The sequence below is a fragment of the Silene latifolia genome, chromosome 4 (assembly GCF_048544455.1).
Source record: "Silene latifolia isolate original U9 population chromosome 4, ASM4854445v1, whole genome shotgun sequence".
Taxonomy (NCBI): domain Eukaryota; kingdom Viridiplantae; phylum Streptophyta; class Magnoliopsida; order Caryophyllales; family Caryophyllaceae; genus Silene; species Silene latifolia.
This window is the reverse complement of record NC_133529.1, coordinates 18,977,935-19,049,322: the sequence shown is the minus strand read 5'-3', so window position 1 is coordinate 19,049,322 and position 71,388 is coordinate 18,977,935. Positions and strand designations below refer to the sequence as shown.

The following is a 71,388-nucleotide window of genomic DNA, read 5'->3' as shown; positions in this document are numbered from 1 at the left end:
GTTCAATTTGTTGACTCTTTTTACTTCATCATAAGCCTCAGAGGTGACAGTGACAGTGACACTGTCTGTTGCTTTCAGTTCATTTTTAAGGTTAAAGTTTTCTTGAGCAATTTCTTGCATGACATTAAGCTTATCATTTTGTGAACGACGCTTAACATCAAAGAGTTTGTCAAGAAGCTTACATACCTTTTCTTTGGAGTAAGATCTAACCTTGGCTAGATATTTTACCTCATTGTCGGAGTCCGAGTTGGAATCATCGGGGTGAGCCATGAGACATCTAAGATGTTCAATTTTTGAGACTTTGTCCTTGAGATGACTTGTAAGAGACATTTTAGCCTCTAGTTGCCCCTCGATGAGTTCTTCACCTTCCTCGGAGTCGGACATTCCCCAAATAGTGCTCATGACTCTATGTTTGTAGTCCTTTTTAACTTTATCTCGTTTTTCCTTTGATTTGATTTCATCCCACGTGGGACATTCTTTAATTTGGTGAGTTTTATCACCACACTTAAAGCATCCCACGGTGGAACTAGGTCGTTTCTTAGGAAAGCATTTTTTCGAGTAATTATTATTGAACCTTTTATTTTCTTGACCATTGACTAACCCGGCTAGATTCCTTGAGAACATATTAAGCTCGTCTTCCTCCTCGTCTTCTCCATTCGCTTAGAGAGGACGTGAGAGCGAGACTCCTTCCCTTTGAAGACTCACTAGAATGCTTGTCGAGATTGAACTCGTGAGCCATTAGTGATCCCATTAGTTCATGAGGAGATAGGGTTGACAAATTTTTGGCTTCCTCTATAGCGGTAACTTTGGGTTGCCACTTAGAGGTGAGACTACGAGGGATTTTACGAATGATGTCCTCGGACTCGAAATTCCTTCCTAGAATTTTTAGCTCATTAATAATACAAGAAAAACGTGAAGAAAAGCTATTTATGGACTCGTCCTTTGACATTCTAAACATCTCATATTGTTGCATGCGAAGGTCAATACGGTGTTTTCTAACTTGGGAAGTCCCCTCATAAGCAAGTACAAGAGAGTCCCAAATAGATTTTTCCGTAGGACATCCAGAGATTCGACTAACTTCCCCTTCACCAACACAACTTGAAGAATCGACATTGCTTTGGAGTTCTTTTCGGCAAGTTTGAAATCATTTTCATTGTAATTTCTTTCCTCTTTGGTTTTGGTGAAACCGGTTAGCATGTCGGCTTCCTCAATAACAAGAGGTCCATTTTGGATGATGGTCCAACATTGATAGTCTATACTTTTGATGTAATGTTCCATTTTGAGTTTCCACCATCCAAAATTCGCACCGGTAAAGACCGGGATCTTGGAGTGATTTTCGGAATCCATTACCCAAGAATCAAACTCTAAGGCGATTAGCCTCAATCAAGAGCACGAGGCTCTGATACCAATTGAAGAGTTTATGGATTCAAGTACCTAAGAGGGGGCAGGGGGTGAATTAGGTACTATTTAAAAATTTTAACTAAACTTAATTGATTTAAGTTAGTCAAATGAAATGATATCTCAAGTATCTAACAAACACCCCTTTTAAATGAAAGTTAAAACGCGTATTGTTGACCTGACTAGAGAACAGTGAGACAGACTGTTACTAGTTGGCTTTGCAAATGTTGTAAGCAACAGACCAAACCGACAGTATCGCTGACTGTTGTGCTTAAGAACAATGAATGAATTTAACTGAAAATTTCAACTTAATCTTTATTGTTTTAAAGTAAGTTGATTGACAATATGAATGTTAAATGGATACATCAAATAAATTGAATGATTAAGAGTGTATCACGATTGCCAAAGTAAATTGTTGAAATCAGAAAGCGACAGTTGTTTTGACTGTTACTTGTTTGTCTTAGCAGGTGAAGTAAAAGCTACAGAGCAGAAGTAACAGTGTTCAGGACTATTGCTAGCTAAAACGTGAATGAAAAACAAATAAGATAAATTGCAGCGGAATTAAAAGCGAAGTGAGATCAACACAATGATTTTTGAATTGGTTCGGCAAGAACTCAAGTGCCTACGTCCAATTTACTTTTTATTAATTGATTTAGTGATCTACTCCGACTACTAAAATCCCGTACAATAAAAAGAACTCGCAACCTACTCCGGTTGCCACATAAGTTCAAGGACTACTTCGTCCTAGAACTCAACAACTCACAACCTACTTCGGTTGCCACAAGAGTTAGAGGACTACTCCGTCCTAGAACTCAACAACTCACAACCTACTCCGGTTGCCACAAGAGTTAAATGATTACTCCGTCCTAGAACTCAACACTCTAACTTAGAACGTTTACAAGGATCAAGTTTCCACGGACTGATTCTTTAACAAGAATTGATATGGACAACTTACAAGATCAAACGGTTTATAAGTGAGAGAGTTTAATATTTAAAGTAACCATTGTTATGATTGTAACACTTGAAGACTTTGAAAGCTTTGCAAAATATCAAAACGATTTGAAAACTTGAAAACAATTTTGCAAACTCTACACTCTAACTAGAATGTTCACAAACCAAGTTTCCTTAGAATGACTCTTAAAAAGAATTGAGAAGGACAACTTATTGGTTCAAACGATTTCTAGATGAGAGGATACAACACTGTGAAGTAACAGTGATTTCGACTGACTCAATTGAAACTTAGAAGATTTTTTGCAAAGAAAATTTCGAGTTCTTAAAAACTGATTTTACAAAAATACATTTGATTTCTCTGAAAAGTCTTACTTTCAAAGTGAGGAGAAGGTTTCCTTTTATAGAGAGGGTAAACAAGGTGGGTGATTTAGGGTTTTGAAAATCAAAGGTCTTCTTTTTTTTTGGTGAAATGTAAGTAATCTCATTAAGCACAAACCAAGGTTACATGATACATCATAATTTATACTAGCTTACATCAAGATTTGTTCAAGCCATTGCCTATCACTAATCTTCTTAACTCTACTCAACTGTCCTAGCAATTTGATTTTCATCAAAGCTTTACAATGCATAGACAAAACATCAGGACGCAATAATACACCTTCTATCCTAGCAGCATTCCTTTGCTGCCAAACTGCATAATATCCACTCATAAAGACAGCTACACAGACCAGCTTCTTAAGAGCAGGCCATCTCCTTCTTCCTAACCAGATAATGCCATTCCCAGCAGGCATAGGAATCTGCAACCAGCTGCACAGGGGTCTCAGAACATCAAGGACATACCTGCAGTGCTGAAAGAGATGTGGGATTGTCTCCTTCTCAGTACCGCAAATACAACACCACTCATCAGGACATATACCAATCTTATGCAGACGAACTTTAGTATTTAAAGCATTCTTCAGAATGAGCCAGTTCAGGAAGCAATGCTTAGGTATAGCCCAAGTACACCAGACTAGTTTAGCCCAGCCAACTTTTGGTTATTTGTGATGAAGCCACTGATAGCCAGACTGCACACTATATCCCTTAGCATCAGCAAGCCAAATACCATTCAGGTAACCAGTAGCAAGAGCATCCCTAGTCCTACATATTGCCTTCCAATTGCCACTCAAATGGGACTTAGGAACATATGCAGGCCAGGGACACCCTTTTAAGAATAACTGATGTACCCATTTCACCCAGAGACTGTCAGGCTTGCTATAAACCCACCACACCAGTTTACCAATGGATGCAACATTCCATTGGAAACTATCTCGAATACCCAAACCTCCCTCATGTTTAGGAGTATAGACCTGCTCCCATCCCACCAGAGGCACCCTACCATAAGTACTTGTCCCATCCCATAAGTAGTTGCGACAAATACTATTAATCTTTTGAAGGACCCCTTTAGGAAGAAGAAAAATGTTTGCCCAATAAGTATACAGAGAAGTAAGAACAGACTGGACTAATGTTAATCTCCCTGCATAAGAAATGTGCCTGGACCCAAACATTCTGATCCGCTCAACAATTTTTTCCACTAGGTCCTGACACTCCCTCTTCCCCAACTTGCCAGCAGTAATGGGTACACCAAGATACTTGAAGGGAAGCTTGCCCTCAACACACCCAGACTTGGCAAAAATTTGATCTTTTACTCTCTTAGAAACACCATTAAATTAAATATTAAACTTGTTCTTATTCATCTCCAAGCCAGATGCAGCAGAAAATGAAGCAAAGGAACGTAATAGCAGCATTATGGATTGAGAATCTCCTCTAGAGAACAGTAGCAGATCATCTGCAAACATCAGATGATGAAGCTTCAGTTTCCCACACAAAGAATGGTACCTGAAATCCAGGACTTCAGTGGTAAAGTTGAGCACCCTAGACAGATACTCCATGGCAATAGTGAAAAGTAGGGGGGATAAAGGGTCCCCCTGCCTGAGCCCCTTCTTCCCATGAAAGTGTCCAAAGGTCTCTCCATTTAGCACCAAAGAATATGATGCAGTGCTAACACATTCCATAATAAGATGCTTGAAATGCTCAGGAAAGCTCAGTGCATCCAACATCTGTTGCAAGAAATCCCAGTTAACTGAGTCATACGCTTTCTTTAGGTCAACCTTGATCAAACACCTAGGTGACACAGAAGCTCTGTTGTAAAGTCTTATAACCTCCTGGCAGACCAAAATATTTTCAATAATGTTGCGACCTTTAATAAAGCCTCCCTGAGTAGGACTGATAATATCAGGAAGCACCCTAGTCAATCTAGAACAAATCAATTTGAAAATAATCTTGTAAACAACATTACAACATGAAATAGGCCTAAATTGAGTCACATCCTGAGGTAATTCCACTTTTGGAACAAGGGTGACCAAAGTATGATTCAACTTGTTCCGGGTGTAATTCTGGAGCAGGATTATGACCACTTAAGCTTGTAGAATGACGTCGTTGCTTGTCTCTTCCTTTCGCTCTCTCCTGTAAAGATGAACAAACTGAGGGCTCGGCTTGGTACCGAGCGTACTCACTCCGACGCTCAAGTCAGTAAACTTAAAGAGATAAGTTGTGTGTTAACTTGGCAAAGTATATTGTAGAGAGATAAGGGAGTTTATATCAGATTAAGATGATTTTCGGATCCTTTTCTCAATGAGAGAAGTGGAGTATTTATAGACTTTCACCTTTTGTCACGTAGTGGCCAAGTGGCCAAGTGGCTAGCAGGTGGAAAGACTATCTTACCCTCGGCCGAGGGACCCATGCCGGGCCGGCAGACCTGGTTGACTCCATGCCGAGGGGACTGGATGTGAGTACACGGATATGCCTCTCGGCCGGCTAGTTGCCGAGACCGAGACCTAAGTGACAGGCCGAAAAGCTTTGTCGGTTAGGCTGTTAAATATGTTGACTTGCTGTCTTTTAGCTTTGAACTTGCTCAATGTGTTGACTCGGTCAGCGGGTGCAGAATATGCCCCATCAATTTGCCCCCAGCATAGTCTATGCCGTGGTATGGACCTTCGATGAGTGTTGAGCGTATTCTGTGCATGTTGAACTTCTTCCTCGGCTTGGTTCTGTTCAGGCCGTACCATATCCCCCATCCACATGGTTTTATAATGGACATCCAATGTGGAAAAGAAAATGGCGCTGGCCGAGACCAAGGTTGAGAGTGCCGTGTGCTTTTGATTGCCCCCGGCCGGTGCTGCCAAGCTTGGTTGATCAGCTGGCCGTTAGCAAGTAGATACCAAGGAGCATGTTGAAGAAGATTCATCATTGTATGTCGATTGACATTCCGTGGCTGCATGCTTGACACGTGGCTTGGTGCTGATTGGTGGACGCTTCATGGGCTTTGCTCTGATTGGTCCACTGAATGGGCTTTGCTCTATAAATAGAGCAGTATGCCCCTCATTTTGACCTACAAACTTCTTTTTCTCAAAAAATTTCCTCTCTCTAGTTTTTCGAAGAAACTTCTCTCTAGTTTTCGAAGCGTTACTCGGCGTAACACTTTCTTCCAAGGTAAACAAACAAATTTTTCCCCAACTTTTTACTTCTTAATTAATTGTTGTCACCATGTCTGTTGCTGATGCTCTTTCTTGTACCTCTACTCCGGGGGGCGAACCGCCGCATCCTGATGAACAGGAGCCACTGGTTGTCACCCCGATAGGGTTCGAGGGGCGCTTGTCGCCCTCTCCTGAAATTGATGAGAAATGTTTGGAGGGTTTTGATGATGATGAGGAAAAGACTCATTCCGATGTAGAGAGGCCGCATTTCCTGTGGCACGGTGAAGCCTGCTTGATTAAACCCGATCGTGCTTGGACGAACAAGTTCGCTAGTTGTTCCGGGCCTGAACTTTTTGAAGACCATTACTCCTTCGGCAGGGGGTATAGAATTGTTATCCCTGAGGGTGATCAGGAGGTCTGTTGCCCTCCCAAAGGCTGTATCGGCGTGTACATCAGACATCTGGAGTATGGGCTCCGATTTCCTCTTAATGAACACGTCGTGGCCATAATTAAAGCCATGAATGTCGCCGTGGCACAACTGCATCCGTTGGCCATTAGGACGATTATTGGCTTTGTATGGCTTTGTCTTTTTAAAGGGGAGGCCCCAACGGTGAACCTTTTCCGCCGGCTTCACCATCTTCGGCAGACTACCCTAGGCAGCTCGGGGTGGTACAGCGTGCAGACCGAGCCGGGTTATATCACCGTTTCCAAGCTGACATCTTGCAAAGACTGGAAGGGGCGGTGGGTATATGTTGAGGTTCCGGAGGACTGTCCACTGCCCCGGTCCTTCCAGCGCTGCGTCAATTTGCGGTGTGAGAGTCAAGGGGAGCATGATAGATATGTCTCTCGTAATAAGATTAAGATGGACGCCAAGAAGGTCTATTTTAAGGAGGACGAAGTGCGGGCAATGAGCCTGTTCGAGGCTGAGAAGGATGGCACTCCGAAGGGATGGATGCCTCCGACGCAGATCGTCCTTCAAGATGAGCCGCTTTGTCACGTCGGCCTCATATCGGCCCTCGGCCAGGGTGAGTGGGGTAGGTGTGAGGCCCACCTTTGCTTTTTATGCTTCTGTATTTGAGCCTTAGTTTACTTCTTTTGCCTAACTGTTGATGTTGTTTCTTGCAGATCGATTTGGCCGGGATCTCTCCGTCTCTATTCTAAACAAGTTGGGACTTGACCAGGACGGGAGAGTTGTTGAGCTGCATCCTAAGGCCGCGCCACGTGATCGCAGACCGGCCCCTCACGAACTCATGGAGCAGGCGATGAAGGCAATGGATGTGGCGGCGACTCAAGCGGAGATTGGCGGTAACGTGCCACGCCGGAGACCAAAAACAACGTCTACGGCGGCTACGACGTCAACTCCCACTCAATCTCCAATCCCCGCAGTCCAAAAGGATCAGGTGGTCGTCAATGTTGACGAGGATGTCACCGTTCTGGAGGGTCCTCCTACTTCAAATAAGAGAAAGGAAGCAACGCCTGCTGCTGCTGTTACCGAGGCAGGGAAAGAAAAGGGGTCAGTCGGCCCTCTGCCCAAGAAGGCTAAGATTGGTACGGATCTAACCCACGGCTCAGATTTAGTAGGTTCTTTAGGCGTTCCTGATGACAGGCTTTCTGATATGTCAATGAATGTTGACATGGATGCTTTGTCTGGGTTTTTTATAGATCAACCGTCGCCGGCTGTCGCTCTCACTAAACGGCAATTGGAGAAGCAGCCTGTGCAGACGGGCGCTAAAAATGTCACCGCCGACTCCTCATCGGAGAAGGTTTTCCCCGTTCAGCTCAGGGCGGAAGGCATAAGGTTGGCCAAGAGGCTGGTGAAGTGGGCTGAACTAGCCGGTACTCATCTCGTCGAGCAAGAAAAGCTCATGGCTCAAACTGCCCCTGTGCTTGAACGGCTTAGGCTCGAGCTTGCCGCTGCTAAGAAGGAGGCCGAGAGGACGAAGAGGGACTTCCTGGCCACCATGAAAGACTTCCTCGCTGAGCGAAAGCTTAAGGAGGAGGCCGAGAAGGCGGTCCTGGCCGAGAGAGCCAAGGTTGAGGCTGCGTTGGCTGATGCTTCTAAGCTGCGGGAGGAGAGAAAAAAATTTGAGGGCGGCTATCAGGCTATGGTTGAGCAGAGGGAAAGATGGAAGTCCCTGCATTCGGCCGAGGCGAAGGAGCACAAGGGCACAAAGGCTATCCTTGCTCAGAGGGAGAAGGATATTGAAACGCTGAAAACCGTCATCATCCCTGACATGTGTGCCCGGTACCGGGACCAAGCTGAAGATGCTACCAGGGAAGCGATTAAAGAGCTCCTTCCTGAAGGCACCTTCCCGTGGCAAGATTTTGACAGGCTTCTGGATGAGAAGGCTGCTGCTGCGGAGGCCAAGGCCGTGGCCGAGGCGAAGGCGGCGAAGGCCGCTCAGGAGGCTGCGGAGAAGGCGGCCCGGGATGCTAAGGTGAAGGAGGCCAAAAAGGGGCCTAGGGGGCCAAGGCAAGTGAAGCTGCCAAGCCATCTTCTGGGCCGCCCACCGTTGGTGATGTTGCTACTGCTGCCGGTGGCGAGCAGAAACAAGCATAGGGAGACGGGCGGTCGTCACCAGATTCACCCGGCCCTTCGGACAGTTTCAGCTGTTCGGGGGCCAACTATTGAGCCTTTCCTCCCTGTCATCCTTTTGGCGCTTCAAGTCTTAATGTTTGTAACCTTTTGTTGTACCTTCTTTTTTTGTTAAACTTTGATAGGTTGTGTTTAGGCTATCCCTATGGGGACGGCCGTCGACTTTGTTTTGCCTCACTTGTAAACATTTTTCAATAAAGTTTGTTTATTTGCCTTCGGCTTGGCCGAGGCTTTTGATCTCATCCTCCATTAAGTTGTCTTCTTACGTTTTTAAACATATTGAGCGCTTTTTCGTTTCACCTTCGGCTTGGCCGAGGCAGTTAGATTGCGTATCTCAACCGTACTTAAACGTTTTCAACATGTTGGCATGTCGGTCGCTTCCTCCTCCACTCCCGGTCTTAGCCGAGGCGGTCAGATTTGCGCTTCCCAACTGCTGTTGTGAACATGTTAGCGTATCGGTCGTTTCCTCGTCACTCCCGGCTTTGGCCGAGGCAATCGAGGTTACTCGCTCGACAGCGTCGTATCTATAGACATATTGATCGCTTCCTCCGCCACTCCCGGATTGGCCGAGGCAATCGGATTTGCGTTTCTCAACCGTACTTATACGTTCTTAAGCATGTTGGTCGCTTTCGCGAGTATCAATCGCATTTGTAGTGTATTTGCCGTGGCGTCTACTAAGCATGTTGGTCGCTTTCGCGAGTATCAACTGCATTTGTAGTGACTGCCCGGCTTTGGCCGTGGCGTCTACTTTGGTACGGCTATGGAGGGGACAAGCATTTCGATGGAAAAATTGGATCACTCTTCATAAGATATAATCACGCGTTGGGGTGCCCACAACGGTCTCGGACACCTCCGCCGCTATACGAAATACATCCTAAGGTTGTCTGTGTTCCAATGGCTCATTAGAGGCACACCCTCCATGTCTGTCAGCCGGTATGTCCCCGGCCTCATTTCCTCAACTACCCTGTAGGGTCCTTCCCAGTTGGCCGTCATTTTACCATGGATGTTTCCTTTGTTGGTCGCGGCCGACTTTCTCAGGACTAAATCTCCTACTCTTAAGTCCCTTTTGTGGACCCTACGGTTGTACGCTCTTCTCATTCGGTTTTGATAGACTGCCAAGTTGAGCCGTGCCGTGTCTCGACTTTCTTCGACCAGGTCTAGGGAGGCTCTCAGGCCTTCCTCATTTTCGACTGGGTCAAAAGTTTGCGTTCTGAATGTCGGCACCGCCGCTTCAATTAGCGGGGACGGCCTCGAGCCAATAGACTAGGTGGAATGGATGCACCGTTGCTTCTTTTTCCGTGGTTCGAAGTGACCACGGGACGCCGGGTAGTTCATCACCCCATCTTCCCTTTAGATCTTCAACCTTCTTTTTCAACCCGTTCGTATTGTTTTATTGGTCGCTTCCGCCCGCCGCCGTTGCTCTGAGGGTGGCAGACGGAGGAGTATGCAAATTTGATACCGAGCTCTTCCAACCAATTCATTACCATGTCGCTCCAAAACTCTCGGCCGTGGTCGAATACAATGACTTGGGGTAACCTAAAACGAGTTATGATGTTCTCCCAAATCACCTTTCTAACGGCCACCGTGGTCTTGGCAGGTACCGCGACAGCCTCGACCCATTTGGTGAAGTAGTCCACGGCGACAATCAGGTACTTCCTTCCTCCGGAGGCCGTCGGAAATGGTCCTAATAAATCCATCCCCCACTGTGCAAATGGTAGGGGACTAAGTACTGGTTGCAGGTCTCGGGAAGGCGCATGTATTACCGGAGCATGCATCTGACAATTTTTTGCACTTCTTGGTTTTGGCCCTGGAATCTTTCAACATGGTAGGCCAGAAGTAGCCGGCTCGAAGAGCTTTGTGGGCTAGCGTTCTCGCCCCCATATGATGTCCACAGATGCCTTCGTGAATCTCTGTCAGTATGAGCTCCGCGTCGGCTGGGCCGACACATTTCAAGAGTGGTCTTATTACGGACCTTCTGTACAATTCTCCTTCGAATACCAAGTACCTTGCAGCGATCCTTCTTATCTTCTGAGACAGACTGCGGTCCTCCGGCAACTCATTTGTCAGCTTGTATTTCATTATCGGAGTCATCCACGTCGTCTCGGCTTCGATGTCGCCCACCATGCCGACGGTCTCAGTGATGCTTTTAGCATTTCTGATATCCACCAGCACGGTTCAACTGACATTCTTGATGCTTGAATTGGCAAGTTTTGAGAGAGCGTCGGCTCGGTTGTTCTCAGACCTGGGGATGCACTATATTTGGAAGGATTTCAATTTTGATGTGTCAACTTTTACCCTCTCTAGGTACCTTACCATCCCATCGTCTCGAGTCTCATACTCTCCTCTGATTTGATTAGTCACCAGGAGCGAGTCTGTTTTCAACACAATATGCTCCGCCCCGGCAGCTCTAGCTAACTCGACTCCAGTTATCACCGCCTCATATTCGGATTCGTTATTTGAGGCCGAGAAGGTAAACTTCAAGGCGTACTCAAACTCGTCTCCGTTAGGGCTGGTGATAAGGATGCCGACTCTCGAGCCGTTCGCCGTGGAGGACCCGTCGGTATACACTTCCCACACACCGGGATGTGATTCTTCTTGATATGTGCACTCGCCCGGGGAAGTCCGCAAGCGCTTGCCCCTTTATCGAAGGCCTCGGCTTGTCAGATCGAATGCCAAAGCCGGAGAGCTCCACCGCCCATTTGATAAGTCTACCGGATTTTTCGAATTTTTCTAACTCTTTCTCCAATGGTGGTCGGTTAAGACCGTCACGGGATGCGCGTCGAAGTAGGGTTTCAACTTCCTTGCGGCAACGACGACGGCGAGGGCCGCCTTTTCGATTAGTGGGTAATTTCTTTCGGCGGCCAACGGTGTATGGTGATAAAGTAAATTGGGTGTTTCGCTTATTTTCTTCCCTCGACGATTTAAGATCGACCGTGGCCGAGGTAACTGCTAAGTATAGATATAGCATCTCCCCCAGCGTCGGCCTGGACAGGGTCGGTAGTGTCAGAAGGTGGGCTTTCAGTTGCTTGAAAGACGTGCTCTGCTCCTCCCCCCAGCTGAAGTCTTTATTCCCTTTCAGCACTTTAAAGAACGGAGTGCTCTTGTCGGCCGACCGAGAGATGAAACGGGCGAGAGCCGCCATCCTTCCGGTCAGCATCATAACCTCTTTTCGATTTCTCGGCTCCGGTAGGTCTAGTATTGCTTGAACCTTCTCTGGATTGGCATCAATTCCCCTGGCGCTGACAAGCACACCGAGGAACTTGCCGACCCGGACACCGAAGTTGCATTTCATTGGGTTAAGCTTCATCTTATATTTCCTTAGTGAACAAAATTTTTCACTCAAATCGGCCAAGTGCTCGCTGTCAGACTTGCTTTTTACAATAGCATCGTCGACGTAAGCCTCGATGTTTCGCCCTTTTTTATCTTAAAACACTTTGTCCACTAACCTAGTGTAAGTTGCGCCAGCGTTCTTCAAACCGAACGGCATCATTTTATACATGTATGTGCCGTTACCGGTGATGAATGCGCACTTAGGCATGTCTTCTTCGGCCATGAATACCTGATGGTACCCTGAGAAGGTGTCTAGCAGGCTTAGCATAGTGTAGCCTGCCGTGGCGTCAATTAAACTATCTATTCGAGGCAAGGGATAGCAATCTTTAGGGCACGCTTTATTAAGATTGGTAAAATCAACGCACATCCTCCACGCCCCTGACGACTTCCTCACCATTACAACATTTGCTAGCCACTCAGGGTAAGTACAAGGCATGATAAAGCCCGCCGCTAACAATTTGTCTACTTCAGCTTTGATGGCCTCATCCTTCTCGGCCGAGGAGTTCCTCATCTTCTGCTTGACAGGGCGAGCGGTGGAGAGTACGTTCAGCTTGTGAACGATCACCTCCGCTCACGCCGGCATCTCGGCGCCGAGTATGCGAAAACATCTTTGTTCTTCCTCGTAGGTCTAGGAGATCGGCTCGAATTTTGGCTCCGGCCGACACCGACAGCGATTACGGTGCGCCCGGGTCAATTTCCACTTCCTCGGTCTCGGCTCCTTCGACCATGCCGACGTTAGTGTTCATCGGATCACCCTCCTGCTGCAAGGATGGGCTCTTCCCTTTCTCTGATTTCTTCGCCACTTTGAGGGATTGCATGTTGCACCCCCTGGCAGATACTTGGACATTGACTATTTCGTCTCTTTCGTCCATTGAGATGAGCTTTTGTGCTTCCCCCCGGTCCGAGACGTACATCAATGTCAGGGCCCGGATGGACATCACAGCATCGGCCTCGCTCAAAGTGACTCGGCCTATGAGAACATTGTAGGCAGACGAACCATCAATAACCACGAACTCAAATAAAACATTTTTAGCCGCGTCCGCTTGGCCGAACATCACCGGTGAGTCGATTGACCCTGTGGGTACCAGCCGGCCCCGCAGAAGTCAGTATAGCGGGTTAGCGCAGGGCTCGGGTCTCCAATCTTCGGACCGAGATTAAGAAAGCACTCCCTGAACATGATGTTCGTGTAGGCGCCTGTGTCAATCAGGCACCTTTTGACCAAGTGGTTGGTTATATCCAGGTGGACTACAAGCGGGTCGCTGTGCGGGGCGACGACTCCCTCATAGTCCTTCTTTCCAATGGTTATATCGGGGATGGTGGAAGCGGGGATCGCTGTTTTGGGCACAAAGTTGATGGCTTGGTACAACTCATTTAGATGCCGTTTGTGCCCATTAGCTGACCCACCGTTCTCGTTGCCCCCGATGACAACCTGGATCACTCCCATCCGTTGGAAAACGGATTTTCTATTCGCCCCGTCGGCGCTTGTTCCTGGGCCTCCAGCTACATACTTGCTGAGGCTCCCCTTTCGGATCAGCTCTTCGATGGCGTTCCTCAGATGTCGGCAGTTGTCAGTTTTGTGGCCGTTGTGGCCGTGGTACTCGCAAAACTGGCTCGCGTCACTGTCCCCCCTCGCCTTGGGGGGCCTTGCCCACTTCTGTCCATCGCTCTTGCTTAGGGTGAAGACCTCGGCTGGAGAGGCGACCAGGGGGGTGAGACTACTATACCGCTTCTGGTAGTATGGTCCCGAACTCCCCCTAGCGCCCGCCGAGTTCTGTTTCCTATTAGGTCTCTCAGGCCGTGACCTATTCACGTCACGGCGACCTTCATCTGTGTTGTCCCGGCGGCTCTTCCTCTCTGGGTGCCCAGCTTCACTGTGTCCTACCCAGGTCTTGTGATAGTCCTCCACCTTTACGGCTCGGTCGGCCATCTTTCTGGCGGATTCCAGATTGAGGTCCTCGCACTTGATCAGCTCGTTTTTGAACTCGCCCTTCGGGAGGCCTTTCATCAGTGCGAAGGCCGCCAGTTCGGTGTTCAGCTCACGGATCTGCTGAACTTTTGCGTCGAATCTCTTCATGTAGCTTCGGAGAGACTCGTCCTCCCCCTGTCGGATAGTGAGGAGATCCGATGTTTCCACGGCCCTTCTCTTGTTGCAAGCGTACTGGGCTATGAAATTGTCTCTTAGGTCGGCATAACAGTATACCGAGCCATTAGGTAGCCCCTTGTACCAACTCTGAGCCATCCCATCCAGGGTCGTTGGGAAGACTCGGCACCACACCTCATCAGGCTGCTCCCATACCGACATGTACGGCTCGAAAGCCTCGGCATGGTCGGTTGGGTCGCTATCCCCTTTGTACGATAAGGGCGGCAACTTTAGCTTAGTCGGCACAGAGACTTCGAGGACATAGGCACTGAGGGGCTGTCTGACCACATGTCGAATGACACGCGGCGATCGGCTCCTCGCAACCTTAGTCCGGCTTCTCTCCCTCTGGCGAGAAGGGCTTCTTGTTGTCCGACTTTGGAGAGTCGGACTTCTTTCATTTCTTCGGGGGTGGCCTCGTTGTTGCCGCGGCGACGCTGTCCTCCCGCGAGTGGGGGAAGGACTTAGGTCTGCCACTGGCACCACGGGCTCTGCCGGCGTCCTAGCATGCCCAGCTCCTTGTATCGCTCCGGTCAAGTTGTTCGGAGTCACTTTATGGGCCCTGGTCACCTGTGGGTGCGCTGCCATCACCGCCGTCGTGACGGGGGTGATCGGCGTACTACCCATTAGGTCCAGGAATAGCTTTAGTTTGGCTGCATCGACCACATGTCCCATGACAGTGACTTGGCCGGTAGGCAGCGGCGTTTCTGGCTCTTTTGGCATCCCGTACGCCGGCTCAGTGACTTGGCCGGTGGGGGACTGCCCGATCTCGGAATTATGGAACGTGTCATCCCGGTAGAATGCCATTCCTTCACTCACAGTTTCTTGTTGCTTTGACATCTTCTTAGCTTGCTGAGTGGGTTTTGTTTTTGTTTTTTTTTTTTAAAGGGAGGTGACTAGCTTTTAGTATCTATCCCCACAGACGGCGCCAATTGTTCCGGGTGTAATTCCGGAGCAGGATTATGACTACTTAAGCTTGTAGAATGACGTCGTTGCTTGTCTCTTCCTTTCGCTCTCTCCTGTAAAGATGAACAAACTGAGGGCTCGGCTTGGTACCGAGCGTACTCACTCCGACGCTCAAGTCAGTAAACTTAAAGAGATAAGTTGTGTGTTAACTTGGCAAAGTATATTGTAGAGAGATAAGGGGGTTTATATCAGATTAAGATGATTTTCGGATCCTTTTCTCAATGAGAGAAGTGGGGTATTTATAGACTTTCACCTTTTGTCACGTAGTGGCTAAGTGGCCAAGTGGCTAGCATGTGGAAAGACTATCTTACCCTCGGCCGAGGGACCCATGCCGGGCCGGCAGGCCTGGTTGACTCCATGCCGAGGGGACTGGATGTGAGTACACGGATATGCCTCTCGGCCGGCTAGTTGCCGAGACCGAGACCCAAGTGACAGGCTGTTAAATATGTTGACTTGCTGTCTTTTATCTTTGACCTTGCTCAATGTGTTGACTCGGTCAGCGGGTGCAGAATATGCCCCATCACAACTGCTTAAGTAATCTGCCATGAATGAAGAAATCCTTAACCACCTCACAAAGTTCCTCCCCCACTACACTCCAAGCATCTTTAAAAAATGCACTAGAGTATCCATCAGGACCCGGCGCTTTATGATCAGGGATATGAAATAAAGCCTCCTTGATCTCATCATTTGTGACAGGCTTATTCACCCAGTCCCAATGTTCCTGACTACAGACAGGCCCTCTTTTAACAATAGCTGTATTGACAGCTTTCCTAGGCTGTGTCTCCCCCAAGAGCTGCTGATAGAATGACAAAAAAGCAGACTGAATTTGCCCTGGCTCAGTGAGCCATTGCCCCTGTACAGAAGCAATCCTCAGCACTTTATTTCTTGCCTGTCTACTTTTCATGTAACTGTGAAAAACTTTAGAATTAGTATCCCCATCATGAATCCAAGTGGCCTTGGATTTTTGGAGCAGGAAGCTGTCACAATCCTTCTGAAGTTCCTCATATTCTTTAGCAGCTTTAATTTCAAGGCCAATCAATTCTGGATTAGCAGGATCAGACCTGATTTGAGACTGAATAGATTCCAAATGCTTCCAAGCTCTCATAGTGTTGTTCTCCACATCAGCAAAGAGCTCCCTATTCAATTGCTTAAGAGGTTGTTTAAGGAGTTTAAGTTTTCTCACAAACTTAAACATGGGAGTACCAGTAATCCTATGCCTCCAAACCTGAGTAACACAAGGTAAGAAATGCTCAGTAGTACTCCACATATTAAAATACTTAAAACTTCCTTTCCTTTGTCCCATATCACTCAATCTCTGAATGATGCAAGGAGTATGATCAAAGCACCCTTCAGGATGAAAGTGAGCATATAACTCATTTTTCTGATCAATCCATTCATGGTTTACAAGTGCTCTATCAAGTCTGCTAAAAACCCTTGTAGCAGCCTCCTGTTTGTTATTCCAAGTAAATAAGGATCCAGTAGTAGGCATATCAACCATATGACATATATCAAGACAATTTTGAAAATCCTCCATTTCCTCCTCAGTAGTACTCCCTCCTAACTTTTCACTAGGAGCCAACACAGTATTGAAATCCCCACAGATGAGCCATGGGCTATGAATGTGACCACTCATGTCCTGAAGTCTACTCCATAAAGACTTCCTTTCAGATACACCATTAAATACATACACCATAGTAAGATAAAAGTGAGAACCAGTAGCCAGCTCATGCACTAGGACATGTATGAACTGAGCATTGTATTCAAGAATCTGTAAATCAAAAAGGTTAGGCTTCCATAAAATCCAAACCCTACCTCCTTTATGATAAGAAGAGTTAGTAGAAACACACCATCCAGTACAAATATTAGAACTAATTTTATTTAGAGAAGAAGGCTTAACCTTCGTCTCAAAGAGGCCAAACAATCCAACTTGATGATGATGCAAGAACCACTTAATATGTTTCTGTTTTGCTGGACTGTTCAACCCCCTAACATTCCAAAAGCCCATCATTGTGACCCCCCCTATTAGGGGGTATTAGACCAGTCCCAATGCCAACTTTTGGGGTAGCATTATTTAGAGCATCCATGAAAGTGTATTGCCCAAACTTAGCAGCCTGACTACCCTGATCCAATAACTCCTGCCTGCTGAGTCTTATGATTGCTCTAGCAGGGGTGGCCAAAGGAATACTCCCAGAATGAGTACCTGAGACCCTAGGAGTAGAGACAGCAGGAATCCTTAGACTAGCAGGAACCCTAGGCACTGTAACCTTAGGAGAAGAGGTTTAGTAACAGGCACCTGTGACTGTGGTTTAGTCACTGGAACCTTTGGTTGCCACCTCTGCACTACCTTCTGCTTAGGCTTAGTAGCCCGTTTGGGTCTCTTACAAGCATTATCAATGTGTCCTATCCCACCACAAGTCTTACACAATATTGGAAGCCATTCAAACTCAACATTTATGGTAACCAAATTCCCTGCTTCATCTAGAAACTTAACCGTTTTAGGAGGATGCTGATTGAAAGGGACATCAATCAGAACCCTAGCATACCCAAGCCTTGTTCTAGCCTCTGTTTGTTCATCACATCTAACATAGTCTCCAATTAAACCAGAAATTTTAGGTATCCCCTGTCCCCAAAATTTTAAGGGTAAGTTCAACAATCTAACCCATACAGGGACAACAGAAACATCAGATTTATTTAGAGGGTCCTGAGCATTCCAAGGACGAACAATCAAGGGCTTGTTCTCAAAGAGGAAGTGACCATGGTTTAAGACAGACTCCTGATCCTTAGACCGCTTGAACCGAACAAGGAAAACACCAGACGGCATAAATGAAATCCTGTCAATACCATATTCATCCCATAATCCCAAGATAAATTCTTCAACAACATCCCAAGGAGGATTTCCTCCAAGAATGAAACAGATGACATAATTTTTCCAAAAAGCAAGCTCCTTTTGCACCTCTGACTCAGTGAATTGTAACATACCTTCAGGTTCTTCATGGATAGTCGACAGCTGCGTTTTCCCTTTGTTCCGTCCCTGAGTGACCCATGCCCTCGCTTCTTCATCAAAGAATAAGGTCATCAAGGTCCAACGGCTCGATTTCAACCGGATTTGACGCAAGCTTGACAAGCGAGAGGAAGTTCCGAGATGGAGAAATCTCTGAATTAATGCGTTTTTTGTTGCAATTTTTGTGATTTTTAATGATTGAAGACGATGAAGGTTTAACCGCCGTCATTATTGAAGATCTAGGTTACTGAAATTGATGCAGAATGTCTATTTTTGGAAATATGCTCTCATTTCTCTCTCTAGCATTTCCCTCTCTAACTCTTCATGTATACTATTTCTTCACAACGTTGCCTTTCCCTACTTCAGACTCTTCACGCCCTCAATCAAAGGTCTTCACATGTGATGAAGACCAACACTTCCCCAAACTTGCACAAAAGAAGCTACTTTATTGAGAGGCAAAAGAAGAAAATAAGGTTTGTAATTATCCAAAATAAACCTTTGAATTTTCAGAAAACAAAGAGTGGAAAACAAGTCATAAGATGACAAGTTTTCACAAAAATGGCAAAAAGGAAACTTTGTTTTATAAAAGTCCAAGGAGACAAATTGGTACAAAGAGGAAACAATTTGAATTGATAATTAGCTAAACCTCTTTTCTAGAAACCCAACTCTTAAAAAGAAATCTGAAAGTTATCATTTAAATCCAAGCCATTTAAAAAGATAAAAATGATTTTCGAAAGATGAAATTGAGTTTCAAGTGTTACAGACCATGGTAACAGTCCAGACTATTGTTACTTGTAAGGGTAACAGTAGTCTTGACTGTTGTTATTGCTTTTAAATACTCTACTCCCCAACTTGTACATTAGATGACACAATTGACTCTAAATCTTGGGTAGCAAATTATCAACCATTCTTGATTTTGACATTGATTAATTCTTGCTTGAGGAGGGTGCATTATTCCTGAAATGGTACACTTAAAACACGGTTAAATTGGGCATGTCATCATCAACAAATAGGTCTTAACACCTTCATTTTTTATTAGTTCGTACATAAATACATCTTATTTGTCCAGTATTCTCGCTGTCCATTCATTTATTTACCTTTTATTATTTCTGTGAGAAATATTATAATCGAAACTAGACAACTCATTTATTTCTGACATACAATTATAATTTTCGTATTTTGGAAGATATTTATAGACAAAAAAGGTATATCTCAATGTAAACACTACTTGAGAGATTTCAATTTCCATGATCCACAATTATAAATGTAAATGTATAATCAATTAATAAATAATAAAACACAAATTCTCATTGAAGACGGACATATTCGTCACCTAGGTAGCATTAAAACGGACACGGACACGTGACACGATATCCCATGAAATTTAGGACACGAGACATGTTATTTAAATTTAATAAAAATATATATTTTTTATTTATAAACATTCGATTTTATTTTTGTAACAATATTTGATATTAAATTTAAATTAGTGAAAGTAAAACTTGGCCTTGATTTGAACTCGTTTTCTTCTCCCAGCCAAGCCCATATTTTAATCACTCTCTTTCGGCGGCTCATTTCTCGTCTAGAGAACATCATTCACCCCAAATGATGTTCAAATACCAAGGACACATGTCGGACACGTGTCCTTATAAAAGTAGAAAGTTAGGCAGCTTTATAGGTGTCTGACACGTTTAGGCGTGTGTCCGACACGGGACGACTGATTAAGAGAAGTGTCAGTGCTACCTAGTTCGTCACAAGTTGAAGACGAGTCAGATAATACTAAGTAGGTAGATAAGACAAAAGCAGAATGCCAGCTTTTATCTTTTCTACCCACTTAATTATGATTTAATATATTTTCAACTTATGATAAATATGTCCGTCTTTAATCATACTTGCCGTAAATAAAAATGGGCGAGACATCAATTATATATTGTAGGCCTCTAGGGTAAACTTGGTGGCTAAATTGTGGAGGATTATGGCATCCTCGTCACTGCCACGGCGTATATGACAATAAAAAACAATATTTATAGGACTTATATGGACCCTACACTTCCTAATTGGCTGCCCTCATGTCATACTAGTACAGTAGTACACTAGCTTTGTCAAACAGCTCACAACGTACCCACATCTGTGCATCTAATTGTCTTTAGTGCGTTCCTTTGTTATGTTATTCGAGTATATTTCTACCAACACAAATTCTCACTTTACCCATTTAAAGTTGTAGTAGATGGTTAGTTTTCTCTAACAAAATAAAAATAGATAGTAAAAGCGGGTGTAAAATAAATATCTTCATTTATCCTCTCACTTGTATTTTATAAAAAAATCACTATCCGTTTACTGTTTTAAACGGATAGTGTCCGTCTTATTGTCTATAATAAGACGGATTGTTCTATTAAACTCATAAACACTGTCAACCTTCTAAGTATAACGAATCATATACTAATCTACATAGCTGGATGAGCTTAAAATTTGTCATTTTGTAGACATTTCACTTTTCATCTCATCTATATATTTGATCCATTAAAAATCTCAAAAGATTGTATTTAAGGAATTAAAAAAAGGAAATAAATTCATTATTTTGTAACCTTTATCCAATAATGGTTTTTTTCAAATCCAATATTTTATAATCTTTATCCAATAATGTTTTTTTCTCAACTTGACACCTCGTTAACATTTTGGTTAACTAAAGTCTAAGTACTCCACCTTTTCAATACTTCAATGTAATCTTTAACTTAACACTGTATGTTAGATCTAGGCTGCGAGCTGCCTCAATTTTTGACTTCAGATGTCTACGACCAAATGTTGTTTAACACGTTTTATATTTAGCATGACTTATTAAAAGGTACGGGTCTATCGATCTACATTACACCTAGTGGTGGAGCCAGGAATGTAAGTCAACGGGGTGAAAATTTTCAGCGGGGACAAAATGGTAATATTATAAGGGGCCTAAAAAAATCGAAAATTTTAACTAAAAATTTCGAAATTTTCAAACGCCAACGGGGACGACTGCCCCTGCTAGCCCCTGCATGGCTCCACCACTGATTACACCCGATCAGGTGATCCTAAACAAAAATCATAAGTATATCTCATACTCCGTAATTATATATATATTTTGAATATCTACAACGGGGAAACTTTAGAACACGGATATAATACAAAGCTTTTGGAACTCGAAAATAGTTTTCTCACAAGGGGATTGTTGGTACGTAGTAGAAAAATGTGGATGAGCTTTGCCATTTGTAATTTGCCACAACCACAACAAATAATAATAGAGGGGGTGTGGAAATGAAAATTGCTTATCCAAAATTGTCCTGAAATCATAAAAGTTGTGATCATGCAACAAGTACTTTGAATCTTGATAGTGACAATCATAAATTCATTCAAGTATACAGCTGCTTTTAGATAAATCTTATCCACAACATTTGAGTTTCAAACAAACAATTATTTAACATCCAAATTAAATAACCAACATTTGAACTAATTTTATTACTGTATATTTTTGATAAATATGGTAAAAATATTGCAATATTTACATTTGACATAGTATTAAAAAAATTGGTTCACCAAGAAGAACACATTAGTTTATTACCTAACATAATTCTAAATTAGGGCAATTAATTATTTATGCTACTAGCATTGCATTATTTCCTGCCATTTCCATTGGATTAAGGATACCAATGCTCCCTAAATCAAATTCCTTCAATGCCTCTTCCTTAATCAAAGACGGTGACGTCGAATTTAATGATAATTCACCTATTGATGCCAATTTAAGCAGCTCTGATTCATCTAATCCCTTTGCTGGTCCAAGGCTACATCTTTCTGTACTATGCTTTGCTAATGCATCCTTAAATTTCTTTATCTGCAAATGAAATCATAAAACAACACATAATTAACTCGAACCCACTAATAAAACCGTGCTAAAAACAATTGACTGAGACGTAGGAAGTATTAATTAATTACGGGTAACTAATTAGGAGCAGAATCCATACCGTAGAAATAGTACAACTGAAGCTACAAACTTTGCCTTCTGCGCCTCTATAGAATCTAAAGAAGGGAAGAACATGAATATGCAGCGCATGGCACATTGGTTTTAGCTCTTCATAATTTACTTTCACAATTAATGTATCTGGGTTTAATTCAGCCAGTTGACAAATCTGCACAATCAATCATTATGTTTTAATAATAAAATCTTACAAGAAACAATTAATCTTGTTAGACTAAATATAGAGTTTAGATCATCTGTCCCATTTCTCGTGTGTCCTCCTTTCCTTTTGACACAAATTACATATATTATTGAATGTTTTTAATTAGGGAGGGAACATGAGAGTATGAGACGGTACACGAAATTGAACAGATGATCTCGTTTTTAAACTAGGGTAAAGTTGTTACCTTAGGGTGAAGGGATTTGCAACCACCACAACCAGGAGAATAAAAATCTACAATAACAAGTTTATCACCAGCATTTTTTAATGTATCAACAAATTCTTGAGCAGAATGAATTTCTACCATATTGGGTTTCAAGGTTTTGTCCCACCATCTCATTGCTTTGCTTACACATAGTGATGCTTGTGCCTAAACATTCCAAAAGTTAAAACTCATTAAAAATTCGCGAAAAATAAGACTGTGTACATCAGACTCTTCACGTACCATTATAACTCCCTACGTCTCAAAATGATTAATATATTTGAGACGGAGGGAGTAACTAGTAATTGACGACGATCATAAAATGCATACCTGAACAGAGAATTTGGAAGAGGATTGGTTGTTACACAATAGTAGAGACCTCTTGTCTGAGAAAATGAGAGATTGTCCCATGAAATCTTTATTTTTAGGGTCATAAAATTGGGAAGAATTAGACAATTGTTGAGAAGTTTTAGGCTTAATAAATGTGTCATTATTCATAGAATAAGATGCACTAAGTTTCAAAGTAGAAGAGTAATCCATTGTGCAAGATGAAAAATTATGAGGAAAAAAGATGTGTGTTTTTAATGGATAATATGGCACAAAAAGTTAGACCCACTTCAAACTTTGGATCAAAAAGCACAAAAAGTTCTCTCTTTTGTTGGATGATGAAAGTTCAAAGGAAACCCCACTAAAAAATTAATAGGAAAATGCCAATAAGAGATAATTGGAAGAGTATGAGGTGTTTGGGATTCTTTGAAGACAAAAATGGAGGCTTTAAATGATGAAATGAGTGAGAAATAAACAAAATTATAGTGGACATAAAAATGGTAGGTATGTAGCCTGTGTCCTAGATGGTGTTTGTTTCCTAATTACTCTCTAACTTTTACCATTAGTGATTATCCTTTACTCCCTCTTGATTTAGAGTTAGATGGTCATTAGTTCTTTTAATGTTTTTCTTTTTGTTAATATTGTCCGGTTTAGTCCGGATTCGAGCCAAGTAAGATTATTAGGGCACCTCTCTCATGAGTTTTAATTCTGCTGCATTTCCAGGTTTCAAACATGGGCGGACCCAAGGGGGCCCACGGGGGCAGGTGCACCCATGCATTTCCAGGTTTCAAACATGGGCGAACCCAAGGGGGCCCGCGGGGGCAGGTGCACTCATGAAATTTCAGAAATAAATATTTTTAAGTAACTAAATAAGACAGAAAATTGTCATGATATAGTTGGTAGTAATGTGGACTATTATCTAGGGGATAGGCGGTGCTATCGATTCCTGCTATCAACACACAAGCTGCTTGATGTAAGGATTCGAACCACAGACCTTTAGATTACTTACCAATTATTAAACCACTGAACCACTTACATTTGTTATTAAATTTAGTATTAAAGTCTATTATATTCTATAAAAAAAAAGATTATTTTTACATATATTTAGAATTTAACGTATTTTAGAGAGAACATTATTTTTTGAAAAGGCATATCTATAGGACGAATTATTTTTTTCATTCTTTTACTTATATAATACTTCATCCGTCAGTAAATGCCAATGATTGTTGTCCTTTAATTTTGACACAAAGATCATGGAAAGAGAAAATGGCTAATTATAAGATAACAAGTTGACCAAATTGAGGATAGAATATCAAATTGCTCATTAAGTTCATTCTCATAACAAAAAGGACAACCATTAACTGAGAATCCCAAAATGTAATAGGACAACAAATGACCGGGACGGAGGGAGTGCTAATTTAGGAAAAAAAAATTCAAAATATAAAAAATTTGTCGTAAACACGTGTAAATAATGCGTCAAAAAAATTTTAGTGCCTCCGACACTAAATTCTTGAGTCCGCCAGTGGCTTCAAACACAAGACTTCCAGTTAAAACTAGAACAACCACTTAACACTTGATTTACATGTGCTCATGGGTAGATAGGTCTTAATTATATGTAGAGCTGCAATTAATTGATTTAATTTTAAAACTTATTATAGCGAATTAGTCTTGTGTAAGGCAGTTTTATATTAATATAGTTGTAAAACGAATTCGACTATATAACTCTAATAGTGGGTAAAGGTGATTACTAAAATATCCTGTTCAACGATAAATTAGTGTAAAATCGCCTTAAATAAGTATTTGTGTATTGTAGACTTGTATCAATCTTCTTTATAAGATTTGCTCAAAATTAAATGGTGAAGGATGAACGTGCATCATGATTGTTGACATAGAAAATGAGTGAAAGAGGGAGGTTAAATGGATAAAGAGATTTGGGAGATACGTTATTTGTGGCTATATCCGCAGACATTGTCATCTTCTGCCATTTAACACCTCAACCATGTGTGGCTGATTTGGATTCTTGTCACTTACATTTGTTTTTTTTTTTTTTTTTGGATAATAATTGTGTGTGTGAATTATGATCTTCAACAATAGTCCACATTGTTGTGTTCGAAACTACAACTTAATCCCCGAAAGTTGTTAGTTCAACCAATGTATATCTTAAAAGTAGTTGTTTCTTCAATTGATGAATATCCGTTTATCCACAAGTCGATGGTTTAATGGTACTTAAGAGGTTGTCAGGCGCCGGATTGGCCCCTAACCCTACACTGGTCCGTGGAGAGGGTTTGGGCGAGCCAACAAAATGAGCTGGACCTTTTTTTAGGTTTGGGACGGACTTGGGTGGCTAGGCTTGGGAAAGACCAGTCCAAAATTGGCCATCGGTAGAAATGACAAACGAGTTAATCGGGTCGGGGTGAGGTGGGTTTCAGGCCGGGTCATTACGGGTTGCTGATTTAGGCTCGGGTCAGGTCAGGTCATTTCGGATCCGTCTCATTTACGGGTGGGTGGTTATCAAGTTATTTGAGGATAACGGTCAGTATGCGATAATAAACATTCAGGTTAGATCGGGTAGAGAGTCATGTCAATTCGGGTTTTAAGTCATATTCCGGTGCAGGTCGGGTTTGAGTAGGATCTTTCGGATCGGGCGGGTTTGCAATGTTTAGCCATGGGGAGGGAAGGTTGGTCCGGTTGGGCCAGGCAAGCTAACGGGTAAAGAAGGGCGGAGGCGGTCCAATATAATAGCCGGATCAAGTTGGACAAAACCTGCTCAAATGACCACCTCTACTCTCTAATAATGGTACTTAACCAAGATATACTATTGGACAAGATTCAACAAATTATTACTCTAACTTAACGACTTTAAGTGAGATCATAGAGTTGTGGATCCCCTTAGAACATCAAAGGACAAAGGACTTGTTTAAAATATTTAACAAACTTTCCCTTACACATTCAAATTAAATAACTACTCTACCTCAACAAATAGAAGTTCTCTTAAGCTTAGTTCTTTTCAAACTTGCATCCCATGAACATGGAAGCAAACTCCACTCAAAATACTAACAATCATGCAATAGTGTGTCCTTTTCATCGTCAAGGACACATAAACCCGTCTACCAAACTATCCTTAAACCTTGCATTAAAAGGCGTCACTATTACCTTCTTAAACTTCGAGCATGTACAACAAGAGATCACCAAAGCTTCAGGTTGTCAGTCCAATAATAACCCATTTAAGGCCGTAAACTTTGGCCAAACCCCCGTTGGAGATATACGATATCAAGTCGTATCGGACGGGTTACCCGTGGATTTCGATAGGACGGGTAGATTAATGGAGTACTTGGATTGGTATATGAGTGGGGGCATGTATGATCAACTAGAAAAGGCTATTGGTAAGATAGTTTTGGAGTCAACGCCAAAAGTCAATGTGTTGATTATTGACACTTTTTATCCATGGGCCTCTAAACTTGCTAGAAAATTTGGGCTTCGTTGCGCGTCATTTTGGACTCAGCCCGCTATCGTTTTCAATCTTTACTACCATGTTCATCTCCTCCGTCATTATCGACACTTTGATTGCCTTGGTAATGTCTTTTTCGCTATAGAATTTATCTTCGCAGTATATATTTTAGTCAATTCAATACATATTGATACTTAAGTTTCGATACTATCATTTTATATTTTATTTGTGTATGAATTTAAATCTAGTAAAATGACATAACCTATTTAAATGGACCTGACATGAACCGAACTACTTCCAGAATAGGGTCCATGGACCATGATTAGCTTGATATACTTGTGTTTTTGAGTTGTTCTTAAGTTAACGACTTTTGTTCGCTTAGATAAACGCATAGATCCAATCGACTACATACCGGGATTGAAGTCCATTGATCCAAAGGACCTAATGTCATTTCTTCAAGACAAAGATCCATCCACCAAAATGCATAAACACATTTTTCACGCATTTCACGATGTAAGATCTGTGGATTATGTCCTATGCAATAGTGTTCAAGAGCTTGAGCATGACACCATATCAACATTACAAACATTAATACCATTTTATCCAATTGGGCCAATTTTGCTATCTGGACCCACAAAAACCCGAGTTCCGACAAGTCTTTGGGCCGAGTCCAATTGTTCTGAGTGGCTCAAGCCCAAGTCCCATGGCTCAGTTTTATATGTTTCATTTGGTAGTCTTGCTAATTTTTCCAAGAACGATGTTATGGAAATAGCTTATGGTCTTATGGATAGTCATGTTGATTTCATTTGGGTGCTACGCCCTCGTACTGTGTTAGACGAGCCTAACGACATATTACCAATTGGATTTGAGGATGAAGTTCGTGGTCGTGGGATTATTGTACCATGGACCGATCAAGTCACGGTGTTATCTCATCAAGCAACTGGTGGATTTTTGACACATTGTGGTTGGAACTCGGTATTAGAAAGCATATGGCATGAAGTTTCAATGTTATGTTTTCCCGTGTTTGCGGATCAAATTACTAATCGGAAATTAGTCGTTGATGATTGGAAGATCGGAGTTAATTTGTGTGAGGGAAGAACCATTCAAAGGGCTGAAATTTCAGCAAAAATCAAGTATTTTATGAGTCAAAAACCTAGGGAGGTTTTGAAGGAGAATATTAGAGAGACAAGAAATTTGTTACAAAGTGCTCTTAAGGCTGATGGGTCTTCTGAGAAATATGTCAACAAATTTATAGAAGAATTGGCTAAGTAGAGTACTAGAGTATTTACGTGATAATGCACCCGCTACTTCATTTGTTTCATTTGATGGTATACGCTTTCTAAAATTCTCTTGCATATTATATAATCAAATGGGAGGAAGTACGTTATTCTAAATCTAGATTAATGGGTGTGCTTGTGTTCCACGCAGTCCTTGACACTACGGTATCGCTAGCTACGAGGAATTTTTATAATTTAATGTAGTTCAACACTTTAGCCATAATAGCTAGCTAATTTGATAAAGTCATAACTCATGAGATATTATTTATGATTTAACGGAAAAAAATTGTAAAGTTCGGATCCTTGTCTTACCCTTAACTCTAAATTAGTTGTATGTAATGATACATCATTATTGAGTTATTTGTAATAGTAATCAAATAACTTGTCTTTAACATTAAATTAAAAATACGATTTATTTATGCAAATAATTTAATTTAGAACATCTCCTTATAAAAGAGATCTAAAAAATAGTGTAGTTTAGCACCGGACTACACTAGTTTGGACATCAAGCAATAACAAAATGTATAGAATTTTAGATTTTAAATTATTTCCACAAAAGTACCAGAGGGTGGGTAATAATAAATACCTAAGCTTAAAAATCTTACAATGGGACAAAATAACATTGTCCTACCAAAAGATCCGATTTACAACCACCACACAAAAAAAATGCTTTCTCAAGATTATTTATCTCTTTCATTCAATTTATTCAAACTAAGTATATTTCATAATCATGGAAGAAAACTCCACTCAAAAGCATACTAATAATCATGCAATAATATGTCCCCTTCATCTTCAAGGACACATAAATCCATTTACAAAACTATCCCTAAACCTTGCATCCAAAGGCGTCACAGTTACATTTTTAATTTTCGAGCATGTACAACAGGAGATCACCAAAGCTTCAGGGTGTAACTCCAATAACCCATTTGAAGCACTAAGCCAAGGGTCAAACCTCGTCGGTGACATCCGTTATCGGGTCATATCCGATGGGTTGCCCTTGGATTATGATAGGAGTGGTAGATTAATGGAATACTTGCATTGGTTTATGGTTGGAGGTTTGTATGATCAAGTTGAAAATGCTATTGGTAACATAGTTTTGGAGTCAAGGCCTAAAGTTAATGTGTTGATTTTTGATACGTTTTATCCATGGGCCTCTAAGCTTGCTAAGAGGTTTGGGCTTCGTTGCGCTTCGTTTTGGACTGAGCCCGCTACCGTTTTCAGTCTATACTACCATGTTCATCTTCTCCGTCAGCATGGACATTTTGATTGCCCTGGTAAGTGAAATAGTGTGTTATGAGTTTTCAGTTTTTAGTTCACCATTTAGGCTTTAGCTAGTGATATCGAGTAGTATTATTTTGTATTCTATTCGTACGACGATTTTGGGAAAGGATACTCAAACTTGGTACCATCTGATCGCATCATATTGTTGGACCGTACCTATAATATATTTGGTCAGACGAGAGTGGACCATATTTATTTGTTTCGATCTACAATCCATCAATTTAAGTTATTTCGGTCTTTGTTACAAATCTAGACCAAACTGAATGGATTGTGGACTCGTGCTATCTTTAACAATATTATTTTAAAATAATAAACTCCAGTCTGATCCACTCATATCTTCGATATGTCCAGGACCAGACTAATGTAATTTTGTTCCGTCCTGATCCACCTTTTTTCCTTAGTTTGGTTTTCGGTCCACCTAGTTTGGTCCGGTCGGTCTGATGCCGCACTAATGAACAGTTGAACAACCCTAATTTTGTGAACATTGTATTAATTGAAAACTTCTCTTTATGTAGATAATCGGAAGGATCCAATTGATTACATACCAGGAGTAAATTCCATAGAGCCAAAGGACCTAATTTCATATCTTCAAGACAAAGATACTTCCACAAACATGCATAAACTCCTTTTTCAGGCATTTCAAGATGTAAGATTAGTAGATTATGTACTATGCAATACTGTCCAAGAGCTTGAGCCACATACAATATCAACCTTACAAACATTGTTGCCTTTCTATCCCATTGGGCCAATACTGCTGTCTGGACCCACCAAAACCCGAATTCCGACAAGTTTATGGGCCGAGTCTGATTGCTCTGAGTGGCTCCAATCCAAGTCACCTGGCTCAGTTTTATATGTCTCATTTGGTAGTCTTGCTAATTTTTCCAAGAATGATGTTATGGAAATTGCTTATGGTCTTCGGGACAGTCATGTGGACTTCATTTGGGTGCTCCGCCCTCGTACCGTGCTAGACGAGACTAGTGATGTCTTGCCCCTCGGATTTGAGGACGAGGTTCGTGGGCGTGGGACAATTTTACCGTGGACTGACCAAATAATGGTATTATCTCATCCAGCGACAGGTGGATTTTTGACGCATTGTGGTTGGAACTCGATATTAGAAAGTATTTGGTATGAAGTTCCAATGTTGTGTTTCCCGGTGTTTACTGATCAGATTACTAATCGGAAATTAGTCGTTGATGATTGGAATATTGGAGTTAATTTGTGCAAGGAAAGTACCATTCAAAGGGTGGAAATTGCAGCACAAATTAAAAGTTTTATGAATCAAAAGCCGAGAGAGGAATTGAAGAAAAATATTAGAGTCAAAAGAAACATGTTACAAAATGCACTTGAAGCTGATGGATCTTCTCAGAAATATGTCAATAAATTTATAGAAGAATTGTCCAAGTAGAGTATCAGTGTGAATGTGTGATTGTGTCCGACACCAATACTTGGACAACTTATTATAATTCCAAGTTTGAGTAGCTAGTTCATCAATGAAAACAGCAAGTACACAGGTTTTATTTATTCAATGCGAAAATAAACTGTTACAGATGTTAACAGACCAACAAGCATTACATTATTGTCTTTGTAATTAAAGAGTCTTGGCCTTAACAGTGAACTTTCAATGTGCCGGCCTAATGATGCGTGACTTGTCGAGTTTTTCAACGAGAGTTTTATAAAATTCAGGGCTGATATTCAGAGAAGCCTGTAATACTGCAGGGGATAGACTCTTCCAGACTGATTTTTCTCCAGCTACTTCGCCAAGTATAGGCCTGCATTCACAAACAAAAACGTTAATGAATTAATGACTATACCAGCTAAGCTAGCTGACACCTGTATTGTTGAATTGTTCTGGAACGGTGAAAGAAAATGCAGAACCAACTTACTTGGAGGTCTTAATAATGGAGAAACACTCGATTCCTTCATCACCAGCGCCAATGGAAACCAGATACAACTTGGGGACACCAAAGACTTGACCAGCCTTTAACGGAATATCCAACACAATCTTCCCGGTCAACGAAACGACTTGTACCCAACCTCCTCCTTTAACCACATAAGTGATCTGAACCCCTGAATCCCTTGCATAGTAAACAGGTCCGAACATAGCATTCGGCTCAAGCCTTAAATAATTCCCCGAAAGCTCAATCCCTTCAAGAAACGGGTACTTCTCTTTTGTCAAACTAGTGTACGATCCACCATTTTTGACATTTATATGAGTTGGTTTCTCATCAAAGTTATAACACAGGGCTTTTGTATCTGCCCTTTTCGACAAGTTTTGCATTGTTTTCGGGTCTTCAAGCTTAATGATCAAGGGTTCTTTTTGGCTATCGACAAGCACATCTGCTTGTTCTTGGTTCATGTCGAAAGCTTTGCCTATTGTTGTGGTTGGAAATGCTTTAAGAATGCCCATAGGTCCGGTCAGGATACAGTAGGTGAACTGACCAAGATCATTGACACTTTCACCCAGGAATACGATCTTAACCTCGTCATCCCCGGCATTGGACCACCACGAAACACCCCCGACTGGGACCGCTATGGCGTCTCCCTTTTTGAGCTTCACCACCTTTTCTTTTGATGTTGCAGCGTCTATTAATCCTGCTATGCCTTCAGTTCCTGAACAAAACTCCCAAAAATAACCCAAACATAATTTTTACAACAGTAGGTCTTGGTATAGACGGGTGGGGCGAACAAACGGGTAAAGACCTCTAATAAAATGGGTAGGGGGGACAAGGTGGGACACCCCCCATGTGCTTCCCACTTTATGGCAAATGGGTATTTTGTGAGGGGAAATGGTATCCGTTTATACGTATAGACGGATAATGTCCGTCTATAATGAGAATTTGTGTTTTTACAATCAGTCGACTTACCAAACAGCGCCTATAAGTTAGATGTGTGGATTTGATTTCCTAGACATTTAAATTAAATTTATATTATATTTATATTTATATGTGACCTCATTTATAAAGAAACAATCGCTAACTTATCATGTAATATTTGTTTTAGTAATGAGTATTTTTTTTGGAGGAGGTAAAAACAATTATTTATTTTTTAATGAAAATATTATTTTAATAATTCGTAAATCGTCTTTTTAGATGTGTGGAATACTGGTTTTATTAATTTTTGTTTTAAGGTTAATACGCACTTTAATTAAATTATACAATTGACTTCATTGATTATTAATGTCATAAATTAGTTGAGTTAAGGGTAAGACAAGGACCCAAACTTTGCAACTTTTTTCCATTAAGGACCTCAACGATTATTTTTTTCTGTTAAGGACCTCAACACTAACACTGTTAAGTTTACGTTATGTTTCTAACATTAAAATAGATTTTAACAACCAATAGATTTTATGAAAATACTTGTATATTTTATAAGCCAAAATATTTTATGAAAATGTTTTATATATTTTAACAATCAAATTAATTAAGGTAAGAGCAATACACATACCCATTAATCTTTGTGACGTAGCAAAACAACCCAAAAGGCAAACTATAGAAGCAGATTAAGCTCGTTCTTGCTTCACAAATCAAAACTATCATATCAATGACCTCCACAAGTTCCTAAGCCGTAGCTGAATGTGTAAACCTAGATGCTCAATTGGATAACTTTGTCTTGCAATCCGACCGATTTTTGTGATATGATGTTTCTATTATTTATTGTATGATGAAACAATATTTGATATAATGCTGAAACAATGTTCGAGTCCTTGTCTTACCCTTAACTCGATTAATGAGTATGTGTTGCTCTTGCCTTAGTTAATTTTGATTGTTAAAATATATAAGTATTTTCATAAAATATATTGGTTGTTAAAATCTAGTTTCATAAAATATTCTGTCTTATAAAATATACAAATGTTTTCATAAAATATACTAGTTGTTAAAATCTATTAACGGAATCTTAACGGTGTTAGTGTTAAGGTACTTAACGGAAAAAAAATTGTAAAGTTCGGGTCCTTGTCTTTACCCTTAACTCTAAATTAGTTGTATTGAATTATTTTTAATAGTAATCAAATAAGTTGACTTTAACATTAAATTAAAAATACGATTTATTTATACAAATAATTTAATTTAGAACATCTCCTTATAAAAGAGATCTAAAAAATATTGTACTTTAACACGAGAACTACATTAGTTTGGACATCATGCAATAACAAAATGTATAGAATTTTAGATTTTAAATTATTTTCCACAAAAGTACTAGAGGGTAAATAAGCTTAAAAATCTTACAATGGGACAAAATAACATTGTCCTACCAAAAGATCCGATTTACAACCACCACACAAAAAAAATGCTTTCTCAAGATTATTTATCTCTTCATTCAATTTATTCAAATTAAGTATATTTCATAATCATGGAAGAAAACTCCACTCAAAAGCATACTAATAATCATGCAATAATATGTCCCCTTCATCTTCAAGGACACATAAATCCATTTACAAAACTATCCCTAAACCTTGCATCCAAAGGCGTCACAGTTACATTTTTAATTTTCGAGCATGTACAACAGGAGATCACCAAAGCTTTAGGGTGTAACTCCAATAACCCATTTGAGGGACTAAGCCAAGGGTCGAGCCTTGTCGGTGACATCCATTATCGGGTCATATCCGACGGGTTGCCCTTGGATTATGATAGGAGTGGTAGATTAATGGAATACGTGCATTGGTTTATGGTTGGAGGTTTGTATGATCAAGTTGAAAATGCTATTGGTAACATAGTTTTGGAGTCAAGGCCTAAAGTTAATGTGTTGATTTTTGATACGTTTTATCCATGGGCCTCTAAGCTTGCTAAGAGGTTTGGGCTTCGTTGCGCGTCGTTTTGGACTGAGCCCGCTACCGTTTTCAGTCTATACTACCATGTTCATCTTCTCCGTCAGCATGGACATTTTGATTCCCCTGGTAAGTGAAATAGTGTTATGAGTTTTCAGTTTTTAGTTCACCATTTAGGCTTTAGCTAGTGATATCGAGTTTTGATACTACTGTTTCATGATTATTTTGTATTCTATTCGTACGACGATTTTGGGAAAGGATACTCAAACTTGGTACCATCCGATCACATCATATTGTTGGACCGTACCTATAATATATTTGGTCAGACGAGAGTGGACCATATTTATTTGTTTCGATCTACAATCCATCAGTTTAAGTTATTTCGGTCTTTGTTACAAATCTAGACCTAACTGAATGGATTGTGGACTCGTGCTATCTATAGTTTAGACAAACTATCTTTAACAATATTATTTTAAAATAATAAACTTATATTATCACGTAATTTATTTATTCAACACATTTGCATAAGAACTAAATTTGTTACATCTGGTCCACTCCATTTCATTCCGGTCCTGATCCACCTTTTTTCCTTAGTTTGGTTTTCGGTCCACCTAGTTTGGTCCGGTCGGTCTGATGCCGCACTAATGAACAGTTGAACAACCCTAATTTTGTGAACATTGTATTAATTGAAAACTTCTCTTTATGTAGATAATCGGAAGGATCCAATTGATTACATACCAGGAGTAAATTCCATAGAGCCAAAGGACCTAATTTCATATCTTCAAGACAAAGATACTTCCACAAACGTGCATAAGCTCCTTTTTCAGGCATTTCAAGATGTAAGATCAGTAGACTATGTACTATGCAATACTGTCCAAGAGCTTGAGCCACATACAATATCAACCTTACAAACGTTGATGCCTTTTTACCCCATTGGGCCAATACTGCTCTCTGGACCCACCAAAACCCGAATTCCTTTATGGGCCGAGTCCGATTGCTCTGACTGGCTCAAGTCCAAGTCACATGGCTCAGTTTTATATGTCTCATTTGGTAGTCTTGCTAATTTTTCCAAGAATGATGTTATGGAAATTGCTTATGGTCTTATGGATAGTCATGTTGATTTCGTGTGGGTGCTCCGCCCTCGTACCGTGCTAGACGAGACTAGTGATGTCTTGCCCCTCGGATTTGAGGACGAGGTTCGTGGGCGTGGGACAATTGTACCTTGGACTGACCAAATATCGATATTATCTCATCAAGCCACCGGTGGATTTTTGACTCATTGTGGTTGGAACTCGATATTGGAAAGTATTTGGTATGAAGTTCCAATGTTGTGTTTCCCGATGTTTTCTGATCAGATTACTAATCGGAAATTAGTCGTTGATGATTGGAATATTGGAGTTAATTTGTGCAAGGAAAGTACCATTCAAAGGGTGGAAATTGCAGCACAAATTAAAAGTTTTATGAATCAAAAGCCGAGAGAGGAATTGAAGAAAAATATTAGAGACAAAAGAAACATGTTACAAAATGCACTTGAAGCTGATGGATCTTCTCAGAAATATGTCAATAAATTTATAGAAGAATTGTCCAAGTAGAGTATCAGTGTGAATGTGTGATTGTGTCCGACACCGATACTTGGACAGCTTATTATAATTCCAAGTTTGAGTAGCTAGTTCATCAATGAAAACAGCAAGTACACAGGTTTTATTTATTCAATGCGAAAATAAACTGTTACAGATGTTAACAGACCAACAAGCATTACATTATTGTCTTTGTAATTAAAGAGTCGTGGCCTTAACAGTGAACTTTCAATGTGCCGGCCTAATGATGCGTGACTTGTCGAGTTTTTCAACGAGAGTTTTATAAAATTCAGGGCTGATATTCAGAGAAGCCTGTAATACTGCAGGGGATAGACTCTTCCAGACTGATTTTTCTCCAGCTACTTCGCCAAGTATAGGCCTGCATTCACAAACAAAAACGTTAATGAATTAATGACTATACCAGCTAAGCTAGCTGACACCTGTATTGTTGAATTGTTCTGGAACGGTGAAAGAAAATGCAGAACCAACTTACTTGGAGGTCTTAATAATGGAGAAACACTCGATTCCTTCATCACCAGCGCCAATGGAAACCAGATACAACTTGGGGACACCAAAGACTTGACCAGCCTTTAATGGAATATCCAACACGATCTTCCCAGTCAACGAAACGACTTGTACCCAACCACCGCCTTTAACCACATATGTGATCTGAACTCCTGAATCCCTTGCATAGTAAACAGGTCCAAACATAGCATTAGGCTCGAGCCTCAAAAAATTCCCCGAAAGCTCAATCCCTTCAAGAAGAGGGTACTTCTCTTTTGTCAAACTAGTGTACGATCCACCATTTTTGACATTTATATGAGTCGGTTTCTCATCAAAGTTATAACACAGGGCTTTCGTATCTGCCCTTTTCGACAAGCTGTGCATTGTTTTCGGGTCATCAAGCTTAATGATCAAGGGTTCTTTTTGGCTATCGACAAGCTCATTTGCTTGTTCTTGGTTCATGTCGAAAGCTTTGCATATTGTTGTGGTTGGAAATGCTTTAAGAATGCCCATAGGTCCGGTCAGGATACAGTAAGTGAACTGACCGAGATCATTGACACTTTCACCCAGGAATACGATCTTAACCTCGTCATCCCCGGCATTGGACCACCACGAAACACCCCCGACTGGGACCGCTATGGCGTCTCCCTTTTTGAGCTTCACCACCTTCTCTTTTGATGTTGCAGAGTCTATTAATCCTGCTATGCCTTCAGTTCCTGAACAAAACTCACAAAAATAACCAAACATAATTCTTACAGTGGGTCGAACTTATATTACATGGTCTATTGGTCCTGTTCTTTCTGACTTAATTTCAGCTCGTTTCATTTCTGATCAGCTCTATTCAGTTCAGTTTATTTTTGTTTCATTTAGTTCAGTTAAGCTCATCTCTTCACAAATTAACTCTTACTTCAACTTCATTCAGTTCAGCTCAGTTCCATTCAATTAAGTTCACTCCAGCTCGGCTCAATCCAGTTCAATTCAACTCCTTTCAGCAGAAAAGAACAGAATTTTATACTCCCTCCATACCACACCAATGGTAACATTGACTTTTTCTCACTTATCGAGACACGTTTTCCAACATGAATATCTTTAGTTACACATTATTAAAAATTATAAAAATTTGATATTCTTATAGCATTCATGACGATAAATCAAACAAGATCTCACATGACTATATTTTGTTTTATAGATTAAGCATAATATCGAAGATTCTCTACGAACATGAATAGTGTCAAGATTCCCAATGTTACCATTGGTGTGGTATGGAGGGAGTAATAAACTGTTTTAAAGAAGGGTTTTTCTAACGTGTGCCCTTAAGGCACACATTAATAATCCATATATGCCAATATTATCAACATATTCTCATTAAATATGGTAAATATGAAAATATACTTGAGTATCTCATTTGAATATGTTGATAATCTTGCCATATATGGGTTATTAATGTGTCTTTAGGACACACGTTAGAAAAACCCTTTAAAGACAATTAAGTAGGACAGAAGATGAGATATGGTCTTAAACACGAGTGTTACACTAAACGTCTAAACGTAACGTTAGTTGCTAGATAGTGATCATAGTTCTTTTTTAGTTTTCTAGTTACAAGGATATAACACGTACAAGTGGTCCTCTATACCCAAAACAGATGCGCTGATCAGACTGCGCTAACCCTCGTTTACTAGCTACTTGTATTTTGCTAATATTAATGAGAAGTATTAATACTCGTAACGTACCTTGAATGACATAACCAATCTTATTGCAATCAGCATAGTGAGGCAAAGCGAACCCGCCAGGATTCAAGACCAGGACGGCAGCAGCAACCTTGGCTGCCCCGAGAAATGGAAAAATGGTGGTGTTCCATACGTAGTAACTCCCTCCGTTTCCCTCAATTAGCATTATCGGCGACTCTTGGCTTGGTGATAAGCTCATTTCCTCCATTTTTAGATGCAAGTATGAAACTATAGATGAAAAACCCAAGTAAATATACTAGTGACAGCTAACTCCAATCATTGTAGTTTAGGAACTGTCATTGATTGTATTATTTGTGTCGTGAAATGCATGAGTTTAATAAAATATGTCGTGGTTAGATGTCAAAGATTTGACTAAGATTTTACAGTGGTTAACTTGTTTAATAAGATTATGTAAAATGTACGTACCGTATCGATGAAGATGGATCGCTCTAGTTTCGATCCGGATCGAAACTAGTGATATTAGAGTCAATAATTGATTAAAGTGAGTAATAATCGCACTAGGATTTATTCAATCAATGTAATGATGCACAATGGTACGCTGATTGAGCTTTAAAGCCCCATCACATGGCATGCCTGCCTATATCGTACAAGATGACTGTGAAACACATTTACGTAAATGAAACAAGTACAAATTTGACATCCATCAAATTGGAATTTACGTAACTAGTTTACAATCTTTACATCAGTTAGGCAGTTACCAACATGTTAACGATTTGTACGAGTATTTAATATGGGAGGTATCAGGAAACCGAAACCAAATTCACTTTGTAGTGTTTCTTTAGACTAATCAACCCAATTTATTTACACCTTCCAAGAAGGAGGTCGGGTTTGGTTTGGAAGACCCAGAACTGGCCCAAGAAGGAGGACGTATCGGGTCGGGCGGGCAGTGCTAATGTAGGCCCAGTGGGCGGGCGGGCATGGTCAGCCGGGCTCACCCGCATGTGTTGACCACCCTCAGCCCCAACTTGGGATGACAGTAGATTCCAAATCCTATTTAGGTCCGGGAATAGTGGAATCTAAATCCAACGGGTCGGATTTAGATCGTAATATTTTAAATCTAGTTGATATGGATTATATCCATATGTTTAGAAACGGATCTGAATATGGATCACATAGTCGATATTCAGATTCTACCCTTGGATACATTTTTATTTTATTTTAAAATTACAATAAAAATTAAGTTAGAGAAATAGTGAAACTATAGCAAAATTTTCCAAGTTTTTTCATAAATTAAGCCTATAGTTTTTTCCCCATTAACATTTTTCAATTTACAAGAATATTTGTTATCGTTATTGTAATCTTATAAGAATTTATTTCAATATTTCAATATTTTATCTTTAGTATTCGTATTTTAATATAGAAAAATAATATATTAAGTTGTTATAAAATTAAAAAAAAAATACTATTTTAATATTTAAAAAGTGCTTTTTTTCAATTATCAAAAGTAAATGATATGGATAGATTCATATCCAGTCCCGATCATGTGGACCTGGATATGGATATTGAGCAGACCATACTTTCGTGGAATTCACGTGACGTGTTTGGATTGGACCAGCTGAAGGTTGATCCACTTTTAAAAATCCCCCCCCAAAACGGTGTCATCTTGTGCTCAGAAAATCTAAAGCGCGTCTATTTAGCAAGTGAAAGGAAAAAAAATATCACTTACTCTATTTTATAATTTGTTTTCAAATTATTACCTATAAATGTGAAAACTTTAAAATTTGAAACCAAATACCACTTTAGGCGAATAAAAAACGAATATTATGACTATTTCGAAATTTTCCCCAAAAATGTGATTTTTCTTACCACAATACCCTAGTTTCTTATAAAACTTTTATCATCTTCTTTTTTCTACTTATTTGTTCCTAAATTAATTTTTATTTTCCCATCTCTCTCTTTCTCTTTCTCATTTTATCACCTAACATCTTCTTACATAAAATAGAAGTATGTTATTGTGAATATTTTCAGATGCACAGTGTTAATTACTTTAAGCAATAACTTTTCAAAGGATATTAGGTTTTATAAAAATAGTTTTTTGGATTTCTTCTTGAACTCAAATTTTGCACCAAACTTACACGATTATAAATTAAAAAGGATTTAGAATTTATTTGTTCACTTAAACTCAATCACTCACTTTAAATGAATTAATTTTCAACAATTTAGGAATCTAGATGATGTTGGATATACCAACCTTTAATGGTGTTGGAGTATATCCAACATACTGTAACACCCCCTTCTTACCCGGTCAAGGTAATCGGGAGATGTTACTATCTCAGTTTCCTGAGACAGTGAATCGGAACTACAATTAAGTAACATTTTATATAAACAACATGTTTAGTAAACTATATAAATGAATAAATAAATACAAGTCGAGACTACTACAACCATACTAAAGAATTTACATCTACTATCTCATGAAACTCGACTCGACTCCAAAATCCGTGCTCGGCCCGCATCCCGGTCGATACCAAAACCAAACATGTAATCAAACTACTCCCCATATGACCGAAAATATCATATGATTCATCACAGGTCATCCCAATTAAAGCAGGCGACAATTAAACACAACCAACACACGTCAGTTTCGATAATACAAATACTCAAGATACGACACATGAACATGAATATGCAATGCATCAATAAAGTACACAAGTCACAACTCTCCGTCCACCACAACTCCACAACCACCTCACCGGTAACGGGAACACGTCCAGGGTACCAACAACCCGGTGACGGCATTGCAACACCGCCACCAAACAGTCGGACCGCAGCCTGTAAAACGGGTACTCGGAACACGTCTGTGGTACTGATCCCGGGCGCTAACCAGATTCCTGTCAGGCGTCGTGATACCACACGAGCCCCTCCATACTCAGGTAATAAACGTGCACGTCCCTTTTAAATTGGGAAGCTCCTAGAGGCTATCCAAACGTAAAACGGTCTCCTGACTCATCTTACGTCTCCTCAACAACCATGTATCACCACCACCACTCCACCAACGACTTCCAACATCCACCACAATCACCTATGTCACGATATGCACACAAATGTCAAGCATAAAGCTTTCACATAATGAATTACGATTATCAAACATGCCTCATGATGCAATTTCTCCAATTAACATATTATAATGCTAATGCAAATCCAGTGACAATATGAGACCAACACCAATGGCCCATTATCATGTCATGACGGGATCCCAACAATGTGACACACTGACACAAACAACAATTAACCACTAATCATGTTATATAATGCAACTATAACAATTACTATGACTTCAATGACAATGACACATATGTAAGCATTTATATTACCAAAGCCGAGTAGGAAAATTCTACCTTTTAACATACTTTATAAGCTATACTCGAAACAAGCAAGATCCCCTCTCATAAAACCGTCTCGTCCTACACGAATCACAAAATAACTATCACAACACATCCTATCCTCTTTTATTATATAAAACCCCTTATTATTACCCTTTAATTACGCATATTACTCATACCACCAAAAAAAACAGTTAGGATTTATAAAGAAAGAGGAAAAAGAGTAAATCATAACTTACAAGGAGCAAGGAGGAAGAAGAAAAGTGTAGAATCTTCAAGTCAAAGCTTAGGATCCATGAAGAAGTATTTAGGAAGGTTTTAGAGAGAACACTACTACAGATACAGGCTATAACAACGGTCAAAAACCGTTGTTATATAAAAAAGCGGACGTTGTTAAAGCGTCCGTTGTAGAAGGTTTTAACAACGGTTGGTTTACTTAAGGAAACCGTTGTTAAAACTATTAACCACGGTTTTATGTATAAAAACCCGTTGTGGAAAGTGTGACTCAATTTTGGGGGGAAAGTTATAACAACGGGTTTTAATATACAAAACCGTTGTTATAACTAAAGACAACGGGTTGTTTGTAAATAACCGTTGTTGTTTGTTCTTAAAAAAATAAAAAAAAATTAAATTAAATATTACTAGATGCATGCATAATTACGGCCTGTTAGAATTCCAATGCATGCATTATTACTGACATCACTGTACATATGAACGGATAATATGGAATGAGAAGGGTTAGTAATAGGATTTGAAGCAGCATTATTGAGAGAGATGATGATGATTATGGCACAACTTCCTAACATATATATTAATTAAAAAGCAATTAACTCAACCCACACATTGCTTAGTATAAATACATTGCATATCTCAACTAACATTTCCATTATCTCATATATTCATCTCCAAACTCTAACTGTTAAAACAAACTCTACTTAATCTTTCAAATCAAACTCAAAAAACTCTAAGAAAATGAATGATTTCATCCTAAAGACTCTTACCATGATCGAGAACAACAACAACTTCATCCGCCGGTTCCTCCATATTGAGGAAAGTTTCAGGAGCTACCCTGCGGAAGCTCGATCCGCATCAAGCACGCCAAAGAAGATGGCTTGACGGAGCAAAGAAGCGATTGCGGCTATATGACGATATAGCAATCGCTTGAACGGAACCTCCAAATAGCCAAGGAGGAGAGGATGGATACGATAGAGCACAATAAGATCCTCCATGAAAATATAAGAATTGCATTTTTACATATGTAATTTTTTTTTTAATTTATGTATTTATAAATATATATATATATATATTAATTATGTTTATCTTACTTCTTCATCTTGCTTCTTCATTGTTTTAGTAACTAATTATGCGAACAATACTTAAACAAATAACATAATGGTCGATAAAAACACATATATGCAAAAGAAATAAATAGAAAAAGAAAATAATGACGATGAAACTAACAGTGACGGCGAGATTTACCGATAAATACGTAACGTAATAGACGATGAAATCACAATGACGGCGAGAAGATAAAGCGACGATGAGAAAGAGAGAAATAGAGAAAGAGAGAAAGAGAGTGTGTATGTGTTTTGTGTTTGTTTGTCTCTTTGTGTTTGTGTTTGTGTATTAAGGGTTGTGTTTTGTGGTGCAGCAGACTTACATTTGTGTGGTTTATAGTATGGAAGGTATTGACAACGGTTATTAAACAACAACCGTTGTGAAAAAAGTTTTAACAACGGTTGTAAAAAACACCCGTTGTTAAATAAGTTTTAACAACGGGTTTCAAAAATAACCGTTGTGATTACTTTTCACTAACTTTGCGCCAATTTTGCGCCAAATTATTAACAACGGTTCTGCATGTGTGACCCGTTGTTAAAAATAATAACAACGGTTTTTATAACCATACCCGTTGTAATTGATTTTAGTAAAATTCGCGCCATACATTCTACAACGTCTATTGTGATTTTCGTGAATAATCGTTGTTAAAGGGGCGTTGTAGTTGCCTAAATTTGTAGTAGTGGAAGGGAGAGAATTTGGAGGATTTCTCGCAAGATAAAACAAGTACGCCCTTTGATTCTTATACTTAGAAACAAAGAATTATTTTGAGTTTTTATATTGATCTTGTTGCAGCAAAATGTACATGAAAATTATTGTATTTTTTTCTCCAACACCACCATCTCTTATATAGAGAATGAAGCTGTGATGATTTGACCAAAAGACACATCCTTTCAATGAAAAGACACAATCTTTCATTAACGAACACAATGCTTCACTTATATATCCATTTAACGAAAAGGCACATCCTTTCAATGAAAGGATACGATGCTTCTCTTATATCTTTTCAATGAAAAGACACAACTAAAGAGTTTATCGATCTGAAATACTCAAGAGAGGGGGTGAATTGAGTATAAGTAAATAAGCCCACTTTTTCGATGATGTCCGTATGAAGCGTGTGAATAACACTTAGTGTGAATTTATTGATTAAATTCAACTAACTTGATTATATGTGAAATGGAATGCAAAATGAAATAAACAAGGAAATGCAAGGACACACGGATTTTTAAAGTGGTTCAGTTTCACAGGTCGAAACCTACGTCCACTATTCTCGATTAATAATTTTAGTACCTTTCTACAGATTACAAAATTACTAATCCACTCGCACAACTAACTCTAGTTGTAACTCAATTGAGTACCGTTAAATACTCGATCTATCTATCTTACGTAATAAGAAAGTGTTTGATTGTTCTTTCGATGTTCACACAATTGAACGTATAAGAAATAAATCTAAGCACCATTATCCAATAACGATATCAATAAGCGTAATTGACAAATGAAGAAATCGACTTTTTGAAATAATAAATAAAGTAAGAATGTTTTAAAAGCATTTTCAATTAAAAGAAATTTACTATATTTTTGTGATAAGCTCGTAAAATGATTTTGCGTGAAAAGTCTTAACCTTAATTAAAAGAACGAAAGAAGTCTTTATAGAAGACGGAAACTTAGGGTTTAGAAATTCGAAACCCTAGAGCCGTGTATTTCGTGTGAAAGAGGAAAGAATTCTTATTAAGATTATTTCTTATCTTTATGGAATAATATCTTGGTAAATAATAAGGAAGATATAAAATCTTTCTTTAATAATTATATCAAGATATATATTCTGTATTCTTATGGAAAAAATATCTTATTTAGATAATTAAAGAAATATGAAATCTTTAAAAACTTATCATAAAATAAGATAAGCTAAACCCTAACTTGCACAAGGAGAACGGGAAGAGAATCGTGACCAAGATGGCCGTTCTCTTCCACAAAACCATAGGCGGCACGAAACCCTAGGTGGGCTCTCTTTTGGGTTTATTATGAATAATAGTATGAGTTGTAGATAGCATAACAACTCATAAGTTGTATAACTAATCAATAGAAAAATAACTAATTATTCATCCATATAAAGACATAAGATATAATCAAAATAAATACTTTAATATATAAAATCATTTCGAAATATTTTTAAGCTTTAAAAACAAAGTTCTTCATATGTCTTCCAAAGTTATAGTGAAAAGAGTTATAACCTTAGAATTACTTTAGTAAAGTTATAGATGAAATAACTATAACTTTACCTCACAAAAATCACATCTAAAGATACCATTACCAAATGACGACTTATACTATCTAATGTTCCTGAAGATCTTCAGTAGTTGGTCATCTTCATATCTTGAATATAAGATCTTTATCTTGAGCTTCAAAACTTGTATTTGTCTTGTCTTGATATAATCAACAAGCTTTGTTCTTCCAAAGTTATAGTTCAAGTTACTATAACTCTGTCGCTTTCTTTCTTTAGATAAACAGTCAACAAACAATCACAAGTACCACATATATATAAACACAACATACTTGTCATTATTAAAGCTCAATAGGACATATATCTATATGATCCAATAAATTCCCCCTTTTTGATGATGACAAGTCTCCTATGATTTGTGTCTAACAAAGGTTCCCGCTCAATGTAATACCGGCATAATGTAGAAGGGTTAAAAACAAAGCAAGACAAGTATATCCAAAAACAAAGCAGTAATCTAGAACCATTTTCTACTTTTATTCTCTTTAGATTTCGAAATTGGTTGATTAATCATCTACATCAGCAACGCAATCATTACATCACGAAAATCCAAATTTCTTAAAGATTATTTCTTGAGGGTGCAATGATACGCTACATCTTTGTGTAATTTCTTTTAATTTTAGAAACACGCTAAAAGTTAATTAGGATATATGTGTAGTGTGTCTCTTTGTATAATATTCATAGTTTTTATTGGAAATTTTGTATTTTAAAAAAAAAAAAAAAAACTCCCTCACTTAAAGAACACAACGTTAAAGCTGACTGTAGTCGAGCCCAAAATCCTCTCCCGCTAGATGGGTGACTCGGGTAACTTCTAACCACAAGCTCACCACACGCCTGATTCACTCTACCCTTCATACTCTAGCAGTAATATAGAACCATTTTCTACTTTTATCCTCTTTAGATTTCGAAATTGGTTGATTAATCATCTACATCAGCAACGCAATCATTACATCACGAAAAATCCAAATCATAACACGTATTGGCGGAATCACGATCCGACTATATTTTAGATTAACGAATCGAAGTTGGATTAAAATTTAAAAATCGTGAATAATACGCTCTTGTACAAATACAACCAATGGTCATGAAAATTGGTGTAACAACCCCGGATTTAATAATACAAATAAAGTAGATAAATATTGCGTTTTATTTTAATAAAAGTACATGGTAGCGGAAACATCATGACAATAACTCCGAGTGCTACCAAAATAGATAAAGCAATAGTTAACTACACATACAACCACTCTCGGAAATGAAAACCCGTCCAAAATGAAACAACAAGATTCGATTATTAAACATCATAATTATTATTTATTAACTCTCTCTCAAAAACCCATCCATGACCAAGAAGCATATCAACCTGAAAAAAAATATCAACAACCACCTTAAGTGGGGAGTAACTAGAAGTCCTCCCAGCCATGACTTAAGAAAATTCAGGAAATAATTATGAGCAAATAATAAGAGACAACATATAATCCATTTAAAATATAAAAACATGTGAACTTCATAGTAATTAAATATCTAAGTATAAAATCACATATGAGTGAGTAATAACAAGTCATAAAAGTAATACCACATAATTATTTAAAATGTGTCACCAACTTACAAATTTCATGTCACTTACATGATTATATGAAATCTTGTGAAAAAAGGTGGTCATAATGAAAATATTAATACCAATTTATCTGAATGACACATGAAATGAGTAATGATAATATACGAGTGGTAAAAACATCCCAATCTTGGACCATAAATACATAGAATAACACGAGACAAGAACAAGCACCGTCTAGGGCCAATAACCTGAAACCCTAAACCTTGGTATCAATAACCTGACACCAAAATAACCCTACGGCGGGACACATAACCGTGAACCCATGTCTAAGGCGCGGACTCTCGAGGGACATAATATCTAGTTAAGGCGTAAATGTACGGACCCTTAACCAGTCAAGGCATAAAAGTGCGGACCCTTGACCCCCAAATGACATATCCATAGACTCATAAGAGTATCCAAAAAGGACGGTCAACCCATAGTAGACCAATAACCTGAAACCATGTCAGGGTACTAGGTAGGCCAATAACCTGAAACCTACCCAGTTTGGTATTGCTCTTCTCAAGAAAAACAATAACCTGAAATCTACTCGATATCTTATACTCTAGCTAAACCATATATAAAATGGAACAAGGTCCAAAAGATAACAAATGTGCACCATGAATAACCTCATGTTAACATGCCAAAATGCTCGTAACCAAGTGATAAATAATATCAAATGAAATTCAATAATGGTCATCAAAGCTAGAGCATAAGTTCAACCTTTCCAATATAAAACAAGAGACACTCATGTCAATATGTAATTTACGAAAGACAATATCACAAAAAGTGTATACATGACATTTAATTTAACATTGTAGAAGTAACAATCAATTTTTTTAACACATATATTTACTGTAATCGCACATTATAACTATAGTTATGGAGATTATATTTACAATACATGATACCATCAAATATGTTATTACTTTTTTTTCCTTAATAAACATTTATTAAATCCGTTAATTAAATAAAAGGGTTATACTATTAATTCTAAAAAATTAAACAAATGTTATATTATACCCATGAAAAATTACTAGACATTTTAGGGAGCTAAATTCAATAAAAACAGTACCTAAAATTATTTAACCTCATTTCATATATTTAACTTAAAATAGCATTTAATAGGCGATTTCATCCATAAATAAAGAAATATTTAAACAAAATATGTTACGATCATTAATAATTGATTTTTCATAGTTATAGGTCATAATATACATAAAAGTAAATTATAAATATTTTATTTATATTTATTTATTATTCTAACACAATTAAATTTATTTATAAACTAATTAGTTATAAAATTAAAAAGTAATTATAAGAAAATTAAAAATTTGACATGCAAAATTTTAATACACTAAAATAAGTCATCCTATGATGAAACAATAAATTTTCACATTTATTTATATATTTTACATATTTACTAGAGATTAATTGCATAAAAATACGATATATATTAAATAAGAGCAATAATAATAAAAATTAAATAATCAATTTAAATACTATATAAATTATAATATGTCAGAATAACTTTTGAAATTAGTTTCATGTTTTATATATTTATTAGATGACTATCACATAAAACCGTGATTAAATATCAAATAACAACAAATAAACATATAATAATTATAGAACTCTAATAATCACATGAAAAATCATAAATAATGATAATAAATCAGAATATAATCAAAAATATAATTTTCATAATCATCTATATATTTTACATATTGATTAGATTGTTAAATCACATAAAAATACAAATAAATCATAGAAAACATTAAATAAGTATATATTCATCACAAAATAATAAAACTACTATTTATTATATAAATCATGAATCTCATATATTTCCATGATTTTAAACATCATATACATTATCAATCTCATTATAAACTCATATAAAGCACTCAAAATTCAAAAATCATAGAAAGGAGAAAACCTAATTACCTTGATAGAGATTAATACTAGTAAGTAAGTAGGATAGTGTAATAAGATCAACCCAAATAATCTCCCTCAACCAAGGTATCTTGCTCACCTCCTTGAACAAACATAAGAATTAAAACAAATGATTAAATACTACTCTAAATAAACTAGTATAAGAATGACAATTAAATAATCACTACACTTACAAATGAGCAAGATGAAAGAGATGTGAGGATGAAAGAAACAAAGGCTGAAAATGAGTGTTGAAAGCTACGACCAAGTGAAGAATTTAGAGAGGAAAATTTTGTAGAATGATTATGTCTAACTTGTAGGTAATAGGAAGCTAATAAAGAGTGAGTGGTAGAAATGATTAAGGCTAGTCTTTAGGCTATTAATTTAGATAAAGTAGCCACATGCCTATTAGGGTAGGCCTTGGGCTCCAAGGAAAAATCAAGTTGTCAACTTGTCATGTGCCTAGGTGATGAGGTAAATGATAAATTAAAGTGAAAACAGGAATAACGAGTGTGGGTCTTGTTCGCGGATTTCTGCGACAACCTTTCGTATTTTGGCGTAATTTTCATAGAACTCGGATTGAGGTGTTTTCGGTGGCGTTGGAAAGCTAAGAGAAACATTTACAACTTTCATTTTATGACCAAGAGCTAAATTTGTCTTTAAAATATCATAAAATTAGGATCAACGACGAAATAGTTATTCGTCGGTATAAGGAGTGTAAGTTTAAGATGGGTATTTGGATATTATTGTCGAAAATAATAGATTTTAAAGGATAAAAACTTTATTATGGATCATTCTTATTATTTAAAATTGGAAATTAATTATATAGGATGACGTGGAAATTATGGGGTGTTACAATTGGTGTAACTAAGGGATGAAAAGCTAAAAAGAGGACAGAAAGCTTCATATGCCAAATATACAAATTCGATTTTCATTCATAGTACATATATAAATCCAAATACAGAAGGATCGACAAAATCTGTTTAAAATAACTTCGTTGCTAAAAAGATGACAAAAACTTATACAAAATTGAGTTCGTCTTCGGCACATTTCGAGGTCTATTCGTAAGAGTTTTATCATTACTGGTTGTTAAGAGTTTTAGCATTACCGGTTGACGTCTATAGTTGTAGGGGGTCTATGCTGTAGTTTGTCTTCGACACATATTCAGCCCATAAGAGTTTTACTTATGCTGCAAGGGAGTAATTCTTAATAAAAACATTAAATGATCATAACTCATAAGAGTTACCATTACCAATTGTTCACCTTGAGTTGTCTTTGGTACATCATCCAATCAGTATCACTCCCAAGTGGTGTCAAAGGATTCTCTGGTTCTTTACCTCAAACACATATTTTAAAAAGCAATTCAAATTTCAGATATAATCACCTACCATGACAACCAATTAGTTCTAGACCGTTACTCAACCAACCACAGTCCCGGTCTTCTGCCGATTAGTTTTTATATGGATCTAGAGTGAAGGATTGAAAGAATTTGGGGTCATGAATTACTTGGGTGATTGAGAAGAGTGAAGGATGGAAGTGTACGATAGAGCTTAGGATAAAAAATGTTTCGGATGGCTAGGATCATGAACAATTTACATGTGAGAGGGTGTGTAACACCCGCGAATTTTCCATTTTGGTATTTTAAATTTATTAAACTATTCGATTACTTTATTTCATATTTTTGAATTGTTCAATTTAATTAATTTTATTTCAAACCCGATTTTTATAAACGTATTATATAAAAGCTCGTTTATATAAAAATACGTACGATTAAATTATATCTTTAAGGCAAGATTTATATAATAATATACGTATACGTATTTTTGGTCGGATAATAATAATGACTATAATAATAATTTCTGTCTTAATTTCCGTCTAGCTATAGACCGTCACATTTCGCTTTGTACCTATTTTAATCTGGACCAACCAGAAATCGACAACACAACACACCCCCCCCCCCCCTTACATCTTACACTCTACTTTATTATATATTATTTTTATTATTATTTATTGTTGAGGTTGTTTTTGAGGACCGTGACCCAAAAATCCCACTCCCCTCATTTTCTTTCTTCTTCCTCGTGCAAACAAAGCAACAGCAACAATGACAGTGTGACCGTACAAATTTCAGTCGACCTTCAAAACCCGATCCCTCCTCTATTACTCAACCAAATTCCATGAATTTTGCACCAATAGCTTCCCCATCTCGTCCGCCTTCTTTATATGCAAGAAAGAACCCAACTTTCATCATGTTTCTTTTCGTCCGCCTTTCAAAGGATGCGGTTCTTGAGCTTTTCTGTGCCATTTTTGGGTTAGAATCACCCTTGGATGGTTCCTTGGACATTTAAGAGATCATAAATAGGTAACAGTGATAGGTTACTCGACAAATGTCCAATTTCCGTCTTGTTGTATCGTTTACATGCTCTTATTCGCTAAAGTATGGTTCTTTACTCTTTTCCTACTTGTATGGTAATTTTTGTCTTAAATTGATGTTTGAAATGGATTGTCTTGAGTTCGAAACTCTGTCTCGAATTCTGTTTTCTTGAGCTCGGATTATGGCGCACGTGAAGCCGTGTTTGTGGCTGGTTTTGGTTCGGTTTTGGGATGGGTAGGTTAGTTTTCGGGATCGTTTTTGGGTCACCTTGTATTTGTGAACTTTCGTCTTAAAACCGTTTCAATTGTTGACGTAGTCTGGCTCAGCCTAGGACTGTTTTAGGCATGAGAATGCAGCAACTCAGGAAAGTTCGTACTCTGTTTCTTTTTGGGCGGTTTTATGAAGAATTCCGGTACAATTTTAAGATGGAAATGGGACAGTCTTGAGGATGGATGTATACTACATTTTAGGACTATTTCTGTGTTTCTTTTACATGTCAAAATCGCCTTCTAGCACTCGTTTTATTGGGAAAGCTTCGTCTTGTTTCTACTTGAAATATCGTGTCAAATGTCTCGGTGTAGTCTGTGTTGCGGGTCTGGTAGCCTGCTCGTGGTTCTATTTTGGGCAGGAAATGGTGGTGGTTTGACATGGCTGTCGGGTTATAATTAGGTTTGTCCACGGACTGTTTTTAGGCTACACAATAGCGGTCTTGTTTAGATGGCGTTAGAAGGTTTTGGTTTGTGTTGGTTGGTCATTTTGTTATGGGGTGGAAAGCGTGGGCATTATTATAGGCGGAAAGGGTGGCTGGTGGTAAGGTCGTGTAGGATTGGTTGAGAGTCGTGTATGAGTGCGGCCAAAGGACAACCTTGAGTCGTATGTATGGATCGTTTTGGAGCTAGCTTAGTTTATTTGAAATAGTTGAATTTCCGTCTCGTGTTTTTATAAAACGCAACTCGTTAAATTCGTTCATTTAAATACTTTCCTTTCACGATTTATGATTATGCAATTCCGTTATTTAATTATATTTCCGTCTCAATTTTGATCCCAAGATGGGAGCTTTTGGCGCCAAGTTTGGTTCTTGAATTGTTTAATGATCGTCTCGTGTTTTAAATGGCCTAATCTGTCAAAGATCGTTCTTTATATATATATTTCTCTTACATGAGTAAATAGTTGGACTTCACATGATTAGTTTGCTATGCTTTACATGTTTAACTTGTTGGACATCATATGGTTCATTTGTTGGGCTTCAAGTGAGGCAATTGTTGGGCTTTACATGTTTTAGTTGTTGGACTCATCTTGTTTTGATTGTTGGGCCAACCTTATATTCTGAAGTGGGCTCATGAATGAGTCACATAAGCTGGTTCACATTTTATTCCGTAATTTTATATAACGAAATTTATCCATTATCATTTATTGTATTTTTATTTATTTAACCGGCATGTTAAATTAGAAAATGGAATATCTATTAATATAAGACAAGTATGAGTTATTATTATTAAATAGTTACTTGTGAAGAGTCATATTCTTGATAATGCCTTGTATTGTTCTGTTGTGAGAGTATTGGTCCTATCGGATACTAGGGGTGATCTATAAGCCCTCTAGTTGCGATATGATCGTCGGGATTGATGTTCCCATCCGTACTCATGGTGAGATGCAAGCCATGAGTATGAATGTGACATTAAAGATCTCGTGTCATATGATGTTTGCATGATCATTCTTACTCTTATTGTGACTCAAGTGTGCCGTTTTACATTGTGTGACGACTTGACTTTCCCTTTTACCCCTTTCGGAGCTTTGGTTACGAGTGTGTGCCATGTTTCCGGATTGGGTTATCTTTCCTCTTTCGGACCTTTGGTTACGAGTGTGTGCCATGTTTCCGGATTGGGTTATCTTTCCTCTTTCGGACCTTTGGTTACGAGTGTGTTCCATGTTTCCGGATTAGGATATCCTTCCGCCTTTCTTCGGACCTTTGGTTACGAGTGTGTGCCATGTTTCCGATTAGAGGTTACTCGACCTTTGGTTACGAGTGTGTGCCATGTTTCGAGTCTTGGATACGATTGGTATATCGTATGTCGAATCGGGTGACGTCCATCCCGAGAGTCTGGATCCAAGTTTAGACTAGGACCGTATTATGATCGTCGTCCTACCAGGAGGTTGGAGTCTAGGATGTAGTCTTGTGTGTGGTATCTCGGACATGCGTTAAAGGTAGCCTCTGAGTCGGATACACCGTCTACACTTTGTGTCGTTCTTACACTTGTTGAGTCGGTCAATATGAGTTTGTTGACTTGGTTGCTCCATGCCCTTGATTGCATGTTTATTCTATTGTATCATGTCTATTTCATTAAGGAAGCATTATGCCTATCTCATCATGATTTTCATTATATCTCCTTGATCTTCATTGTTCACATGTGATGCATGATTCATATGTTTCTATTAAGTGGTTGTTTACTTGCATTTTGACATATTGTGGCTGGGAAAACCTTGAATTACTCCCCACTGACTGTGGCGTTCATGTTTACATGAATGACAGGTTGTGAAGATGCTTACGTGGGGAAGACGTGTGGGCTAGCGAGAACTAAGCCCTTGGACCTTAGTTGCTAGATTAGAAAACCCTTATATGTTTATTCGTGGGATATCTTTTCCCCGCCTTCTAGCCTTGGGTTGTAATAACCTAAATTTGTCTATTATTGTTTTTGTTTCATTTCGTTTTTGGCACCCGCGTGTTAATCCTTAACTTATAACAAAAAATTTTTAAAATCTCAAATTTCCGCTATAATTTATCACTTATATTTTCCGCCTTATCGCGGGGTGTCACAGGGTGGGTGAGTGGTCGAGATTTATAGCCATCCCCTAGGGAATGGCTGTGATCGAAGGAAGGCACTATTGTTAAGGACTATTCATAAAACTTGCACTATTGACTTGGGTGATTGAGAAAAGTGAAGGATGGAAGTGTACGGTAGACATTGTTGTTAAAATCGCGGCCCGGATCGTAGGATTGTACGATCCTACGATCCAAAAAGTGGAAAACGATTCAAATCGCCGTAGGATCGTTTTGGTGGTAGGATCGGTACCCGTCTTCAAACCGTTTCAATTGTTGACGTAGTCTGGCTCGGCCTAGGACTGTTTTAGGCGTGAGAATGCAGCAACTCAAGAAAGTTCGTACTCTGTTTCTTTTTGGGTGGTTTTATGAAGAATTCCGGTACAATTTTAAGATGGAAATGGGACAGTCTTGAGGATGGATGTATACTACATTTTAGGACTATTTCTGTGTTTCTTTTACATGTCAAAATCGCCTTCTAGCACTCGTTTTATTGGGAAAGCTTCGTCTTGTTTCTACTTGAAATATCGTGTCAAATGTCTCGGTGTAGTCTGTGTTGCGGGTCTGGTAGCCTGCTCGTGGTTCTATTTTGGGCAGGAAATGGCGGTGGTTTGACATGGCTGTCGGGTTATAATTAGGTTTGTCCACGGACTGTTTTTAGGCTACACAATAGCGGTCTTGTTTAGATGGCGTTAGAAGCTGGTTGTGTGTTGGTTGGCGGCTGTTATGGGGTGGAAAGCGTGGCTGTTATAGGCGGAAAGGGTGGCTGGTGGTAAGGTCGTGTAGGATTGGTTGAGAGTCGTGTATGAGTGCGGCCAAAGGACAACCTTGAGTCGTATGTATGGATCGTTTTGGAGCTAGCTTAGTTTATTTGAAATAGTTGAATTTCCGTCTCGTGTTTTTATAAAACGCAACTCGTTAAATTCGTTCATTTAAATACTTTCCTTTCACGATTTATGATTATGCAATTCCGTTATTTAATTATATTTCCGTCTCAATTTTGATCCCAAGATGGGAGCTTTTGGCGCCAAGTTTGGTTCTTGAATTGTTTAATGATCGTCTCGTGTTTTAAATGGCCTAATCTGTCAAAGATCGTTCTTTATATATATATTTCTCTTACATGAGTAAATAGTTGGACTTCACATGATTAGTTTGCTATGCTTTACATGTTTAACTTGTTGGACATCATATGGTTCATTTGTTGGGCTTCAAGTGAGGCAATTGTTGGGCTTTACATGTTTTAGTTGTTGGACTCATCATGTTTTGATTGTTGGGCCAACCTTATATTCTGAAGTGGGCTCATGAATGAGTCACATAAGCTGGTTCACATTTTATTCCGTAATTTTATATAACGAAATTTATCCATTATCATTTATTGTATTTTTATTTATTTAACCGGCATGTTAAATTAGAAAATGGAATATCTATTAATATAAGACAAGTATGAGTTATTATTATTAAATAGTTACTTGTGAAGAGTCACATTCTTGATAATGCCTTGTATTGTTCTGTTGTGAGAGTATTGGTCCTATCGGATACTAGGGGTGATCTATAAGCCCTCTAGTTGCGATATGATCGTCGGGATTGATGTTCCCATCCGTACTCATGGTGAGATGCAAGCCATGAGTATGAATGTGACATTAAAGATCTCGTGTCATATGATGTTTGCATGATCATTCTTACTCTTATTGTGACTCAAGTGTGCCGTTTTACATTGTGTGACGACTTGACTTTCCCTTTTACCCCTTTCGGAGCTTTGGTTACGAGTGTGTGCCATGTTTCCGGATTGGGTTATCTTTCCTCTTTCGGACCTTTGGTTACGAGTGTGTGCCATGTTTCCGGATTGGGTTATCTTTCCTCTTTCGGACCTTTGGTTACGAGTGTGTTCCATGTTTCCGGATTAGGATATCCTTCCGCCTTTCTTCGGACCTTTGGTTACGAGTGTGTGCCATGTTTCCGATTAGAGGTTACTCGACCTTTGGTTACGAGTGTGTGCCATGTTTCGAGTCTTGGATACGATTGGTATATCGTATGTCGAATCGGGTGACGTCCATCCCGAGAGTCTGGATCCAGGTTTAGACTAGGACCGTATTATGATCGTCGTCCTACCAGGAGGTTGGAGTCTAGGATGTAGTCTTGTGTGTGGTATCTCGGACATGCTTTAAAGGTAGCCTCTGAGTCGGATACACCGTCTACACTTTGTGTCGTTCTTACACTTGTTAAGTCGGTCAATATGAGTTTGTTGACTTGGTTGCTCCATGCCCTTGATTGCATGTTTATTCTATTGTATCATGTCTATTTCATTAAGGAAGCATTATGCCTATCTCATCATGATTTTCATTATATCTCCTTGATCTTCATTGTTCACATGTGATGCATGATTCATATGTTTCTATTAAGTGGTTGTTTACTTGCATTTTGACATATTGTGGCTGGGAGAACCTTGAGTTACTCCCCACTGACTGTGGCGTTCATGTTTACATGAATGACAGGTTGTGAAGATGATTACGTGGGGAAGACGTGTGGGCTAGCGAGAACTAAGCCCTTGGACCTTAGTTGCTAGATTAGAAAACCCTTATATGTTTATTCGTGGGATATCTTTTCCCCGCCTTCTAGCCTTGGGTTGTAATAACCTAAATTTGTCTATTATTGTTTTTGTTTCATTTCGTTTTTGGCACCCGCGTGTTAATCCTTAACTTATAACAAAAAATTTTTAAAATCTCAAATTTCCGCTATAATTTATCACTTATATTTTCCGCCTTATCGCGGGGTGTCACAGGGTGGGTGAGTGGTCGAGATTTATAGCCATCCCCTAGGGAATGGCTGTGATCGAAGGAAGGCACTATTGCTAAGGACTATTCATAAAACTTGCACTATTGACTTGGGTGATTGAGAAAAGTGAAGGATGGAAGTGTACGGTAGACATTGTTGTTAAAATCGCGGCCCGGATCGTAGGATTGTACGATCCTACGATCCAAAAAGTGGAAAACGATTCAAATCGCCGTAGGATCGTTTTGGTGGTAGGATCGGTACAGGATCGGGTAAGATCGTATAGGATCGTACAGGATCGTGTAGGATCAGTGGTAGGATCGTCCAGGATCGTAAAAGGCTTATTTGTATTACAAATGTGTGAGTTGGTTGTTCTTCTATACTAACAACTATAAATTTAAGGTTATGTAATATATTAATATGATTATTAAGACGTTCATGTCATTAAAGAATTTTTTAACATTATATATCACAAATTATATCAAATTGTTTACATAAAACATGTTTATCCATGTTATTTGTTGGATCTTACGATCATGCAATCCGATCCTAACACCCATCTTCGATCAAAAGTAGGATCCTGATCCTGACAACACTGACGGTAGAGATTAGGATAAGAAATGTTTTGGATGGCTAGGATCATGAACAATTTACATGTGAGAGGGTGAGTGAGTGGTCGAGATTTATAGTCATCCCTTAGTGAATGACTGTGATCGAAGGAAGGCACTATTGCTAAGGACTATTCATAAGACTTGCATTATTCATAAGAAAAAGTATGAGCAACTTCATGCCTTTTAAGAGTGAAGGATTGCTAAGGACTGACTATTCATAAGACTTGCATTATTCATAAGAAAAAGTATGAGCAACTTCATGCCTTTTAAGAGTGAAGGATATGTTGGTTATTGTCAACTAAGCCAAGGATAAACTTTGCCGATACTCAAATCTCGTCAATAACATATTTATTCTATAATACAAAAACTTTGGAGATATATAGTCTCTTACTAAATTATTGGAATATCACTTTTTTATACTCAATTATGTTATCATAATAAGCGTATCCATTTTATTGAAGTACATCGTTTTATGCTATATGTATTTATTTTATGACTGTCAATACTATTTTTACTTTAATTTATAATTAATCTTTCAATATTTAAATTTATTGAGAGGTCATCTTTTCGGCGACGTGCTCATCCTACAAACTCCCTATACAATATTCCCCAAGAGTCAAGATTCGAGAGTAAACGGACAAAGAAGAAACATAGAGGATAATATTTCAGCACAAATTCTTATTTAAGACGGGTATAATCTATCTTAATTTAGAACGGGTCAAATATATCCACGTGAAAGAAATAAGACAAAAGCAAAATACATTAAAAATGATAAAAGTTTATCTTATATACACCCATACGAGTGATATTTTTTTTTTTTGTAAAAAACCATAAAGGCCTTATATTAAATTACTAACATCAGAGAGAGCTACAACACCAAGCTCAGCTGGCAAAACCGACGTCCAAAACCGTCTACCATGAAACCATGGCATAGCGTGAGCTATCACATGAGCTAACTTATTAAAATTCCTACTAATATGCTTAAAAACAATCGACTCAAAACTTAAACTAAGCTGTCTTATTTCCTCATATATCACAAATAATTCACTCTTACCACGTCTATTCCTATTCAAATCATCAACCACGATCAGACAATCGCTTTCAATAACAACATTTCTTGACTGCATCCTGATTGCTTCACGTAGTCCCAACAATATCGCTTCAGCCTCCGCCATATCTACTGCACACCCCGCACCACGTTGCACCACCACAGCCCACTCCACCTCACCCGCCGAGTTCCGACTAACCGCTCCCAATCCCACCCCTACTCCCTCCACGACCCCTGCGTCTGTATTGATTTTAGACACTCCACTTCCCGGCGGTTCCCAGCTCCCCAGCCGGCTCCCTACCACACTCCTCGAAACCTCATTGTCCTGTACCGACTCCATCTCCCATATGATACCCCTAATTCTCCTCATAATCGTCCCCACATCCCACCTCTCCTCCTCAAAAATCATCATATTCCTCCTCTCCCACAAAACCCAACAAGTAACAAGGAACAACACCCTCTCCTTCTCCCCCAATTCCCTCATAGTCTCCTCCACCCAGTCTCTCACCAAAGCAACACCCCGCCACATCCCAGACCCAATCCCCACTTCATCCCAAATCTCCTTACCTCAACCACAACCCCGTATAGCATGAAGACAAGACTCTCGCTCACTATGGCAGCGAGGACACGCGACATCTTCACTACCCAGACGACGAGCAATGTTGACCTTTGTTGGAAGCGCTTCATGGCATAATTGCCACATAAAAACCTTTATCCGCGGGAGAACAGGTGCCTTCCAAATCGCCTTCCATAACCAACCTTCATTCGCAAAATCGGACTGCTCCACCTCCGACGCTCCATCCTCAACGAGCAACCTATAACCGGTCTTCACAGAATACTCCCCATCACGTGTATGATCCCATACCCAACTATCCACATCACCCCCGTCACCAAGTCGGATACTCCTTATTCTCTCAGCTTCAAAAGGCAAAAACAACTCACTAATTTTTGCATCATCCCACCTGTGCTCACCATGAACCAACAACTCCGCAACCCTCATATCAATATCCGCACCAGCCCGTGGAGAAATAACACACCTGGAACTCGTCCCTGGTACCCATGGGTCCGTCCATACCCGGACATCGACCCCCGACCCCACACGCCTCCGAACCCCAAGCCCCATAACATCCTTGGCTCCAAAAATACTCCTCCACGTATAACTCGGATTAATTCCAATTTCAGCATCCATAAACGAACAATTAGGAAAATACTTACCTTTCAACACCCGTCCCATTAAACTACCATCCTCACATAATAATCTCCAAGCTTGTTTAGCTAATAGAGCCCTATTAAAATCCTCAAAGTCCCGAAATCCGAGCCCTCCCTTTGCCTTAGACTGACACAAAGTTCGCCAGGCAACCCACGACATCTTCCTTTTTCCATTATCCGAACCCCACCAAAACTTCGATACCATAGATCGTAACTCATCACAAAATTTGGCCGGTAGTCTAAAAACACTCATTGCATAAGTAGGAATAGATTGGGCAACTGCCTTTATCAGAATCTCCCTACCTGCTCGGCTAAATAGCATACGAGTGATATTTAATCGGTCTTACACTTACAATAATATTTAAAACGGATAATACCGCTTACCAAGACTATGGCAGTTACTCATATGATCTGCATGTTCCATTTCTCAACTAAATAATTTTTCAACAACACGTCATCACTGCCGTATCCCAGCTGACTTTCCCATAATTTCCTCTAAAACTAACCAAAATCCCAGAAATTGCCTTTCAATTTCTCCAATTCAAACTCCCACTCAACTTTATCCCCAAATTTAACCCTAAAGTTTCAATCTTTGTACCAAAATTAAAGAAACCCAAGTGTAAAATCAATGGAAATATTTAATCTAGAGAAGCATTTTGCATTCTATGGTGCATATCATAGTAACCCAATTAATATTTTGATACATATGGTGTTTGTTTGGCCAATTTTATTTTCTGGGTTAATGTTAGGGTTTTATTTACCAATGGTGTTCTTCCCTAATCAAGCATTGTTTACAACTATTGTATTTTCTGTATCATATATATGTATGGATAAAAAAGCTGGATCTTTGGGTGCTTTACTGTGTTTTCTTTGCTGGTTTGGAGCTTCTAACCTTGCTCTTCATCTTGGCTGGTCTCTCACTTGGAAGGTTGTTTTTCTCCCCTTTTTTCTATCTTCTAATTGTGTTTTTACTAGCGTTTACAGAAGAGGTCTTAGCGTAGTGGTTAAGACGGAGGTATTGTCACGGGTTACAATCCCCCTCCCCTTTATATTGTATTGGTCTTGCGCCCTTTAACACTAAAAAAGAATTAAATGCAGGGTGTGTTATTTTGGGTTGTTTTGATTGATTTATTAATTGAGATTTTATATGTTTTTGTTGAAAGTTGTACTTGTAAAGTTGTATATTAGGATTTCTCTAAAAGGGTTGAACTTAGCTGACATCAACTCTTGTTTTGAGTAAAGTTATGCTTTTCTCATACTAGTTATTTTTATGTAAGGCGGCCTTATACAAAGATTGCGTAAAATGGATCCACTAATACAAATATCATGACCCATTTAGATGAAAAGTTAGTTATTAATGAATCCCTTTTTACAAACTTCTTGTGTAAGGCCGCCTTACACAAGAATTTGTAGTCTCATATGATGGATTAGTTGAAATTTCTAATTTTTGGGTCAGAGGAGCCACAGAGCTAACAGATGATAGGGTAGAGTTAGTGAGTAGGTGAGTTGGTAGCATTGTTTATATGTTGTCTAATGATTTATGTCAGGATTTAACTAGAATCATTACTTCATGTTAGTAGAGTAGTAAAACCCAGATTCTTGTTGGGGATGAGGTGTTGATATTGCTAATGTCTCTTTGAGTTATGATGCTAGGCAATCTCTACAAGTGTTTCTCTTTGGTGTGTGATGTGAAACTATGGTGCAGTGCCAAAACCCAGGAGTTGATGGTGGTGGGCTGTGGGGGTAAGGCTAAAATTCTTACGGGGGGTTGCAAGTCTTTGGGAAAGGCATCCTCACGACAAATGGTTGACGTTAAATGTGTTTCTGTAAGTGGATGTTGATTTAGCTTCATGGGGGTCTGAGATCTAGATGGTTATGCGTAGTTTTTAGGCGTTGGTTCCATAATACTCCGTATATGTTAGCATTTGGTGGCTCTGATATACAATTAGTTTTTGGTAATGATACTTTGGAGCATAGGGCGCAAGGGAGCATAAGGCTGAAATTCATATCTTGTTTCTGCAAATGTTTTTATATCGAGCAAATCTGGAATAGATTGGTCTCATTTTAGATGCTCGTGAGATTTGTATTCATATTTCCTCCTTTTTGGTATTGGTGTTCAATAACAAACTCCAACGGATTGATTGTATAGTTCATAAGATGTCATAGTAGGAAGGTTCTAAAACTCTAGAAGTCGTGACTTGAAATTGTGGGAATGCTATAAGTTATACCTTAACAAAGTAGTTTTCCAGTACAATTGTGCATTATCGATGACTCAATCCCCATGGATATCCGCATGTTGGTGTGGTGTGTTAAAAGTAAAAACCATTAATTGGGCCTCAATAATCAGGCAATCAGCTTGCTAGAGAACTAATGTACTTGGTTATGACGATATCATCTTTCTGATGTTGCATTATTGTTAGTTCATTTCTATTATTGTACGGGAATGTAGCAAGATAATTGAGGTCAGTTGTTACTTGCTCAGATGGTCACTTGTCTCCTCAATCTTTTCTGCTGCTTCAGTTTGTAAATTGTCATGCTATTGTGTGTTGTTGTCACGTTGCTTTTCGATTAGTATTTTGTCAAGGCTACAATGCCAAGGAGCCGTCTCATGTCTATCATATTCTTATGAACTTTCTTTCTTGTTTTCTTCCTTCTTTCTGTTATTCTTCTCCCCCCGCTACAAGTGTTCAGTGACCTTGACCCCTGTCCTCATCATGTCAAGTGAGGATGAATATGCTATGAGACAAAAGAGAAAATGACTGTCATAATTACACTTGTTTTACGGGAAATTGTAGAAAGAGACCTTGGCAGCCAGATACCAGCTTTCAAAGTAATCTGTCACGATAATGTCGGACCTGATTCTCGAAGTAGCTTGTAAGAGTCTACTCCCATGCCGTAGTACAACACCATAATCATGAAGGGACTATGCCCCTGTCCTAATACTCCTGTCATCATTTTAGGAGTTCCCGTTTCTCGAAAATTGATTATTCACGAGCCCTTACTTGGATACATATCTCTATCTCTATATGATGTCTGTACCCAAGTATGAATAACATAGGTTATCATAGTTCAAAACTTGTATAGATAATCTGCAGATTTTAGGAGTTCCTGTATCAGATTCATGATGTTCCTGTGTTTCTTTTATGACGTAGCGTCTGAAATTTATGGGATGGATTCATCAGAAACATTAAGAAGATACAGTCGTAAGAGTTCAAAGTAACTATGGGTATGTTGTACGAGTAATAATTTTGGTCATTCTACCTATATTTCAGGTTGTTTTAGCCGCTCAACTTATTTGCTGGACCGCTCAGTTCCTTGGTCATGGAGTTTTTGAGGTGATTTACTTGATTAGCTGATTCAGTATAAGAAATCGTTTTCCAAGAAAGCTTTATGCAAACTTGAATGATTTTTTAGGTGTCGTTCTTACCATTTTTATCCATTTGTGACAGAAACGAGCCCCTGCTCTTCTGGACAATCTTCTACAAGCTTTTTTGATGGCTCCATTCTTTGTCTTACTCGAGGTATGCATTTTGTGAACAGCTCGTCAACCCATTAATAATAAGTCGTACGACTTTTACAAAGAATAAGAATTCGAATATTGGTTCTGCAACTTGGATTACCCGAGTATTTGCCATCACGACATTCATACTTAGTATCATGAAGTTCGACTTATGTCGTTTGTCTAATGGATCTTGTGCAGGCTCTTCAGTTTTCGGTAGGGTATGAGCCGTATCCAGGGTTTCATGCCAAGGTGAAAATTTTGGTGGATGCCAATATTAAAGAATGGCAAGAAAAAAAGAAGAAATGCTAGACGAGATCATTCGCAATGCTATAGACTGACTGAGTTTGAAGCTTATATACATATATCCCTCATTCTCTATAGTTCCGTAAATGATTCACTCTTGAATAATAACATCTGGACATATTGATAAATTTATACTGTACAATCCAAGAAATTTGTTTGTAATTTGTTGTCGGATTTCTAAATCGTTCTTCTGGTGATCGTCATTGAAATACTTTTTACGAAGTATTATTTACTAAGAAATGAGGAAAAGACAAGTACAAGCATGTTATGAATGCGAGAATATGCACAAGCCATGTCTTCATTTTCGGACTCAAAGGAGGAACAAGGCCAGTATAAACGAAGGAAGATGTGATGGTGATATACTGATACGATAACAAGAAAGGTTTTCCATGCGCACAATCGGTAAACAAAAGATAAAAACTCACATCTGTTTGAGTATGAAAAACCCGTTTTAACGGAACATACCAATTCAAACCAAGGTTTGCACTAGATGTATGAATAACTTGATTGCGTGCCCTTCCTTGATTCGCGTACCGTTAAATGTACACTTAATTAGTTTAAAAATAACGAGGTGATTCAAACGATATCTATAAAATTAAAACGATATATGGAGTACAAACAATTAGTATGAACCCAAAAAAACAAGGATTATTGTATTGCCCCAACCAATACAGACCTTTTATAAAACGTTAGAAAAAAACAATGGATCATAAAACCGACTTTATTTACAACTAATGAAAGTTATTGAGCTCGATTTGTAAAGTAATTTGGTTACTTTTAAAGTTTAAAGTTACAAGCTCTTTATAAAGTTACTAAGCTTTGTAAAGATGGTAAATAACTTCACATGTAATCTCGTAGAGAAATATTGACACTCAACCAGCAAATTAGGGAGTCTAAGTGATAATTTAGGATTATGTCAATTCATAGACATGATTTACTCAATCATGAATATAAATGACCATTATAACCCTTGTCATTTCTAGACCTTCGTAATTTTCTTCTCACTTTGTCACTGAGATACATAGCTTCCAAGTCGATAATAATCTCCATTACAAAATGCACTTAACCAAATTCATATCCAGGATACAGTTTTTGCATTAATCTAGACCACAAATTGTCATCATTCCAACTACTAAATCCTTATATAGTGCAGTCCTAGCCTGAAATTTATCAAACACCAACTCCATATTTCTATGCGATTAGCAGTTTAACACGGTGTCAATAAGGCTTTTCATATTTCAGCAATAGGTTCAATTGACATACAGTATTTCTTATAAATTTTAGTGCCTCGTCAAGCCTTTCTGCTCAACCAAGAAGATCCACCATAGTAGCATAATTTGAGAGGGTACTTTTCATTGATAATAAATTCTCCAAATCCTAATTTTATTAATCAAAATTAATTTAATCTCCTTAATTTGATATAACATAATTAATAAAGTTAATAAATTAGGACTATTATTTGATCAGCATGAGAACTAGCATTTATAATTGAGTAATTTGGCGGGTTTGATTAATTTTGTGAAGGAGAGAAGGCAATTATAGAGAGCTTGTTTATTTTATTTTTTGGGGAAGGGTTAGGTATGAAAAACTAATGACAAAAAGTACAGGAAAGAATAATCTTCGTCCATGAAAGAACAACTACGATAATTTATTCATTGAAATGTGATAGACTCATTGGGCTTGAAGAGTGATGGCTTGAAGAGTGGTTAATGCACAGGCTCCGCCAAACCATATGCGAATTTGAACTCGTGAGCTTTGGTTATCATGATAGATGAACCATCTCAACCAAACCTCAAGGTAATGGTTGATGGCTTGATGCCCTATTAAAATGTACATAAACTTAAATTGTTAGGGGGACCGGTCGGCCAAGCGGACCCGACTCCCTCCCGGCATAACTAAAATCCTCCATTGAATTAACTGAATTAGGACATTTCATTTCTTATGAATAATATATGCACCTAACACAAGATTCACACTATAATTAATTCGTAAGTCCTCCTTGTGAAGGGTACATCTGTCACAAGCTTGTGATGAGTCAATTATCATTCACGTGGGTAGATAAGACAGAAATCAAAGTACTTAGAGAGTTACAAATAATTTTTGTCTTTTCGATCCATGTGTGTTTTATTTGACCCATTACAAGATTGTAACGAATAATGTCCATTATAAATAAGAATTTGTGATAAATCAATATCATAACAAAGCCTCTTTAGCTAATCAAAGACTAGTGACGACGAAGTGAAGAGTTTGGTTTCATGCATGCAACAAAGTATTTAGTGAGTGTATCATAATCATTGATCAACAAATGAATCGATAATCAGCATACATGTACGGCTGAACAAGTTTCTGAAGGCCATTTAGCTTAAGACTTTTCTGTACTAGGGTGACTGTGTGATAGAAAGGTGTTAGACGCCTTTCCATAAATGGTTTATGTAGTTGTCATGTTACTATTCATTTTATGTGTCCCATATTATTGGGTCAAACTAGGGGGGACGCATCCCAATTATTTATAAACTTTACTTTTAATGTCCAGGTTATTTATTGCCCTATTTTATTTTGAAATGTATTAGTTAATTGTTATCCTTTCTATTTGAGCAATAAATTTTATGAGCAATTTGATCATTCACACTCAATTTGGTACACTTGTCATTTACTAATTGTCCTCCTCCTCTTTCCTTAGTCTTTATGCCAAAACCAAATGACAACAATTGACCGAGACGGAGGGAGTATATTGGAGTAGGAAGTATCAATTACTATCTTTTGTTGGATTTTTACCTTGAATGCGTTAGTTGCCGCTTTAAATGATTAGGACGGTATTAGATATCTGTCTGGGTTATGGTTTCTGTGTTGGCATTTTTAGTTCATTTTGTATTTGAGAATACTATATAAACTCTCTAAGTGTCTCGCACGGTCGCACCCTATCATATGGAGTACATATCATGACTTTCTGAGTCTAAAATATGTAAAACTCCTCAGTATCAATAAAACTCAATAAAACTCTCCTTCCTTCCCCATGTAGACGTATCTCACACACAATTAGAATATGTGTTGTTCCACATCGGTGGAAACATAGTAATAAAAGGCCTAACTTATAAGTAAGTCAGTCACATTTCCTACCACAATTAATTTTAGGATAGAACCTCGCTTACTTATTGGCCGGTCTCTTACACCTATGTCTATAAACCCACCGCGGAGAACTCAATAGTATCTCCATTTATATTGCAAAAGACTCTAAGAATGTTTCACTTTAAATGGCATTGGAAAAACTAGTTTAATCTTTAGATTTTCTTGATAATTTTTTTGATGTAAGGTGATCTAACAGAAGAACGAAATATATTGTAAAACGGTCCTTTAAATAACCACTTTTGTAACTTTTACAAGTCATATTTAGGTAATTGAGATCCGTTTTACACAAGGTCATCCCCGGTCTCAGCGGCGGATCTCTTAGTATGTGCGCAGGGGCCAGGACCCCCTGCCATCTATCCCAAACTCTAAATTTCAATGGCAGGCAAATGAGCCAATCAAATAAAAGCAATACAGCAGGGCCCCCCTAAACCTTATGATAGATATTAGCAACTCACAATTTACTATTCTGTTAATATTTTTTTTCTCATTTCAAAGCCCTACATATAAGAATGTAAGAGCATCCACATTGAAGAGGATGGTACATCCTCTTAGCACCTTCTCTTATCTAAGAGGATGTCCTCTTCAATGTGGGATCAATTTAGACATCCTCTTTGAAAGATAAGAGGAAGACTTCCTCTATTTTTAGAGAAAGTACAACATAGACCCTTGTGCCAATTAGTCATGCATTTCTACCATGTGACATATAATTTGTTTCTTTTTTATTTTTTGGTCATTAAAAATTTAAGAGAGGATAAATAAGAGGATCCTCTTTGATGTGGGAAAAAAATACTCTCTCATATTCACTATTTTCTTCCCTATTTCCTTAAACGGATTATTCAGGTTTTCTTCCCCTTTCTTATTTTGGAAACTTTTACTCTTATTTTATTCATTCTTCTCTCCTATCACAAAACCCCACCCACATCTTTAACTCATATTTTATTACTTTCCTTAATGTTTTGGTCCCACCATTCTTTATTTAACTCCTAATTATTCATCCATCTCTCCTATCACCAAACCCCACACAACATTTTTACTCCTATTTTATTCTTTTCCTTAATCTTTGTGCCCTTAGCAAAAGGGAACAATATGGAGAATAGGAGGGAGTAGAAGAAAACTTAGGAGGAAGATGAAGATAGTGAAAAATGAGGTGTCAAAATTATAGAAGGAAAGAGAGGAAATAAGAAGAAGATGACATACTCTTCAATGTGTATGTTCTAAGACTAAATGCATCATTCATTGGTTCATCATAAAATTCCAACCTATTTTTTTTCATATCCTCACATACATAACAGTGTGCGGGTAATAAATATGAATACTAAGACAGTTTTATACTATGAGACGGTCTTTTTAGGGAAAAAATCATTAATTTATTGCTATTAATATAAGTGAGATTTTTATACAAATGGACCGTCTTAGTTCTTACTGTAAAACCTTCTCCTATAATAATTATTGTTACAAGTTCATTTATTTTGGTGCGTTATTATCCTATTAGACTCACTAATTTACATTATACGTAGTAATATTCCGTATATAACTTGTGCAATAATTAAAGAATAAAAATGAGTATTTTTTATACAAAGAGATTGTCTCATAGTACGAGATTGTCTTATATTGTAATATTATATGATCATTTTCATTAGAGGCATATGTTCTTTTAAAAAAAAACTCTAAAATTTACATGATTTCGGTGAAAAAGTTCTTTTGACACGATTATCATCTCATTATATTTTCTTTTAATATATATTACTCGTATCATATAAGTATAAAAGATTAAAGTGAATGTCCTGAAACTTGAGAATTACTTGCATTAAAAATATTGGAAATTCACCCCCTTTTTAATTGTAATTTGTTTCCGTTTAATTTTGGAAAAAGTAAGATGAAAAATTATGAAATATATATCATCATATTCACAATGAGAAATGATCTTTTGAACGACCCTTCATGGTCCGTCAAGTTGGAGCACATCTACAGAGAAGGAAATAAAGCAGCCGATTTGCTTGCTAATCAAGGGATAGAAACTAGTACTACTCCTACTTATTTAGATATTCCGTTCGATAATCTTTGTTCTATTCTTAGGGATGATGTTTTCGGAGTTACCACTCCTCGTATTGTAACAAACAATTAATTTTAGGGGCTTTGCTCCTCATGAGCACCGAAAACAATATTCACAATGAGAAATGTATTCCTAAGAATTTAAGGAGCACATTTTAAGAAATTAGCCTATATTTCCAGAGATAATATAGGGAGAAATAAGCATATAAAAATGAATGATTCTACTATACAAACCACGAAATATGTCAACTCGCTTTTACTACTTCATTAAAATTGGGCCCCCTTGAAAATTTGACCAAGATCCGCCACTGCCCAGTCTAATCTTTTCTATTATTCATGATGAATATTTAATTAAAGATAAACAAATAAAAATGGAATCTCAAGCTCCTAGTCAATACAGTTACAAAGGAGAGTGGAATTCAGACACATTATGCCCGATTTTGAGTCTCTATAAGACTATAACTATAGGTCGGTCGAAACCTAAGAAGATAGAATTCATCTAAATTCGACAACGTTCTTGCTAAGGTAGTAGAGCACCTAAATATGGCTAAATTGCTATATTAAGGGGAATCTGTTAGTAAGAATAAATCAAAGATGGGTGTCAAAATCAATTGTAAAATATTTTTACTTGTTTTACGCCAGCATCTCCGGGATAAAACATCACATATTACACGGCTCACAATTGGTCTAGGATATTAATGTAACGGGTAAAGATCGTCTCACGTAAAATAATGTGATATAAACAAAAGATAAATTCTAAAAGTAACAAGACTCACGATAATTATTATCGTAAAACTGTCTCGTAGGTGATTTAGCACTATTTGTTGACACGGTACGGAGCATGATGTTACGTAGACTCATTTTTAGACGGAGACTATTCCATTTTGTTATTAAGTATTTACTTTTAATTTGCCATTTTTAATAATCCATCTCGACAGTATATTTTGTAAAATTTTAGCATATTCAAGACGTTTAGCATGGTTGACCGGTTGAACAATTAATAATCCAATTTTAGTGTTTAGTAAACAACATATTGAAACACAACATATTTGAGGTTATACTATGTCTCCTGAGAGACGGTTTTTCAATAAGCTTATTGAGAGACTATTTTACAATTTTAAGAAAAAGTGATATTAAAGGTAATAAAATAGGTACAAATCATTATTATAAATAAAATAAGAACATTTATTATGAAAAATAGGTACGAAATTATTATGTCACGATCAACAATAAAAGGGTCACGAAATACAAATAAAAGGGTACGAAAAATTGGACTCTCAATAGCTTATTGAAAGACCGTCTCTCCCAAGTTTTAGGGTTGAGGTTAATATGCTACTTACTTTTAGGTTCATATACCCCTATTAGACTCATCTAATCATTTTATAAATTAGCCATAATTTATATACTAGTAGATCTAGTACATGCATAACAAAATAAAAGAGATAAAGAAGAAAACAATGTTCCTTACATTGTTAAATGGTTCGAAATTGGCACAAGTAAGGTCTCCTACCTTCACTTGTTCTTGAGCTCAATACATTTGGAATGATCCTCCAAGATTTTCAAGTGTCAAGTATGGAGACACTCCTCTTAGTTGCACCCAAAACTAACCCAAACACTAATGCAATTACTAACTAGATAATATTTATTAGTAACCTTAAATATTAATTCTAATATTATTATTATTATTACTACTCTAGTAATATAATTGCATTATTAGAATTATTGAACAAGTTTTATGCACAAAACAATTTTATGTAGAGAGAAAAGGAGAGAGATAAGCATGAAGATTGGAATGAGAATCGTGTAAAAATAAGAACCTCTTCTCCTTTTAGCATAGGGCAACCAGTTTTCTACATGGGTAAGGGTGAGTAGTCTTTTTCTTTTTACCTTCTCAAAACCATAGGTAGGGATCTAGTATCCTTAGGTAATTATAGTGTTTCTTTTTCATTAAAAACAACAACTATCAACACTATAAAATAACCCACTAAAACCGGTGCACATGACTTAAAATGGACTCCATATTATCTTTTGTAATTTGTCATTTGTAATATGTTGTGACATGTAACATGTCATTAGGCATAATAATGCATATTTAACAAATTAAATATCATTATATATTAAGTAAATTACATTTAACAAATTAACAAGTAATTCACAATTACAAGTATATAAAGTGGGTCACATTAAGTCTAGTTAATATAATCTACAACATTTTATAATTATAACTAACCAATTACTCTTATCTCAAATGTTTCATGAACTTTAATCAATTTTAGTAATATAACAAATTAATTACTAAATTGAATCTTATTTAATCACATTACAATAAGATATATAACTCTCTCTTATAAAATAAATTTGTCCAATTTAAGGATTTAATTAATCCGTATCAATATACGATTAATTAACTTTTTAGTTTGGGAATCGTCCTATAGGTGTGACCTTAAGGGATCAACTGATCACCGCCGTCAAACGACAGTAATGTCAAACTCTAGTTAGCCAATCATTACCGACTAATGTTGATCAGTTGACTATATAATGAATCATCCCTCACGTATTCTTATTATGAGATTTAATTATGATGTTTAATCATGTGATCGCACTATTGTTGAGGACACTTACTCCAACAATCTCCCACTTGTCCGAGACAAGTGTGCGTCACCAATTCTCTTTTCCTATTACAATCTCCCACTCAATGCAAGGTGTCTTGCAGGTCGTACTTGCATTTGATCATATCTTGAGTGGTTTCCTCGATCTGGAGAGTAACTGTCTGACCGGAATTATCTGCCGTAGATACCTTTCGAGCGTGGCCACGCATTTTCAGTTCACTACTCCTTCGAGTGGCCCTGAGATTTTAGATAACCCTGACAAGGTGGTAGACAATTCCTATCACTATTCCCTTCGTATAGCCACATTTCATCATGACCTAAAAGATACCCATTTGACTTCAGTTACGACAGTCGTAGAGCATAAATCAAAGCTAATCAGAAACTGTGCCAACTTGGGCGAACAGTCTTTAGTCAAAGAATCGACTCAAAAGAATACTATAGTAGCTCTCGCCACGACCAGACTTTATAAAAATTACCAGAACTCTATAAGCGGTCACTGCCCAACAGAGTGTCCCATACAGTCTGCCTATGTGATCGACTAGTCATCTCTTATGACTCTATGGTACTTGAACTTGCCATCAATCGCATCACACTCTAGTCACTTCGAGACGTCACCTCATATAAGCAACTAGGGGCCAATACTATGTTAATCCAGTTCACTTTAATAGGGTTCAACGTTGTCCTTACAACCTATTTGGATATAACAAAGTGATAAAAGAGTTTTTAATAAAACTCAAACGATGAATGCATTATCACATATATAAAATTGATACCATATCAATTACTACATAATCTATAATCGATACTTAATGTTGTATATAACTATACATCTCAACTCAATTGAAAAGGCATGACTTATCATGCTTAGCCTATGAAAACGCCTTGGTTAGCAAGTTTCAGCAATACTTTGCACTTTCCCTAACCTTACAATATACAATTTCCCATTCTTGTATAATCTAGTATTACAAGAGCTTCTTTGAGTACGTGTCAAGATCCAATCTAGACATAGGCTCTCTCTTGCCTTTGAATAACTCCCACTGTCCTCACAGTGTGTAGGGATAGGACCTTCGGTTATTGGAACGAACTACCATAGTTCCTCCAATTCATAAAACTGAATCCTAATATGATCCCTTCCTTCATGCATATCTCATTATTGCAAGTGTACTCAATTTTTGTTGTTTATATCTCATTGTTCAACTGCCTAGGATGTTTCTAGCAGATATCCTCCTTAAATAATATAGCCAAGATGGTTCTCTAACCATCCTTATGTGTTTAGAATATGGTTTTTG

At 38.2% G+C, this 71,388-nt stretch overlaps 8 protein-coding genes across 10 annotated transcripts; 4 read left to right on the top strand and 4 right to left on the bottom strand.

The window, feature by feature from the left end:
• Nucleotides 1-17,123: 17,123 nt before the first annotated feature.
• On the bottom strand, nt 17,124-17,966 carry LOC141651188 (uncharacterized). The gene has a single exon (XM_074458909.1). The coding sequence runs from the start codon at nt 17,964-17,966 to the stop codon at nt 17,124-17,126; it is 843 nt and encodes a 280-aa protein (XP_074315010.1).
• Nucleotides 17,967-21,362: 3,396 nt separating this feature from the next.
• LOC141653182 (thioredoxin-like 1-2, chloroplastic) lies at nt 21,363-23,072 on the bottom strand. Its single transcript, XM_074460860.1, has 4 exons — nt 22,626-23,072; nt 22,281-22,463; nt 21,881-22,045; nt 21,363-21,750 (listed from the first exon to the last, which is right to left on the bottom strand). Exons 1-4 carry the CDS (start codon nt 22,833-22,835, stop codon nt 21,514-21,516), a joined length of 795 nt encoding a protein of 264 aa, XP_074316961.1. The 5' UTR covers nt 22,836-23,072; the 3' UTR covers nt 21,363-21,513.
• A 2,467-nt stretch (nt 23,073-25,539) lies between these two features.
• LOC141652130 (UDP-glycosyltransferase 86A2-like) lies at nt 25,540-27,368 on the top strand. Its single transcript, XM_074459762.1, has 2 exons — nt 25,540-26,194; nt 26,453-27,368. Exons 1-2 carry the CDS (start codon nt 25,645-25,647, stop codon nt 27,340-27,342), a joined length of 1,440 nt encoding a protein of 479 aa, XP_074315863.1. The 5' UTR covers nt 25,540-25,644; the 3' UTR covers nt 27,343-27,368.
• A 614-nt stretch (nt 27,369-27,982) lies between these two features.
• On the top strand, nt 27,983-30,119 carry LOC141653177 (UDP-glycosyltransferase 86A1-like). Its single transcript, XM_074460855.1, has 2 exons — nt 27,983-28,621; nt 29,144-30,119. Exons 1-2 carry the CDS (start codon nt 28,078-28,080, stop codon nt 30,031-30,033), a joined length of 1,434 nt encoding a protein of 477 aa, XP_074316956.1. The 5' UTR covers nt 27,983-28,077; the 3' UTR covers nt 30,034-30,119.
• Nucleotides 30,120-37,857, bottom strand: LOC141653179 (cocosin 1-like). 3 transcript variants are annotated; one of them, XM_074460859.1, is made up of 4 exons: nt 37,625-37,718; nt 37,202-37,426; nt 30,512-31,238; nt 30,120-30,397 (listed from the first exon to the last, which is right to left on the bottom strand). In XM_074460859.1, the coding sequence occupies exons 2-4, from the start codon at nt 37,404-37,406 to the stop codon at nt 30,247-30,249; spliced, it is 1,083 nt and encodes a 360-aa protein (XP_074316960.1). In that variant the 5' UTR covers nt 37,407-37,426; nt 37,625-37,718; the 3' UTR covers nt 30,120-30,246. The 3 variants fall into 3 exon arrangements, with proteins under 3 accessions (XP_074316960.1, XP_074316958.1, XP_074316959.1); XM_074460857.1 differs by lacking the exons at nt 30,120-30,397; nt 30,512-31,238 and adding exons at nt 34,929-35,346; nt 35,461-36,187 and having other exon boundaries at nt 37,625-37,857; XM_074460858.1 differs by lacking the exons at nt 30,120-30,397; nt 30,512-31,238; nt 37,625-37,718 and adding exons at nt 34,929-35,346; nt 35,461-36,187 and having other exon boundaries at nt 37,202-37,589.
• On the top strand, nt 32,869-35,239 carry LOC141653178 (UDP-glycosyltransferase 86A1-like). Its single transcript, XM_074460856.1, has 2 exons — nt 32,869-33,519; nt 34,099-35,239. Exons 1-2 carry the CDS (start codon nt 32,976-32,978, stop codon nt 34,980-34,982), a joined length of 1,428 nt encoding a protein of 475 aa, XP_074316957.1. The 5' UTR covers nt 32,869-32,975; the 3' UTR covers nt 34,983-35,239.
• A 19,232-nt stretch (nt 37,858-57,089) lies between the features above and the next one.
• LOC141651187 (uncharacterized) lies at nt 57,090-57,827 on the bottom strand. Its single transcript, XM_074458908.1, has one exon. It carries the CDS (start codon nt 57,825-57,827, stop codon nt 57,090-57,092), a length of 738 nt encoding a protein of 245 aa, XP_074315009.1.
• A 997-nt stretch (nt 57,828-58,824) lies between these two features.
• On the top strand, nt 58,825-62,494 carry LOC141653176 (2-hydroxy-palmitic acid dioxygenase MPO1-like). Its single transcript, XM_074460854.1, has 4 exons — nt 58,825-59,435; nt 61,780-61,842; nt 61,957-62,028; nt 62,208-62,494. Exons 1-4 carry the CDS (start codon nt 59,136-59,138, stop codon nt 62,316-62,318), a joined length of 546 nt encoding a protein of 181 aa, XP_074316955.1. The 5' UTR covers nt 58,825-59,135; the 3' UTR covers nt 62,319-62,494.
• The last annotated feature ends 8,894 nt before the right edge of the window (nt 62,495-71,388 follow it).

Coding starts and splice junctions, on each gene's coding strand:
- LOC141653178 (XM_074460856.1), top strand. CDS start 32,976: ATGGAAGAAAACTCCACTCAAAAGCATACTAATAATCATGCAATAATA. Junction 33,520..34,098: donor TGGACATTTTGATTCCCCTG/GTAAGTGAAATA, acceptor CTCTTTATGTAG/ATAATCGGAAGGATCCAATT.
- LOC141651188 (XM_074458909.1), bottom strand. CDS start 17,966: ATGACCTTATTCTTTGATGAAGAAGCGAGGGCATGGGTCACTCAGGGA.
- LOC141653177 (XM_074460855.1), top strand. CDS start 28,078: ATGGAAGAAAACTCCACTCAAAAGCATACTAATAATCATGCAATAATA. Junction 28,622..29,143: donor TGGACATTTTGATTGCCCTG/GTAAGTGAAATA, acceptor CTCTTTATGTAG/ATAATCGGAAGGATCCAATT.
- LOC141653182 (XM_074460860.1), bottom strand. CDS start 22,835: ATGGATTACTCTTCTACTTTGAAACTTAGTGCATCTTATTCTATGAAT. Junction 22,046..22,280: donor GCAAATCCCTTCACCCTAAG/GTAACAACTTTA, acceptor TTGATTGTGCAG/ATTTGTCAACTGGCTGAATT. Junction 21,751..21,880: donor TCAGTTGTACTATTTCTACG/GTATGGATTCTG, acceptor TTTCATTTGCAG/ATAAAGAAATTTAAGGATGC.
- LOC141653176 (XM_074460854.1), top strand. CDS start 59,136: ATGGAAATATTTAATCTAGAGAAGCATTTTGCATTCTATGGTGCATAT. Junction 59,436..61,779: donor GCTGGTCTCTCACTTGGAAG/GTTGTTTTTCTC, acceptor CCTATATTTCAG/GTTGTTTTAGCCGCTCAACT. Junction 62,029..62,207: donor CATTCTTTGTCTTACTCGAG/GTATGCATTTTG, acceptor GATCTTGTGCAG/GCTCTTCAGTTTTCGGTAGG.
- LOC141653179 (XM_074460857.1), bottom strand. CDS start 37,406: ATGGAGGAAATGAGCTTATCACCAAGCCAAGAGTCGCCGATAATGCTA. Junction 36,188..37,201: donor GATTGGTTATGTCATTCAAG/GTACGTTACGAG, acceptor AGTTTTGTTCAG/GAACTGAAGGCATAGCAGGA. Junction 35,347..35,460: donor TCCATTATTAAGACCTCCAA/GTAAGTTGGTTC, acceptor TTGTGAATGCAG/GCCTATACTTGGCGAAGTAG.
- LOC141652130 (XM_074459762.1), top strand. CDS start 25,645: ATGAACATGGAAGCAAACTCCACTCAAAATACTAACAATCATGCAATA. Junction 26,195..26,452: donor TCGACACTTTGATTGCCTTG/GTAATGTCTTTT, acceptor TTGTTCGCTTAG/ATAAACGCATAGATCCAATC.
- LOC141651187 (XM_074458908.1), bottom strand. CDS start 57,827: ATGTGGCGGGGTGTTGCTTTGGTGAGAGACTGGGTGGAGGAGACTATG.